This window comes from Musca domestica, unplaced genomic scaffold, assembly GCF_030504385.1.
Source record: "Musca domestica strain aabys unplaced genomic scaffold, Musca_domestica.polishedcontigs.V.1.1 2, whole genome shotgun sequence".
In the NCBI taxonomy this organism is placed as follows: Eukaryota; Metazoa; Arthropoda; class Insecta; order Diptera; family Muscidae; genus Musca; species Musca domestica.
Genome location: NW_026712249.1, coordinates 29,676,524 through 29,748,461, shown reverse-complemented (window position 1 = coordinate 29,748,461; position 71,938 = coordinate 29,676,524). Strand labels below are relative to the sequence as shown.

General features: G+C 35.0%; 1 protein-coding gene across 1 annotated transcript; it reads left to right on the top strand.

The window, feature by feature from the left end:
* Window positions 1-25,216: 25,216 nt before the first annotated feature.
* Window positions 25,217-40,869, top strand: LOC105261744 (hexokinase type 2). Its single transcript, XM_059122059.1, has 3 exons — window positions 25,217-25,539; window positions 31,927-32,172; window positions 35,653-40,869. Exon 3 carries the CDS (start codon window positions 36,466-36,468, stop codon window positions 38,245-38,247), a length of 1,782 nt encoding a protein of 593 aa, XP_058978042.1. The 5' UTR covers window positions 25,217-25,539; window positions 31,927-32,172; window positions 35,653-36,465; the 3' UTR covers window positions 38,248-40,869.
* Window positions 40,870-71,938: the final 31,069 nt, after the last annotated feature.

Genomic DNA, 71,938 nt, shown 5'->3' with positions numbered 1-71,938 from the left:
ATTGTGAAGTGTTTTGAAATGGCACCAAGTAATTCATTACATTTTTTTATATATTTTCCCTCAATATTTCGTTTAAATTCAAGCACATTGAATGCATACAAAAAATATGTCGTTGTTAAATATTTGCATATTTAACAGAAAAATTCATTAAAAAAGTTCAGATTTTAAAAATTGAAGTCAACCGTTTCAGGTGCTTACAAACACTTGTTTCGTTTGATTTCCAAAGGCCGGTCCAATAATCTCTAAATAAAGTCTCTTAAGAAATTCAAGTTCAATTGATTTCGATGACCATGAATGTGGCTTTTTTGTTTGAAATTTTCAATAATCTCAAATATTTCTTCATCTCTTTTTTTTTTTTTTTTGATTATTTTCATAAAAAGAGGCGGGAATTTGAAAATCGGCAAGGAGACGAGTACATTTTAAAGATCTCATAAAGACAAATAACCCTTTTAAAATATTGAAGACAAAATGCCCATAATGGGTTGCCATAGAGTCACATTCGTCTACCCCTCTTAATGCCCTTCTAATAGTCATTCTCTTTATTTATATTTCCTAACCTTGTTGTAATCTTAAATATTTAAATTTATTCCTCTTTCAATATCAATATATCTTAAGTTAATCACTTTCTCTTTTACTCTCTCAATTTAATGCCAATACTCTCTTTAACTCTCCATCTACTCCCAATTTATTATTTTTGTTGTTCTTGACAATTTCATTGTAATCTTCTTTAAATTATTGTGTATTTAGAAATATAAGTGGAGTTGTGTGGTAAACCTTAACTAGTTAACTTAGCATAAGATGTAATAATAAATAAAAATAATTAATTAAATTAATCTAATATAGAGTGTTTTATTTTAAAAATTCAATGGTGTTTTATCATCAAGTATAAAACATAACTATAGGCAGTAAACATATAAAAGAGCCTGCAAACGGCCGTCTATTGAAAAAAAATATATATATTTAAAATCTTTCCCGAAAACAGAATACCCTCTGAAGGTCTTCCATAGACAGTAAATATTTATTTTTATTTTTTTGCAGCAGATAAAGATGAAGAATAGTTCTTTCGTACATGAACGCCAAATTAAAGATCATTAAAACGTATTTTTGGAACGAAAGGCCCTCAGTAGATCTTCAAAACCTAGAAACAGAAGACTAAAAAAGAAGTCACAATGTGGACAGAAGTGTTTCGAAAAAGTCTTCTGTAAATAGAATAACTTAAGAAGATCATCCTTATCTTTGAACAAAAAAATGAGGAGCTAAATTCGACCCAACTTTTTGAAGGAACATTCGAATTTTCAAAAAAAAAAAAAAAAAAAAAAACAAGTTAAAAAGCAGTAAGTTCGGCCGGCCCGAACTTTGAAAACCCTCCACCATTTGGAACTAATTTGGAAATGTTCAAAAAATAAAGTCCTTCAAAAATTCTGTTATAATTTTAAAAATACCGAATATAGCTGTTATATTGGTGTCTATACGACGTGAACCTACATAGGCATTGTTTGTCATAAGGCATTACCATAGTCAAATTCGAAACTTGAAATAAACGGTGAATAATGTAGCTAAAATCATCAAAATATCGTATATAGGGAGGTACCGTTATATCGGAGCTGTGCGAAGACCTGGACGAGCATAGACAATGTTCCGTCACAGGCTGTAGCATCCATTACGAACTTCCAATACGACATCTTATACAATTTCGGTGGGTATTGAATCTAAAATCATCAAAATGACGAATATAGGGAGGTATTGATATATGGGGCCTATACAAAGACCTGGACCTGCACAGACAGTTTTCTGTCATAGGCTGTAGTATCCATTACGAACTCTAAATAGGTAATTTGAAACAATTTCGGTTAATAATGACGGTAAAATCATCGAAATACCGAATATAGGGTGGTATTGATATATGGGGCCTATACAAAGACCTGGACCTGCACAGACAGTTTTCTGTCATAGGCTGTAGTATCCATTACGAATCTCATATGCCAAATTTGAAACAATTCCGGTAAATAATGTCGCTAAAATCATCAAAATACCGAATATTGGGAGGTACGGTTATATGGGGGCTATACGAAGAAGTGGACCTGCACAGACAGTTTTCTGTCATAGGCTGTAGTACCTACTATGAACTTTATATAAGATATTTGAAAGAATCCCGATAAAAATATCGCTAAGATCATCAAAATACCGAATATTGGAAGGTACCGTTATATGGGGGCTACACGAAGTTTTCTATGCACAGACAGTTTTCTGTCATGGGCTGTAGTACCTACTACGAACTTTATATAAGATATTTGAAACAATATTGGTGAATAATATCGCTAAAATCATCAAAATACCGAATATTAAGAGGTACCGTTTTATGGGGGCTATATGAAAACGTAGATCTAAATGGGCGATTTACGAACTTATAGTACGTTTATGTTGTAAGGGATTTAGAAAACACAGTCGGTTTAAATTGTCAATTCCATTGCCTATACTTCAAATAAATCTTTATAAAGAAGGTTAACCCCGTAAAAAACTCTAACATAAACATGTTTTTAACCTCCCTACTGACAAAATACACCCGTGTGCGAAACTTTAGCCTACTATCTCAATTCGTTCCAAAGATAGGGTGATTACAACAGACAGGCGGGCGGACATCGCTAAATCGACTTAGAATTTTACGCTGATCAAGAATATATATACCTTGTTGGGTCTGACATGATTATTTCGAGGAGTAACAAACGGAATGACAATGCATAGTATGGTGGAGGGTGTAAAAAAAATCCGTAGTAAAAATGCCTCTCAAATGAAATCCCTTATAAAATTTCAGAAGTAATTTTTTTCATGGGCTGTAGTACCGCTTTCGAACTTCAAATACGAAATTTGAGACAATTGCAGTGAATATTGTCGCTAAAAAAAATCAAAATACCGAATATCGGTATCGTTACATGGGGCTATACCGGTATCTTTATATGGGGCTATACGAAGACTTTGACTTGCAGAAGTAATTTTCCGTCATAGGCTGTCATAACGATCGATTGCGCTAAAATCATCAAAATATAAAGAGGTATCGTTATATGGGATTTATCCGAAGACATGGGAGTGTATACGCGATTTTTTGTTGTAGGCCGTAGTAACGATTCCGAACTTCTAATACGAAATTTGAAACAATACCTATGAGTAATGTCTCGGAAATCATCAAAATATTACACTGATCAAGAATATATACACTTTGTTGAGTCTGAGATGAGTAGAATATTATGAAAACTTCGCTATTCTTACTCTCACAGTGTCTCATACTCTCTTCTCAATTAAATATTATCTCTCCGATAAAAATGACGATCATCATGATTTCTATATTGACTTTGTTATTACAACAACAGCAATCCATCGACATACAACCATAAATAAAGATATTTACTTTTTAATTAACAGCCATAAAAAAATAAATGCCAATTTAAAAGTGAATAGAACAAACAACAACAACAACAAGAGAAACGCCGCCGACAGAGTGAGAAATGAGCAGAGAACAACATTGTCTCTGTAATGTTTATTTAGAGCAGAACAACAAAAAAAGTCGTACATTGTTTTTATTTATTTGGAATTCATTTTACAAGATAAATTGAATTTTGTTGTGCGTTTTTCCAATCCGGTTGATTTGAGATATCAAGATATTAGTTTTTTTTTATGTCAGTTGAATTTTGAAAAGAGATAACCAACAAATATTTTTTTTACTTTATATAATACATATTTAAACCGGTAAGGAAGGCTCAAAAGTCGGGCGGGCCCGACTATATGATACCCTACACCACTATGCTTATTTACTAGAACTCTCGTAAAGAAAGTTTTATATTGCAATTTCTGAGCTCTATGACATACATATCTGTTACAAAATATCATTATGGTAGAGTGCATAATGCGAAAGTTGGAGATTTAAAAACCAAATCGGATGAAACATATATATGGGAGCAAATTTGAAATTCTTCCTTCTATGCTAAACTCGGTTGAAAATTTCTAAAATTCGAATATTAGCTATTTGGTGCACAATAAACCTGTAATCGAATAATGATATATATGGAGCCAAATCTGAGCCGATCTTCATAAAATTGTAAACAGCTATTTCTTGGCTACATCTGATATCTGGTACTGAATATTATTCTTGTATCGTGCACCAAATTTGAAGTACTTATTTCTATACTTAATTCCGTCTGAAGTGCCAAAATTCACACCATTTGGACTGATATTAGCCATTTGGTGCACAAGAAACCTAAAATCGGATGAAGATATGTATATGGGAGCTATATTCAAATCCTAACCGATCTTGATAACATTTGAATCATGAATTGCTAGGCTGTATCTGATATCTGGTGCAAAATATCAGTCTCGTGGAGTGTATATTACGAATGTGAGGAACCTTAACACCAAATCGGATGAAACATATATATGTGAGCTATAGCTATATCTGAACCGATTTTTACCAAATTTGAAGCACATGCTTGTAGGCTGAATTCGGTCGGATGCAGCAAAATTCACACCATTTGGACTGATATTAGCAATTTGGTGCACAAGAAACTTAAAATCGAATGAATATATATATATATATATATATATATATATATGGGAGCTATATCTAAATTTGGACCGATTTTCACCAATTTCAATTGGGTTCGTCCTTCGTTAGAAAATTTCATCTCAATCGAATAATAAATGCGACCTGCATTTTTGTTTACAAAAAATACATGAACAGACGGACGGACATGCACAAATCGATTCAAAATGTGATTTTTTGGAATTGTCAAAAATTCTACACAAGGAGTTCTTCGTGACTACTTTGCCCCCTAAAGAAATAGTTGTCTATATAGGTCCACCATATAGTATATTCCCTTATAACTGTACCTCCCGACACTCGGTCTGAAATTCTACACAAGGGGTTCTCTGTGAGTACTTCACGACCCGAAAGAGAATTTTCTATATGGGTCCACGATATCGTATAGCCCCCATACAGTGGTGCCCCCCGATATTCGGTATTTTGATGCTTTTAGCCGCATTTTCAATGGAATAGTTTGAAATTCCACACAAGGTGTTCTCTGTTAGTACTTTACCCCTTGGAAGAGAATTGGCTGTATAGGTCTACGGTTTAGTACAGCACCCATATAACGGTACCCTTCGATATTCGGTATTTTCAGGACAGTATTCACCGGAATTGCGTCAAATTTCGTATTTGAAGTTCTTAATGGGTACTACAACCTATGACAGAAAATTGTCAATGCAGATCCACGTCCCAGTATAGCCTCATACAACGGTACCTCCATTTATTCGGCATTTTCTTGATATTAACGACATAATTCATCGGAATTACATCAAATTTGGTATTTGAAGTTCGGAATTATTACTATAACCAGTGACAAAAAATTGCTTATTCAACACCACGTTTTCGTATAGCCCCCATATAAAGATTTTCATTTGAGCGGTATTTTTGGGCGGATTTTTTTTTTGAAGTTCCTTCCGAACGGTGGAGGGCCCGGTCGAACTTGCCTTTATTTATATTTGTTTACTCTTTTTTTTTGAGAGAAATACCTCAGCCGGAATGTACTGGAATGAAAAAAGATTAACAATGTCAACAATTAAAAAGCTGTAATTTCGGCCTGACCGAACTTTGAATACCATGTGGAACAAATTTTTCAAAAAAAAAAAAAATAAATAAATAAATAAATAAATAAAATAAAATCCGTTTAAAATTCTGTAAGGGCTATACGGCGACGTGGACCTGCATAGGCGTGTTTTGCCACAAGCTATTACAATATTCAAATGCGAAACATGAAAAAAATCTGTATAATGCAGCTAAAATCATAAAAATACCGAATATAAGGAGGTACAGATAATTTTCTGTCATAGGCTGTAGTATCCATTACGAACTTCACATGCGAAATTTGAAACAATTCCGGTAAATAATGTCGCTAAAATCATCTAAATACCGAATATTGAGGGGTACTGTTATATGGTGGCTATACGAAGACATGGACGTGCACAGACAATTTTATGTCATAGGCTGTAGTATTCATTACGAACTTCAAATACTACATATGAAATAGTTTCGGTAAATAATATATCTAAAATCATCCCGAAATATCGGGAGGTATCTCCATATAGGGAGGCTATACGAGGACGTGGACCTACATGACCCATTTTCTGCCTTAAGCCGTAGTATTTATTACGAACTTTAAGTACCAATTTTGAAACAATTCCGGTAAAAAAAGTCGCTAAAATCATCAAAATACCGCATATAGGGAGGTACCGTTATATGGGGCTATACGAAGACGTGGACCTACATTGTCCATTTTGAATACCAAAAATCCTGCAAGCATAATACACATTTGAGTAAAATTTTATCAACCTACTCCATTTCGTTCGGAAGCTAGAGTGATTTCCACGGATGGACAGACGGACGGACATTGCTAAATCGACATAGAATTTTATGCTGATCAATAATATATATGCTTCGTGGGGTCTAAAATGTAATGTATATTTCGAGGTGTTACAAACGGAATGACAAACTTAATATACTTTCCATACTATGGTGGAGGGTATAATAATTGATTGCCGTACCTCAAACTAAATTTGGCTGCGAGTAAGGGGACGGTTTTCTTGAAAATAAGTTTCAGACATGGCACAAATAGTAGATTCTTTGCACGTAAAAAGAATTTTTTTGAGTCCTCCTTTTCAATACACATAATTTGAGAAGATTTTGTGAAATTAAATTCTAAAAAGTATTCAATCAATGATTTCACAATATGACTAAGCCTCACAACAGCAAACAATGGATATACAAACAAGTAAAAAAACATTAAGTTCGGCCGGGCCAAACTTTTAATACCCTCCACCCTAGGGTAAAAGAACATTAGAAAAAATGTGGCAAAAAACATTAAAATGCGAATATCGGGAGGTACCGTTATATAGGGGCTACACCAACACGTGCACCTATAATTACAATGTTTCGCCACACGAGCTAGGACCCATTATGACCCACAAATACCAACTTTTACACAAATCAGTGAAAAAATGTGGCATAAATCATCAAAATACCGAATATCGGGAGGTACCGTTATATGGGGGCTATACCAGAACGTGGACCTATACATGCAATGTTTTGCTACACGCTCAGGGACCCGTTGTGACCTACAAATACCAATTTTCAGACAAATCCGTGAAAAAATGTGGCATAAATCATCAAAATACCGAATATCGGGAGGTACCGTTATATGGGGACTATACCAGAACGTGGACCGATATATCTCATTTTCAATACCAACCATCCTAGGGACAATACACACACTTGTGCCAAATTTCAAAGGTCTACGTCAAATAATGTGGGCTCTATCGTGATTTCAACAGACAGACAGACAGACAGACGGACAGACAGACAGACAGACAGACAGACAGACGGACAGACAGACAGACGGACATCGCTAAATCGTCTTAGAATTTTATGCTGATTATGAATATATATACTTTATGGGGTCTACGACGAATATTTAGAGGTGTTACAAACGGAATGACAAAGTTAATATACCCTCCTACCCATGGTGGAGGGTATAAAAATGACCTCTAATGTTCACCTCAAAGAGTAATAAAACAAAGCAACAGCAACACGAGCAAATCAAATAAAAACATCACAAAAACACATTGAAATACCACCCCCGGCCCCACCACAAACTGTACGCATTTTTAATTCACTTTTTATTGTTTTCCACATTAATGCCGGCCGAGTATTGAACGAAAAACAAACACTATTTTTTTATTCTGAAATATACACTGACAGCTCCATATTGATTCATTGTCATGTATTTAATTAAAAGTCCAATACCAAAATAATAAATTGAATAATTGTTCAGTTATGATTGGTCACCATCATCAACTGGAGGAGGGAGACTAGTTACCTCGCAATGCACGTAAATTTAAGTAAGGTTTAAGAAATCGCGCTTCTTCCTCCATTACTTGGGGATAAAGTCCAGTCCAGATATGGTAGTGGAAAAGGCAATAAAAATCCCAATAGCAATGTAAAGACATTTACATTCAGTTTAAAGCGGTTCTTGTTGTGGCTTAAATTAGTTTTAACCGGTATTATTCGATTTGAAATGATGGGAAACTATCATTCAACAACATGGGCCAACTAACAAATTCAATGTCAAACAGCACCATTGTGATACAGAAATCATGGATAGAATGATATTCAAAACATGTTAAAAAGTATCTGTCGGTTTTGCCGACAGATGTATACACTCATCTTCTCTTATGATTATTTAAATTGTTGACCCTCTATGGAGGGCATAAAAAAATATGATATAAATATTTGGACGTGCCAGGTTTGGACTATATCGACTACTTTACTTTATATGAGATATTTTTAGAAAATTCTAAAATGTGCGTGAGGTACCAGTTATAGATAAAAATATTGCTATGGCCAAAATTACAAGAAAATCGAACATTTATATCCAATTTTATACGAAATCATAAATTGCATATTCATCTCAGGTTTATAGTTGAGAGAAATATTTAGATATAGCAAGTTGTTATGCCAGATATAAGTTTTGGAAATTGTGATCCTTTGTGGGTGAGATACCAGAAGGGGAACGCAGATATATATCAGCTTCACAACAGATCTTTTTTTAGAAAAAATGTTTGTACGTGTGAAATTTGAAAGAGAGTTGGAGGCTCGTTTTGCTTTTCAAAATCCTGAATCCTATGTGGGGCAGGTACCAGAAGATATGGTCCGATCTCTACCATCTTTATAACAGATCTTGTGCTGTTGGAAATATTTATATTGTACCAAGATTGAATTGAATCGCATGTTAATTTCGCATTTTATGAGCTTCATGGATATTCCAAATGTTTACCCTGCATGGGAGAGGTACCAGAAGGAGGTGACCGATATATTCCATCTTAACACGAGACCTTGGGTTAATAAAAATAATGTGATGTGTGAAATATGAAGAAAATCGGATGCTTATATCGGATTTTGTCCTTGTTTTGGTTATTCAAAATTTTGGCCCTTTGCGGTGGAGGTACCAGAAGGAATGGTCCGATCTCTACCATCTTTATAACAGACCTTGTGTTGCTGGAAATATTGGGAATGAATGGAATTGGATTTTAATTTCGCCTTTTATGAGCTTCGCGGATATTCAAAATTTTGACCCTTTGTGGGAGAGGTGCCAGTAGGATTGAACCAATATATCCCATCTTCACAGCAAATCTTGTGTTAATAGAAATAATGAGATGCGTGAAATTTAAAGAGAACCGTATGCTTATTTCGAATTTTATAATCGTTTTGGTTATTCAAAATTTTGACCCTTTGTGGGGGAGGTACCAGAAGGAATGTCCCGATCTCTACCATCTTTGTAATAGACCTTGTGTCCATGGAAATATTGAGATGTGACAAGTCCGAATGGAATCGGATGTTAATTTCGCATTTTATGAGCTTCATGGATATTAAAAATTACGACCCTTTGTGGGTGAAGTACCAGAAGGAGTAGACCAATATGTCCCATCTTCACAGCAGATTTTGTGTTAGTAGAAATAATGTGATTTGTGAAATATGAAGATAAACGGATGTTTATTACGTTTTGGTTATTCAAAATTTGGAACCTTTGTGGGGGAAATACCAGAAGGAATTTTCCGATCTTTACCATCTTTATAACAGATTTTGTGTTGATTGAAATATTGAGATATGCCAAGTTTGAATGGAATCGAATGTTAATTTCGCTTTTTATGAGCTTCCTGGATATTGAAAATGTTAATCCGTTGTGGGAGAATTTCCAGAAGGAGTTGACCGATATATTCCTTCTTCACACCAGACCATGGCTTAATAAAAATAATGTGATTTGTGAAATATGAAGAGAATCGGATGCTTATCTCGGATTTTCTAATAATTTTGGTTATTCAAAATTTTGGCCCTTTGTGGGGGAAGTACCAGAAGGAATTGTACGATCTCTACCATATTTATAAAAGAACTTGTGTTGATAAAAATATTGAGACATGCCAAATCTGAATGGAATCGGATGTTAATTTCGCGTTTTATAGGCTTCATGGATATTAAAAATTACGACCCTTTGTGGGTGAGGTACCAGAAGGAGGGGACCGATATATTCCATCTTCACAACAGACCTTGGGTTAATAAAAATAATGTTATGTGTGAAATTTAAAGAGAACCGGATGCTTATTTCGGATTTTATCCTTGTTTTGGTTATTCAAAATTTGGACCCTTTGTGGGGGAGGTACCAGAAGGAATGGTCTGATATCCACCACCTTTATAACAGATCTTGTGTTGCTGGAAATATTGGGATGTAGCAAGTCTGAATGGAATCGGATGTTAATTTCGCGTTTTATGAGCTTCATGGATTTTAAAAATTTTGACCCTTTGTTGGAGAGGTACCACAAGGACTGGATAGATATGTCCCGACTGTACACCAGACCTTGGGTTAATAAAAATAATATGATGTGTGAAATATGAAGAGGCTTATTTCGGATTTCATAATTGTTTTGGTTATTCAAAATGTGGACCCTTTGGGAGGTACCAGAAGGAATGGTCTGATCTCCACCACCTTTATAACAGATCTTGTGTTGATTGGGATGTAGAAAGTCTAATTGGAATCGGATGTAAATTTCGCGTTTTATGAGTGTCGTGGATATTCAAAATTTTGGCCCTTTGTGGTGGAGGTACCAGAAGGAGTGGACCGATATATCCCATCTTCTCACGAGACCTTGGGTTAATACAAATAATGTGATGTGTGAAATATGAAGAGAATCGAATGCTTATTTCGAATTTTATAATCGTTTTGGTTATTCAAAATTTTGACCCTTTGTGGGGGAGGTACCAGAAGGAATTTTCCGATCTTTACCATCTTTATAATAGATTTTGTGTCCACGGAAATATTGAGATGTGTCAAGTCTAAATGTAATCGGATGTTAATTTCACGTTTTATGAGCTTCGCGGATATTCAAAATTTTGACCCTTTGCGGGGGAGGTATCAGAAGGAATATCCCGATCTCTACCTTCTTTATAACAGATCTTGTGTTCATGGAAATATTGAGATGTACCAAGTTTGAATGGAATCGGATGTTAACTTCGCGTTTTACAAGCTTCCTGGTTATTCAACATTCTGACCCTTTGTGGCATAGTTTCCAGAAGGAGTTGGCCGATACATCCCATCTTCACAGCAGATCTTGTGTTAGTAGAAATAATGGGATGTGTGAAATTTAAAGAGAACCGGATGCTTATTTTGGATTTTATCCTTGTTTTGGTTATTCAAAATTTGGACTCTTTGTGGGGGAGGTACCAGAAGCAATGGTCCGATCTCGGCCATCTTTATAACATATCTTGTGTCCACGGAAATATTGAGATGTGACAAGTCTGAATGTAATCGGATGTAAATTTCGCGTTTTATGAGCTTCATGGATATTCAAAATTTTTACCCTTTGTGGCAGAGTTTTCAGAAGGAGTGGACGGATATATTCCATCTTCTCGCCAGACCTTGGGGTAATAAAAATATTATGCTGCGTGTAATTTGAAGACAATCCGACTCTTACATCACTTTTTAGAAGATTTATAATTATTCAACATTTTGTCCATTTGTGGGGGAGTTACGTGATGGAGTCGATCGATATTGTCAATTTTCGCACCTGACCTAGCAGTGATGCAAATATTGGGATTTGCCAAGGTGGAGCAAAATCGGATTATCCTTTCTCTTTCTGTGCAGTAAAATATTTTTTTTTTTTTTTTGGAAAATGTCGAACTTTTGTGGGGGAGGTACCAGAGGGATTGAACCGATCTTGTCCATCTCCGAACTCGATCTAAGTTTGACAATAATATTACGATGTACCAAGTTTGGATCAAATCGGATGCTCCTTTCGAGAGTTGTCGTGCGCACCAGGCAGATGGACAGAGAGACGGATGGACATCACTAGATCGACTCCAAATGTCCTGAAACGGATTTGGCCCAAAGAGACCTAGGGTCAAAAAACCGTTATTTCGATAAGGCACGTTTCGGCCGTAACAAATGATATATACCCTCTCTAGCCATATGACCATGCTAAAATTAAAAAGGTAAAGTCATTTCAAATAAGACTATCCATCTCTGCATTTTCTGTAATTTACATTGTCAAATTTCACTGAATAAAAAAACAGGTTCCCATCTGTGCTTTCTGTCTATACAATGGATTTATAAATATAAATTTTGACAATGAGATGTTGTCAAATGAATAATTTTGAAAAAATAATTTTGAAAAAATAAACATATGATTGCATGACTTAACCTTCTTAATTCTTCCATGCCATATGGCTGAGGGTATAAGAAGGTTTCCTTATATACTTTTCAGAGCCTTTTATAGGCAAAAAGAATCATTAATGCCCAGAATCAGAAGGAATCCAGAAACAATAAATTTGAAAATGCTTCTCTTCATCAAAGAGAGTTTGTTCTCTCAGCATAAAATTCTCTTAACAATTATCCAATTTATTGTCGTTTTCTTTTTCAAATGTCACCATAAATTCTGGGAAATATTTTTATGTTCCCAAAACAAAAAAAAAATCTCAAAGAAAAGAATTCAGTGGAGGATTTCTTCACTCCCAGTTATTATTTAATAACATAACTTTTTCTATATATCTACAATTTTCCAAAAAAATATATATGCACAACTATTGCGTTTCAAATAAATATTTGATATTTTTGAACTGCCTCAACGAACGTCGAAATGTTTGCCATAAAACTAAAAATAGCCCCAATGAACCACTCACTCAAAGCAGCAGCACCCACCACCCATTTCGGTTTTTTTTTTGGGTGACAAAATATTCGTTCATAAATTTTAAACGTTAATGATCTTTTAACGTTTTAGGGCCTAACACGAGAATATTATATTTTGGAATGAAGGCCATTGTAATTAATGGGTCATCCAATAAATGCTTGCAGTATTGCTTCTTAAATTGGGAACTGTCGCCAAGTAAAACGAATAGGCAAAATATACGAAGTAATTTTGAGGCAGCCTCTTTTTTGACAGGTTGTAGTGATTGGCTCTGTGAATCGGCGACCTTGTTATGGGCTATTTTATTTCCAAATTTGTTTTAATTTTCTTCAAAATGTGAGAGTTTTAATGCTTGAGACGATTTAAGCCATATTAACTAACTGAAAAATGCTATATCCAAAACACCACAATAGAAGAACTTTTAAAATGCTTCGTCTAATGGAACACCTATTCAAAAACGTTCTGTTTTTTTAAGATTCTCTTCAAAATTCTGAAATGAGTGTGACTTTTCAAATGGATTCTTTGATAAACTACCTTTTGTGAGATTTTCTATGTTAATAACAAGTGAAAAAAGCTGTAAGTTCGGCCGGGCCGGTCTTTGAATACCCTCCACCATTTGGAACGATTTTGGCAATTTTCAAAAAAAAAAAAAAAATAAATAAATAAATAAATAAATAAATAAAATCCGTTAAAAAATCTGTTAAAATCTTATTAATACCAAATGTAGCCGTTATATTAGGGTCTATACGACGATGTGGACCTGCATAGGCAACTTTTGTCATAAACCAATACAATATTCAAATACGAAACTTGAATATCATGAAATGAAATTCATTAAAATTCCAAATATGGGGAGGTACCTTTATATTGGGGCTATACGAAGACGTGGACAGACAATTTTCTGTCATAGGCTGTAGTATACATTACGAACTTCAAATACCGAATTTGACACAATTCCGGTGAATAATGTAGCTAAAATCATCAAAATACGGAATATCGGGAGGTACCGTTATATGGGGGTTATACGAAGGCGTGGACCTGTACGGACAATTTTCTGTCATAGGCTGTAGTATTCATTACGAACTTCAAATGCCAAATTTGAAACAATTCCGGTGAATAATGTCGCTAAAATTATCAAAATACCGAATATTATGAGGTACAGTTATATTAGGGCTATACAAAGGCGTGGACCTGCACGGACAATTTTCTGTCATAGGCTGTAGTTTCCATTACGAACTTCAAACACCGAATTTGAAACAATTCCGGTGAATAATGTCGCTTGAATCACCAAAATGCCGAATATCGGGAGGTGCGTGGACCTACCTGGCCCAATTTTCAATACCAAAAGTCCTGCAGACATAATATACATTTGAGTAAAATTTTATGAACCTACTTCATATCGTTCAGATGATAGAGTGATTTCCACAGACGGACGGACATCGCTAAATCGACATAGAATTTTATGTTGGTCAGGAATATATATACTTCGTGGGGTCTAAAATATATATTTCGAGGTGTTACAAACGGAGTGACAAACTTAATATACCCTCCATACTATTGGGGAGGGTATGAAAACAGATTATTTTCAAAATCAATAATTGGAAGACGCGTACATTACGAGACGCGCATTAAACCTATTCGCCAGTTTTGCCATGGAATTGAAAGATAGAACTGTTTAGATGATATTTTAGAAAAAATCCAGGCATTTAGTAATAAGTATGCAAAATTTGATCGAAATCGGTTCAGATATAGCTATAGCTCCCATATATGTTGTTCATCCGATTTGTTATTTTTTGTCCTCCGCAGACGTAATATGCACTCCATAACAACAATATTTGGGGAAATATAGCAAATACAGCTCAGAAATACATTTGCTAAATTTTATCGAGATCGGATTTCGATATAGCTGCCATATATAATTTCGTCCGATTTACCCTTTATTGTGCACCAAACGTCTAATAATTGTCCAAATTGGATGAAATTTGCCACTTACGATCGAATTGAGTTTAGAAGCTAGTATGTCAAATTTGATCGAAATCGGTTCAGATATACCTATAGCTCCCATATATACTGTTCATCCGATTTGTTATTTTTGTCCTCTGCAGCCGTAATATGCACTCTGTAACAACAATATTTGGGGAAATATATCAAATACAGCTCAGAAATACATTTGCTAAATTTTATCAAAATCGATTCAGATTTGGATATAGCTCCCATATATAACTTCGTCCGATTTACCTTTGATTGTCCACCAAACGTTTAATATTTGCCCAAATGGGATGAAATTTGACACTTACGACCGAATTGAGTCTAGAAGCTAGTATGCCAAATTTGATTGAAATCGGTTTAGATTGAGCTATAGCTCCCATATATATATTGTTCTTCCGATTTGTTATTTTTGTCCTCCACAGCCGGATAATATGCACTCTATAACAACGATATTCAGGGAAATGTATCAAATACAGCTCAGAAATATATTTGCCAAATTTTATCAAGATCGATTCAGATTTGGATATAGCTCCCATATATATATATATATATATATATCAAATGGGCAATAAAAGTCCGAATTTAAAAGATACAAATGCTTCGGCATATTTAACTTTAAATTATAATCATAGCGTGTTTGATTGAATTCTCCCATAAAAACTTTTAATTGTAATTATGGAGCTCTACTAAATGTGGTGTAGGGTATCATAAAGTCGGCCCCGCCCGACTTTAAGGCTTTCTTTACTGGTTTTATTAATAGCTCTAGGTATTTTATTTGTTTTCCTTTTATATTTAATTTTCCAATAAATTTATGGCGCATGTTTTATTCTACCTTTCTTCCTTTACAGGTCCGATTGACAGAATTCGAATTATTTGAAGCATTTAATAACTTCGATTAAAGCGTAAAACTGGCACCCAACCACCCACCACTCACACACACACACACCAAGGTAATTATAGCAAAATGTGTTCTTAATTGTTATTGTTTGTTCTATTTTATAAATAAAAAATACAAAAGCAACAACAACAACAAAAATATCAGCGACAACAAAAGTAAAAGTAAATGTTTTTATATCCAAACCAAAATACCCCAGAAAAAATTAACACAAAAAACAGACCAACGCCGCCAACTGCTGCCATCATCAGCATCATCACACCCGAGTGACAACAAACAAATACAAAAATAACAACAACAACTAGAACTCAAATAACATTCATTTGTTAATAAATTCAAATTTCACGTGACATTGTTTTACTTGAACGCCACAAACACTCACCTCCTCCCCCCCCATTTCGACCCCACACACACACGCTTGTTGGGTTGGGTGAAGCGAGAAAAAAATAACGAATGGCCGAATCAGCCATCCAACTGATCCATTGAAACATTTCATTGTTTGTTGTCCCCCCGGTCCATAATTCAGGCTGATGAAACGCAGCCACAAAATTCCTTTACGGCGAAATTCGCGTCATACCGCCCACCACCCAACCAGTTTCATCAGCAGCTACATCATGAGTTCTGGTGTCGACCACCACCATTGACGCACCACTGCTGCCGCCACGGCACCCCGAGATCTCATAACCCATTGTCGTCTTCGTCGCTAGCATTGCTATCCCATGGTTTTGCGTGCTTTCCTATTTGATACTTTGCCAAGAAAAATCAGTCCCCCCCCCCAAAAAAAGAACGAAAGAAAAATATCCACGCACACACCCGCTACACAAATCATTTTCCTTTACATTTCGTAGTTTTTCTTTATCTTTTTTGGGGGCATTCAGTTTTCTTCATTCATTTTGTTGGCGGCAGTCCGTGAGAGTAATTGATCAAAATTTGGAATATATTTTGGAGGAACGCTTAAGATGTCCTCCAAGGGATTTAAAAAATGTGGACGATTATTAAAAGGATAAAGAGGAAGAAGCATTTGTCAAAATTTGACCCATTAGGTGTATCCTACAGTTAAAACCAGTACAGAAAGTCTTAAAGTCGGGCGAGGCCGACTATATGATACCCTACACCACTTAGCTAATTTAGTAGAGCTCCGCATAACAATTAAAAGTTTTTATGGGAGAATTCAATCATACAAGCTATGGACTAAATATGCAGAAAAATTTGTATCTTTTAAATTCGGACTTGTATTGCCCATTTGGTGCACAATTAATTTGAAATCGGATAAAAATATATATGGGAGCTATATCCAAATCGGAACCGATCTCGATAAAATTTAGCAAATGTATTTCTGAGCTGTATTTGATATATTTCCCTGAATATCGTTGTTACGGAGTGCATATTACGGCTGCGGAGGACAAAAATAACAAATCGGATGAACAATATATATGGGAGCTATAGCTATATCTGAACCGATCTTCACCAAATTTGACATACTAGCTTCTAGACTCAATTCGGTCGTAAGAGTCAAATTTCATCCCATTTGGGAAAATATTAGACGTTTGGTGCACAATCGAAGTTAAATCGGACGAAGTTATATATGGGAGCTATATGCAAATCTGAATCGATCTCGAAAAAATTTAGCAAATGTATTTCTGAGCTGTATTTGATATATTTCCCTAAATATTGTTGTTACGGAGTGCATATTATGGCTGTGGGGCTATAGCTATATCTTAACCGATTTCGATCAAATTTGGCATACTTATTTTCAGGTTCAATCTGATCGTACGTGCAAAATTCCATACTATTCGGACTGATTTTACACGTTTGACGAAGATATATATGGGAGCTATATCTAAATTTTGACCGATTATCTCCAATTTCAATAGGGTTCGTCCTTGGGCCAAACAAATGTTGTTTGGAAAATTTCATCTCAATCGGATAGTAAATGCGACCTGCATTTTGTTCAAAAGAATACATGGACAGACGGACGAAAGTGATTCTATGCAGATCATCACAAGGAACTATGGGTCTATCTCGTTTCCATTTGCCTGGTACAAACAAATGCACAAATACATAATACCCTGACCACCTTGTGGTGTAGGGTATACAAATATTTTACTGCACAAAAATGCTAATTTTTTGTTTAGGTGAGAAAATGGATAATATCGATTCACCACATTAAATACCTGCCCCACAAAGGGTCAAAATTTTGAATGACAAAAACTATCACAAATAAGCGAAATAAGCATCAGGTTCTCTTCAATTTTCACGCAACACAATATTTTTATTAACTCAAGGTCTGGTGTGAATATGGAATATATCGGTCCACTCCTTCTGGTACCTCCCCCACAAAGGGTCAACATTTTGAATATCCATGAAGCTCATAAAACTCGAAATTAATATCCGATTCCATTCAGTCTTCGTATATCTCAAAATTTCCATCAACACAAGATACCTCCCCCACAAAGGGTCAAAGTTTTGAATAACCAAAACGATTATAAAAACGAAATAAGCATCCACTTCCCTTCAAATTTCACACAATCCAATATTTTTACTAACACAAGATCTGCGGTGAAGATGGGATATATCGGCGCACTCCTTTTGGTACCTCCCCCACAAAGGGTCAAAATTTTGAATATCCATGTAGCTCATAAAACGCGAAATTAACATCAGATTTCAATCAGTCTTGGTACATCTCAATAATTCCATCAACACAAGATCTGATATAAAGATAGTGGAGATCGGATCATTTTTTCTGGTACCTCCCCCACAAAGGGTCAAAGTTTTGAATAACCAAAACGATTATAAAACGCGAAATAAGCATCCGGTTCTCTTCAAATTTCACACAGAACAATATTTTTATTAACCCAAGGTCTGGTGTGAATATGGAATATATCAGTCCACTCCTTCTGGTACCTCCCCCAGAAAGGGTCAAAGTTTTGAATATCTATGAAGCTCATAAAACGCGAAATTAACATCCAAATCCATTCAGTCTTCGTATATCTCAAAATTTCCATCAAAACAAGATATGATATAAAGATGATAGAGGTCGGACCATTTTTTCTTGTACCTCCCCCACAAAGCGACAAAGTTTTGAATAACCTAAACGATCCTATAATCCGAAATAAGCATCCGGTTCTCTTTAAATTTTGCACATCTCAATATTTCCATGAACACAAGATCTGTCATAAAGATGATTGAGATCGGACCTTTCCTTCTGGTACCTCCCCCACAAAGGGTCAAAGTTTTGAATAACCTAAACGATCCTATAATCCGAAATAAGCATCCGGTTCTCTTCAAATTTTGCACATCTCAATATTTCCATGAACACAAGATGTGTTATAAAGATGGTAGAGATCGGACCTTTCCTTCTGGTACCTCCCAAACAAAGGTTTCAAATTTTGAATAACCGAAACGATCATAAAATCCGAAATAAGCATCCGGTTCTCTTCATATTTCACACATCCAATTATTTCTATTAACACAAGATCTGCTGTGAAGATGGGATATATCGGTCCACGCCTTTTATCTGCCATAGCTTGCGAAACACGTCAGCGATTCTTTACAACTTCCTATATCTAAATATTTCTATCAACCAGATTATCCGAGATAAATATGGAATTTAACGGAATTTTTGATTTCGCATAAAATTGGATATAAATGTTCGATTTTCTTATAATTTTGCTTATATCAATATTTTTATCTGTATTAGATAAAGTATGAAAATGGAATAATTCGGTCCGCTATATTTGTCACCCCACGCATATTTCCACATGTTCCAAGAATTTGCACATATTTCACATATGGTATAGGAAGTAGTGGCTATAGTCCAAATCTGGCACGATGTAATATTTTTATCAGTCTTAGGTTTGATACGAATAGGCCAACTGCTTCGGAATTCGCCCCCTTAAAAGGGTCAACCGTTTGAATAATCATAACTCAAGGCTGGGAGTATACATGTGTTGGGAAAACCGACTGATACTATTTAACTTGCTCATATCATAATTTTCCATTAGAACGTTACCGATTTTTTCCGCAACTGGTAAAAAATGGTGGAGAATTCCATTATAGACCTTCTCTTTCATATTCAAAATTATTCAAAGTAACTAGCTTTATTTTGGTTAATTTCCATCAATAAAGACGCCACGCGATGGGTATAAAATGCAGATTAGATTACAGGGGAATTCTTTTATGAACCTTGGCCAAGACAATTCGTTTTTTTTTTTTTTTTTTGGTTTTTTGTTAAAGTCATGCTGAGTATAAACTGTGCGTCGGTGTACTTTGGATTATAGTAACGACCTTAACATACGTCATCATCAACGACGACCACGGCCCCCGCACGAATTAAGGGACGAATGTAATTACACACAATCACCACCAACCACCCCCGAAAAAAAGAACTTACTCATTTCGAGGGAATTACACAGCAAACGCTCTCTCACTCCCCCCACCCCACCCCACCTGCTCGACACCAAAATTTCATCATTTGAAATCATCATTGTGACGTCAATGCATCATCAGCCACCACACCAACGAAAAAAAGGAATGAAACAACAAATAATAAAACCCGAAAAATTCTAACAGAGTCAACATTTTTAAGAGTGTGGCCGAATGAACAACGACCGATTGCTATACGAAGTTTCACACAAGCCCCCCATCAAATTCCATGGTGAGAGAAGTTTGTTTTATTATACACACACACACGAGAGAGAGAGAGAGTTACAACGACAACAAAAAAAAAAAAATAAATAAAATAAAACCGTTGACAAAAAAGGAAAAAATGTCAAAATACACTTTTGAAAGTCAAACTAAAAATAGCAACACGAGAGGCGAAGGAAGAAGAGAAAGACGAATGAAAAGAACAAGAGTACAAAGTACGGCTATGAAATCAGGGGTCATTTTTGTGACTGGGGGCTTGGTAAATGTGGTAAATGTTGTTGGAAGTGAAGCAGAGGAAATGAAAGAAACAAGCAAAAACATGGAATATACACAATCAAAGTAAAAAAATATATATACCCCTAAAGGAAATGTGGAAAGAGAGAAGAGGGGTTTAAACAAAAAAAATCAATTTTCCGTTGTTGTTCCTTTGGCAAAAAGAATTGGCACAACTTGCAGACACACATCCACTGCTGCCGCTGCCAACCAACAACAACTGCAAAGTTCACATACCTACCTACTTTTTATTATATTATATAAATGTGGGTATGTATAACAACAAAATACCCATACACACCCATATCCATTATTTCATGCAAGTGTGTTAGTATGCAAATACGGACACGAGACGAGCCCCCTTTCTAAAACTGGAAATATGAATCGTCGTGGTCGTCGTCGTTATTGAGGCAAGCTCTACATATACTGCAAAACTTAGGATGCTGGCCGGTGTATAGCGGGGTTAAGGGGAATCTCGTTGTAGCAGTTGTACAAGTACACACACACACGCACACACCCATATACAAGTACTTGTAGAGTACACAAAGTACTCACAGCCGTGTGTATATTATCGTCATCAGATGGTGGCAAAAGGAGGAGGCAGCGACACACAGAAAGAGAGAGAGAGTATGTGTGTGTTTTCATTGTGGAATATTTTTCCGTTAAGCGAAAAATTTTACTCAGTTGGAGAGGTGTGTGCCGCAGAGATGGAAGTTTTCTATTAATAATAAATAACGATTTAGAAACCACTTTAAATTTGGTAATTTCGAACTTGGAGACATTTAAAGGAATGTTGTTGGACTAATATAACAAGGAATGGGCTGAACTGAATGAAAGACATCAAATTATGAAAATAGGACAAGATCGAGTCAAAATATGGCAACCCTGTAAAAAGACGTCTGTTGTTACGATAACATAACAACATAGTTACCAATGTTAACTGATATAAACCGCTAAGGCACATTTTTGTAAAGATCTACGGAATAGAATTTTGAAACCAAAATTTTGGATTTTTCAAAACTTTTTTTTTTACATGCTTCTGTCATGATCTGTTACTCTGTGTATTGTAGACACAAACCATTTGCTCAAAATGCATTTTGTCTAGTCTTTGCCATTTTGGGTCTATGATTGAATAAGCCTGACATTTTCATACCCTCCACCTTGAAAAGGAGGGTACATCAACGTTGACATTCCGTTTGTAATATCCCTAAATATTCGTCGCAGACCCCATAAGGTATAAATATTCATGATCAGCATAAAATTCTAATTCGATTTAACAATGCCCGTCAGTCTGAAATCAATTGAAATCACGATACAGCCCATATTATTTGATCTTCACACTTTGGCACATCAATTTGTATTGTGCCTAGGATGGCTGGTATTAAAAATGAGATATATTCTGGTACGTTCTGGTATAGCCGGCATATAAAGGTACCTTGCAGTATTCCGTATTTGGATGTTTTTATACCCTTAGCCATGTGGCTGCAGAGGATATACAGGGTGAAATTAAAAAAACTGCAACCAATTTCAGACTTCTGTCATTTCTAAGCCACTCGTCCGACAGCTGTTAAAATTATTCCAGTGACAGCTCATTATATTGTTTACAAGTGTACAAAAGCATTTTGGTGATAATTTTCCAGAAAAAAAGTTACTCGTGATGGAATTCAAGCGTGATAGTGTGATTTCTTTATATTTCGTCGGAAAACCGCAAGTGGCTATAGTTAGAGCACTCCAGCATTAAAATGTGAATAAATCTTTTGTACCTCATGTCTCCATAGTTCGCTGCCGTGATACTTGTAGCGTAGCCCGACGTCAAGGAAGTGGACGAAAGAAAACAGCAACATCAGCAGAAAGTAAAGAAGTGACTTGATCGAAACCCGCGTCTCTGTAGCCCAAAAATAGGCTCGTGAGCTGAGCATATCGCTATATTCCATTCGGCAAATATTGAAAAATGAGCTCGGGGTAAAGCCATTTATATTCCAAAAAATTCCAGAACTTATAACGCAACAGAAAGAAAATAGACTCAAAAGAGCTAAAGAGTTGCTTCGCTTGGCCGAAAGTGGTGAACTGTCGAATTTGGTTTTCTCCGTCTCCGATGAGAAAACATTCGTTGTCCAGCAGTTTGTAAGCAAACAAAAAATGATCGTGTTTACCTGCCAAAGGCGTCAGCTGAAAATGTGCACCTTCGGTTGGCCACCAGAACTCAGGCGCCTGTCATGGTGATTGTGTGGGCCGCCATAACAGCCGATGGTTGCTCTCCGCTCGTATTGATCAAACGTGGCATTAGAATAAATGCCGAATATTATCGCGAAAATATTCTGGAGGGTGTATTAAAGCCTTGGGAATGCAAACATTTTGGCCGCAGACCTTGGACATTCCAGCAGGACTCAGCACCAATGGTTACAAAATGAGGTTCCTTGCTTCATTTCCAGCGTACAATGGCCACCAAAATCTCCGGATATCAATCTCCGTTGGACTATTGTGTCTGGAGAATTTGGAAAGCAGGGTTGGCACTAAAAAATACCAAAGTGTCGATCACCTCAAGCAAGCGCTTCGCTGGGAATGGGCAAAAATACCGCAGAGCAACATTCAGGCAGCGTGTGAAGGTTTCATTGGCCGTTTGAAGGCCATTATTCGTGCCAAAGGTGACCAATTCGAACAAATCTAAATTTATTCTAAAATTTTAAGCTATTTCGTTGAATAAATTAAAAAAATTGTAAAAATTACGGCGTTTGCATTTTTTGCAGTTTTTTTATCTCACATTGTAGGTCCACGATATCGTTTATCCCCCATACAACGGAACCTCCCAATATTCGGTATTTTGATGATTTTAGCGACATTATTCAACGGAGTTGTTTCAAATTAAGAGTTCGTAATGGGAACTACAGTCTATAACAGAAAATTGTCTATGCAGGTCCAGGTCTTCATATAGGCCCCATAAATCGGCACTACACTTGATTCGGCATTTGTATGATTTTAGCGACATTATTCACCGGAATTGTTTCGAATTTCGTATTTGAAGTTCGGAATCGTTACTACAGCAAATGACAAAAATATTATTTATGCAGGTTCTCGTCTTCGTTTTTTTGTTTGTAACAGGCAAAAGGGAACGAGATAGACCCATAGTTCCTTTTGATGATCTGCATAGAATCACATTCTGAGTCGATTTATGCATGTCCGTCCGTCCGTCCGTCTGTCCATGTATTTTTGTAAACAAAGTACTGTTTGCATTTATTACCCGATCCAGAGGAAATTTTGCACAAATCATTTGTTTGGCTCAAGGACGAACCCTATTGAAATTGGAGATAATCGGTCAAAATTTAGATATAGCTCCCATATATATCTTCGTCCGATTTGCCTTTTATTGTGCACCTAACGTGTAATATCAGTCCGAATAGTATGGAATTTTGCACGTACGATCAGATTGGACCTCAAAATAAGTATGCCAAATTTGATCGAAATCGGTTCAGATATAGCTATAGCTCCCATATATATTTTTCATCCGATTTGTTATTTTTGTCCTCCGCAGTTGTAATATGCACTCTGTAACAACAATATTTGGAGAAATATATCAAATATAGCTCAGAAATACATTTGCTAAATTTAATCGAGATCGGTTCAGATTTGGATATAGCTCCCATATATAACTTCGTCCGATTTACCTTTGATTGTCCACCAAACGTCTAATATTTGTCTAAATGGTATGGAATTTGGCACTTACAACGAATTGAGTCTAGAAGCTAGTATGTCAAATTTGGTAAAGATCGGTTCACATATATAGCTATAGCTCCCATATATACTGTTCATCCGATTTGTTATATTTGTTACCCACAGCCGTAAAATGCACTCCGTAACAATGATATTCAGGGAAATACATCAAATACAGCTCAGAAATATCTTTGCCAAATTTTATCGAGATCGATTCAGATTTGGATATAGCTCCCATATATATTTTTATCCGATTTCAAATTAATTGTGCACCAAATGGACAATACAAGTCCGAATTGAAGAGATACAAATGCTTCGGCATATTTAGTCCTTTAAACTTTAAATTATAATTATAATCATAGCGTGTATGATTGAATTCTCCCATAAAAACTTTTAATTGTTATGCGCAGCTCTACTAAATTAGCAAAGTGGTGTAGGGTATCATAAAGTCGGCCCGCCCGACTTTAAGGCTTTCTTTACTGTTTTTTTTTTTGTTTTTTTTTTTTTTTTTTTTTTTTTTTTGTAAAATATGGTAGATTCTTGGATTTTCTGGAACAAAGTTTTAGATGTTTAAAATTCCCAACCCTGGCAATTTGTGTGATATATTGCATGTTCGTACTGAGAGTAAATACAAAAAAACCAGATACTCTCAAAGTGAGAACCCCCCATTGCAAATGAAAACAAAAAACGGCAAATATTCAACAACAGCTGCAACAACAACAAAAAACTACAAATTGTGGCACCATCAGCACTGGAAATGTGTGTGTGGCTCTGTGAATGTAAAATATATATCTCAATGTGACCGCCGAGAGAATTGAGTGTGAGCAAACAGAGTGGCACACACACACGTGCACACACATGTTTGTTGTCTTAAATGTCATCCAGGAGGAAAATCGAGGTCTTTTCTTAAATTTGATGTTTATGCCGAGTCGGGCAACATTCAAACGCCAGTGGTGGAAGTGTTAAAAACAACTAAAGGAATAATAAGCGCGCAACACCAAAAACGGAAAGAGAGCTATTGAAAAATTATTATTCAAAAGAAGGAAAAAAAAAAATCAAAACAGAAAACAAATTTCACACCCAGTATTGCTGTTTGACAGATTTAGACAAATGCAGTTTAAAAATAAACAAAACAAATCACAATAAAAGTGCACTAAAAATAACAAAAAAAAAATTGACAATAATATTTTCTCGAGTGTAAACAAGAAATAAATTATTTCAGCGCAAAAAAGGAATATCAATTAATTACAAATGTGAGTAGAAATTACAATAATTTATGGATATTTATGGTAATTTGTGGAAATTTGAAGAACAAATGTGAAGTTGTGTGTTGATGTGATGTTGGTCGAAAAATAAATTTTTTGGTGGAATTATTTTTTTTTTGTCAAAAAATAGTTTTGGATAAAAAAAGAACAAATGCCATTTTGAGTGAAAATTTTGTTTGTGTCGTAAATTTGTTGGAAAAAAATGTTGGTAGAATTTTTTTCTGGTCGGAACTTTGTTGGTCAAAAAAAGAATGTCATTTAAAGTAAACATTTTGTTTGTAAAGTGTATTCAATCGAGAAAAAATTTTGTATAGCGAATTTTATAGAAGAAATTTTGATCGAATTTTTTTTTGGTTTGAAAAAAAAATTTGGTCGAATTTTTTTCTGGTCGAAATTTTTTTGGTCCACAAAAAAAAAATGTCATTTAAAGTTAACATTTTATTTGTAAAGTGAATTCAATCGAAACAATTTTTTGTATAGCGAATTTTATAGAAGAAATTTTGGTCGATTTTTTTTTTTGGTTTGGAAAAAAAATTTGGTAGAATTCTTTTCTGGTCGAAATTTTTTTGGTCCACAAAAAAAAATGTCATTTAAAGTAAACATTTTGTTTGTAAAGTGAATTCAATCGAAACAATTTTTTGTATAGTGAATTTGATAGAAGAAATTTTGGTCGATTTTTTTTTTGGTTTGGAAAAAAAATTGGTAGAATTTTTTTCTGGTCAAAACTTTATTGGTCCAAAAAAAATGTAATTTAAAGTAAACATTTTGTTTGTAAAGTGAATTCAATCGAAACAATTTTTTGTATAGTGAAAAAATTTTGGTAGAAAAAAAATTTTGGTCGAATTTTTTTTTGGTTCAAAACAAGGAATGTCATTTGGAGTAAACATTTTCTGTGCCAAGTGAATTTAATCAAAAAAAAAAAAAAAAAATTTTTTGGTATAATTTTTTTTGGTCGAAAAAATATTTTGGCCCAAAAATTTTTTGGTCGATTTTTTTTGGTAATTTTTTTTGTTTTTTCATTTAAAGCAATGTGTTCAATCATGAAATAAATTTTTGCTGACTTGTAAATTCCCCCACCAAAAAAAACTTACACGTGCCGTTGATATTTATAGTAATCAATGTATGTGTGTGTGTGTGTGCCAGACTGTCTGTGTGCGTGTTTGCACGCTGAATTTTAAAATGTCAAAGACACTACAGCTATGTTTTGCTACATAAAAAAAAAACACGAGACTTTGACTCCACGTAGCCATGTATTTATGTAGCATTAGACCCATATCTGAAAAACAAGAGAATGGAAAAACATTCAATGATTCATAAGTTTTGTGCCCTCTCATTTGGTTTTTTTCGGTGAAGGCGTCAATGAATGCTATTGTGTGTGTGTGGGTTTCTTTTCAGAACCCTCCTTTTGGACCAACAATCTTCCTCTCCCTCTTTTTTGCCGTTTATGAAAGGGGTTTCTTGGAACAAGAAGTAGTTTCCGCCAAATAAAACATGTTTCTTCATGATAAGAGTTAAACGCGACTGACGGGAAGAGCCGCAAAATATTTACCCAAGTGTTTTTGTTGTTGTTGTTTTTTTTTTTCATTCAATTACTAAAAATTTCTGATGCTGGTGAAATTCTATTGATAAGGCCTCGAAGTTGAATTAAACTGTTGTGAATGGGGGTGTAGAGGAATGCGGTAAATTTCCCCTAAAGCGGGGAGTTAAAGAATGGAAAATAAAGATTTCGAAATTTTGGTCAAGTTTTAGACGTCTTGTTTAAAATGGGTGCCATATGAAAGATTTCAATGATTGGGCGCCAAAAGAATGAAGGATCTACAAACGTCACCACAAACTTCAGTATGACATTATATCTGTAATGTCCAGTATTATGCCAAGGAAGCAAACAGATCACCATAAAAACGTCTATTCTGAAAACAAACACTGAATTGAAAGCGGTAGAATGATATTCACCATCATTGGCGAACATAGGTGATTGATACCCCACATCGGGCGCCATTTGAAACAAACCAGAAGAAAAAGCTTATAAAGAAAAAAATGTCATCAAATGTTGTATCTGAAATTTTTGAATTTAAAAAAAAAGTTGAGCCCCACACCGGGCGCCATATTCAACGCAATGCGCTGCATAGCAGTGCCGAAGAAGCGTTCATTTCAGACGTCGTATATTGGGCACCAAGAGGAAAGTCATTCGCTATAGGAAATTTTGTGAACCTTATCAAAGTCTTTGGTGACATACGTCGGGCGCCACTATCATATAAATCGATACAAGAGTAATTTCTCGAGAGGCTATGGTGCCGGCGTAGATGTTTTCTCCTAGAAAGCAAACATATGATCTGAGTTGAAGCTTCCCGAACGAGGCAGTGTATTTTTGGCGGATATACAGATCAGAGAAAAACTTCAGCACTATTTAACCAAACGGTATGGCACTATTTAGCGAAAGCTCTCCTATCTTTAAAAAATGACCATGACTTGTAAAAAAAAGTAAGAAAGCAAAAGTTTAGTAGAGGTACCCCCGGTTGGGCGCCATTTGAAATGCACTTCGTTGTAAAAACATAATCACATAAAAATATATAAGAGCGATTTCAAAATAAGTTTTGGAATAGGTTCGTATTTTTCTCATAAAAAGTAAACATGTCATCCTGACTAAAGCTTTCCGAACAAGGCAGAGTTTTTGGTCATACAAATACTTCAACAATATCTACACCAAACAATATAGAAGCATTTGGCACCAACTCTGTCATGTACCTCACGTTGGGCGCCATATGAATGAACTTCTTCGCTATGAAGGATTTCTAGATAGATTATCCCTTAGCTACATCGGGCGCAACCAGTTGCATGAATCACGTATTGAAATTATTTTTTTATTAAAATTTTACAATTCTTTTAATTGAATCCTTTCGAAGACAAAAAATCGTCAACCTTATTAGAGGTACCCTCGTTGGGTGCCATTTAAAATTCACTTTCTTGTGAAGGAATTCTAGATAGACTATGCATCTTATTGATACTCGGTACAAAAATTCTCGGGTTCCAAAAGAGCAAGGTTCCCACTAAGCCAAGGAGACGTCATGGCTTGGAATCTACAAGGCTGTTGGTTACATTGGGCGCCACCAGTTGTATGTGATCAAAAATTTTAATGCATTCTTCTATCCGATATTTACAATCCTTTTATTCGAATCCGATATGAAAAGAATTACATATTCATTGAAGGTGGTGCCCCACATCGGGCGCCACTAATTGCATGTGATAAAACATTCAAGTTCCTTTTTCTATTCGGTTCTTTTGGTCGAAACTGATTGGGGAAAAAATCAAACTTCATTGGAGGTGCCCCACATTGGGCGCCATATGAAACGTACTTTACCACAAGAGAATAAGTTCAATAGCTCATGTCTATCTTTAAGGACAAACGAATTATAAAAAAAGAAAACACTTAAAAAATCAAGACATTTAGAAAATAATAACCTAAAAATTGATTTTCCAAATGATTTGCGAGACTTTATTTTAAATGAGTTTTTAACGATCGAAAAGCATTATTTTTATTTATTGAAAGTATGGAACATATGTTCCCCTAAAGTGTCCATAAATCACCAACATTATGACTTCCGACCGTCAACACTTAAACAAATACTGTCGTATCATACATTTCCATTTAATTTTAAAGGGTTTTCCAATTTTCCCATTGGTATGCACTTAAACAATGTGTGTTTCTAGCCACTTGAAGTAGTGATTTATCTCTGGCACATTGTTGAGTTTATCTACGGCACTTTATGCTGGTGTCACACATTGAAGACTGAAGATTTCAAAAAATCCCGCATGTGTCAGACACATGTTGCTGTAAAAAACAACCCCTAAAGCAAAAAAAAAAAAAAAAATCTGTAAAACCTAAAGCCATAGACATTCCAAACCTAAGAGATCAATATCTCGAATTGCCACTTGGGCCATTGACATTTTAGTTTCGGTTGATTACGTTTTGTTTGGTTTTGGAAATTTGGATTTAAATTTAAAATTGAATTTAAAATTGAATTTAAATTTGTAAATTTCCAAAACAAAAAAAAATCCATTGAAACAGGTTAGGCCTCTTTTTTCTCATTGAAAAGTTCAAGGTTTTTTTGTTCTTTTTTTTTTTTTTTTTTTTTGAATTTTAAAATTTTTATTTATTGGAACAAACACATGACGTTATCTTGTCAGGGAGAGGGAGGGGCTATTAAAAGAAAAATCGCCAGACTTGAAAGATATGTAGATTTAATCGTCTTTCATAAAATGCATTGGCGTCATGACAAAAAAAACCAAAAAAACAACAACAAAAATGAGATAACGATAAATTTTATGCGGAAATATATTTCGAAATATTTGTATAAATGTATGTACGAAATGACTACGTAAAATTAAAATACAGGGTGAGATTTAAAAAAATCTGCAACAAAGTCAAAGGCCATATTTTTTACATTTTTTTTTTTAAATTTTATTGAATGAAAGCAAAAAAATGTCGGAAATAGCATCAAATTCTAAAATAAGTTCAGGTTTATTCGCATTGGTCACCTTTGCCACGAATTATGGCCTTCACACGGCCAAAAGGAAACCGTCACACTATGCCCGAATGTTGCTCTGCGGTATTTTGGCCCATTCCCGGCAAAGCACTTGCTTGAGGTGATCGACAATTGGGTATTTTTTAGAGCCAACCCTGCTTTCCAAAATACTCCAGACACAATAGTCCAACGGAGATTGGTATCCGGAGATTTTGGTGGCCATTGTGCCCTGGAAATGAAGCGAGGAACCTCATTTTGTAACCATTCTGGGGTGGCGCGTGCTGAGTGCGATGTTGCTGAGTCCCGTTGGAATGCCCAAGGTCTGCGGCCAAAATGTTTGCGTGCCCAAGGCTTTAATACACCCTGCAGAATATTTTCGCCATAAAATTCGGCATTTATTCTGATGCCACGGTCGATTTTTTACGAGCGGAGAGCGACCATCGGCGGCTCACATCATTACCATGACCGGCACTTGAGTTCTGGTGGCCAACCGAAGGTGCACATTTTCAGCTGACCTCTTTGGCAAGTAAACACGATCATTTTGTTTGTTTCTAAAAATTTCTGGACAACGAATGTTTTCTCATCGGGGACGGAGAAAACCAAATTCGGCAGTTCACCACTTTCGGCCAAGCGAAGCAACTCTTTAGCTCTTTTGAGTCTATTTTCTTTCTGTTGCGGTATAAGTTCTTGCACTTTTTGCGATTTCAATGGCTTTACCCCGAGTTCATTTTTCAATATTTGCCGAATGGAATATTGCGATATGTTCAGCTAATGAGCGATGGTACAAGACACAAAAGATTTATTCACATTTAAATCCGGGAGAGCTCGATACGATAGCCACTTGTGGTTTTCCAGCCAAATATAAAAAAATCACATTATCGCGCTTGAATTCCATCTCGAATAACTTTTTTCTGGAAAATTATATAATGAGCTGTCACTGGAATAATTTTAACAGCTGTCGGACGAGTGGCTTAGCCCCGCAGGGTTTTTATGTAAATTCTATGGAAATTTTATCAAATTCACAATTTTGAAAAAAAATTAAAGAAAAAAAATTTTAATTCTCAATATAACTGCTTTTATATTTGTTCAGAATGAAAGAAAAAAAATTGCTCAAAAAATTCCAAAACTTGCCTTCCTTGAACACCCATTACATGACAAAGCATTACCAAATCCATAAAAAATGTCCTTAACTTTTTCTGAAGGTCATGCAAGAGTTTATTTAAAATAAAATTGTTTGAAATTGCAAAATTCATTTAAGTGTGGAAAATACATATGTTCGATATGGTCATTGTGCATTATTTTGTGTAAATATGTATCCACTTCCCCACACACACACATACCAAACAATGGCTAGACATCTATACAAACAAATAAAAAATAGCGTTTCAAAAATGAATTATTTTCAATAACAAAAAAAAAATAGAAAAAAAAAATGACGAACAAAAATTAAAACAAAGTCAGTAATCACATGTTTGTGTCACTTCCACGAAAATGACAGCACTTGAAAAACGCCAACCAACCAGCCCCCACACTTGGGGCGATAATATCAGGCGTTTGTCGACCGTCTATAACCCAAAGACCCACGACAATGAAACAAAAAAAAAATGAAATGAAACAAAAAATAATGATAAGGGGGGCCAAAGCTAGAGCAAAAGGGGGAGGGAATGAGAGAATGCTTGGCAATTTGTATATTGGCAATAATTATCCGTCGCACACACACACACATTCACAGATTTTTTTTTTAATTTTTCTATTTTTGCTTTTACATGCAAAAATGTTGAAAAAAATAAAAAATGAAAAAAAATTTAATGAATATGAATTTTCAATATTTTTTTTCGTTTTCTCATTTCAGCAAGACAGTTCAAGGCGCAGTATTTAAGCTAACGGACAAAATAAGAAAAAACCACATATTTCTTTAAGGCAAAAAAAAAATCAAAAGAAAACAAGTTTACAAGTGAGACAAAGCATATCTACTTGTCGTAAAAATTCCCGAAATTGATTCCACGAAGGAAGTGTTACAATAAAAAAAACAAGGTGCGTGTGTGATTCCAGACACGTAGATATCAAACTCGGCAAACGAAGCTAAAGAGGCAGAAAGGTAGGTAAATCGAACTACTCAATGCCATAAAACGACTTATTATTAACACACTTTACTCATAAAACATACACATTACACACTTGCATACACTTTACAAATAACAACAACGACAAAACTTGTGAATGCAAGCCACCCAGTTGCCCCCTTCCTTTCTCCCTCACAACACTCCATAAAATAAACACCCAGTAAATCATGAGGCCAAGCAACATACACAGCAAAGAGACGAGCCCCGTTTTTTTCCATTTCATTTCATTATCCACCATCTCATCTCATAAATGCACATACCCATCAACGTACAGACAAGAGGCAAAAGTCTAGTGCCAAGAGATTGCAACACACACCCCCCAAATAAAACAAAAGAAAAGAAAAACTTGCATGAAGAAACAAGTACTTACCACATTCCAGTGTGACTTTAGAAAAAAAGCAAAACACATACATACTCATGAGATAATAATAATAGTTCTCTTTTCCCTTTGCCCCAAACAAACGTAAAACGCCAACTCAATTCATAAATATACCCAGCAAAACACAGGCCCACACACACACATACATTACACGACAGAGCAATAATAACAACAACAAGTACGAGAAAACTGTTATACTCATAGTCATACGATTTTACAACAAGACAGACAGACAGGCAGGCATGCTCTTGGGCTTCCGCTCATACACTCTTCTCTTTATTTACATCTACCGTTGTTAAGGCAATGGGAATGAGAATCTCTTTCCTTAAGAGCAAAATTGCAAAAGGAGATAATTTAATAGAAAACTAAATCACATTTTGTTTAATATTTTGAAATATATTTTTTTAAAAATTTAAAACAAAAATAAAGCAAATTATTAAAAGAAGAATAAATAAATAATGCATAAACATTGATTTTTTGGTGATTCAACAAAAACTAAGAGAATTTAAAGGATGTGCTTGAAACATCAATAAACCGGCATATATACGGATAATTTTCAATAATTGTTTTTGTATATAAATTTTTGATATATAATAAGTAAAAAATTTACTTGAAAAAATTAATTTTATAAATCGTTTAAGAATTTCTCTTTCGTTGTTATGGCTGTATTCGCTTAAAATATTTAAAAAAAACAAAACATTTTGTTTAATATTTTGAAATATTATTTTTTTAAAAATTTAAAACAAAAATAAAGCAAATTATTAAAAAAAAGAATAAATAAATAATATAAATATAAATAAATAATAATAACAAAAACTAAGAGAATTTAAAGGATGTGCTTGAAACATCAATAAATCGGCATATACGGATAATTTTCAATAATTGTTTCTGTAAATAAATAAGTAAACAATTTACTTGAAAAAATTAATTTTAAAAATCGTTTAAGAATTTCTCTTTCATTGTTATGGCTGTATTCGCTTAAAATATTTAAAAAAAGTAAAAAATTGTCTGGAAAAATTTATTTTAAAATTCTTTAAAGAATTTTTTTATTGATTATGGCTAGAACCATAGCTGACAGCATCACTGTATTAAATTGCCCACTTTTCATTTTCATAGCCAGCATTCGCGTAGATTTTGCCGATGTCTTAAAGAATTTGTAATAAAAAGTGGACAGGTTAGCAAACACACACACCCACACATCAATTTTCCATTTGTGTTACTTTGGAAGGGACACTTGTGACACTCACATTTTTCCAAAACAATGTAGTTTTATAAATGCAAACTTCCAATGTAAATAAAACTCAGAGAGAGACAAAATAAGAGAGCAAATATTTTTAAGATAACTTAAAGAGCTTTGAATGGAATTTTAATAAATTATTCCTATTTATTTTTAGCGGAAAAAAGAAAATTTGGAATAATTATCGGATGATTTATGGCTAGAATATTTTGTTGTTGTAATATTGTAAATTGGGGGTATATTTTAATCTTTAAGGTAAGAACATAAGTAGCCGGCTGACATTTTCGAAGCAAAAGGAGTGTTGTTTGATTTAGTTAAATTTCAGCTAATAATTCAATATTGACATCACTTGGAACTATTCCTTTTCCGTTTGTACTACTTGGGGATTTATTTTTGTACAAGAATTTTGAAATCATTTTTAGTTTGGAAATCGCAAGCTGTAATATCAGAAATTCTTTTTATACCCTCAGCTGAAATAGGATATATATCAGTCGATACGGCCAAAACGTTCCTTATAGAAATAACGGTCCTGTTTCATAACATTTGGAGTCGATCTAGCGATGTCCGCCTGTCTGTCTAGTTGGCGGGTACGTAGGATAAATCTCGGAGCGAGTATCCGATTTGGTCCAAACATGGTACATTGTAATATTATTATCAAACTTAGATCGAGTTTGGAGATGGGCGATATCGGCCCACTCCTTCTGGTACCTCCCCCACAAAAAAGGCCGAAATATTCAAAGAAAATAATTTACTGCCCAGAAAGAGAAATGAAAATCCGATTTTACTTTAACTTTCTATCAACACAAGATCTGATGGCCGAGATCGGACTATTCCTTCTGGTGCCTCCCTTACAAAGGGTCAAAGTTTTGAATAACCAAAACGATTATAAAATCCAATATAAGCATCCGGTTCTCTTCATATTTCACACATCCAATTATTTCTACTAATACAAGATCTGCTCCGAAGAAGGGTTATATAGGTCCATTCCTTCTGGTACCTCCTTTTTAATTTGTTTTTTATACAAATTGTCGCTTTATTTTGTTTTTATGTTCATTAGAACGTCATTTTTTCATAAAAATTACTTCAAATTTAACTCTCTTAAAAAAAAACTACCAAACGCACTGTTGTATGTTTTAATAAAATTTTTAAATGTTTTAATTTACATTTTTCTCGATTTTTTATAAATTTTTTTCCTTTTCCACCTTTCACTATCTCCCTGTTTTTTTTTTTTTTTATAAAAATAATACAAATTATAATCCATAACAGCTAACATTGTGGCCTTCAACCTTTTGATTTACATGTGATAGGCCTCTTTCATGACAAATATATTCTCCTAATTTACCTTTTACAATTCTCTTATTTATTTACCCACAATGAATGCCTAACAAAATTCCAATGCTCTGACATTGTGGTGGACTCTCTTTTAGTTTGTAATTTACACATGTACACTCTTCTTTCCCCATCAAACTCCCTCCCTCCCACACACACACATAATGTGGATAAAAAATTATTCCAATGCTCTAAGTGTGTTGAGTTGATTCTCTCTCTGTGTTAAATGACTCTTGTAAATTACACAGTACTCATCTCTTTTCCCCTTCATTCCCCACACACACACTGTGTGGATACACGACACACATCACATAAAACCCCCCCTAACAACGAACGGGGCACGACGTAACAGAAAATCACTCATTCCATCGTTTACTCATACTAACACACACACACTTACATATACTATATATCCAAAGCCAATAACAACAACAACAACTATGTGTACATACAATAAGACAACTTTCCAGTATTCGTTTTACTAATAAATTGTCAATTTTGACCTTCAAGGTTCCTTCAAAAAAATCCAACAACGAACGGCGGCACACAACACACATCACAAGTCGTACTGGAGCTCTGAAACGGAGCAGACACAAAGTGTAAATCAAGCGGTTGCCAACAAAAGCAAGACGAGACAAGTCGTTGTAGCAAAGCAAAACAACATAAGACGGAAAGAAGACAAGTGTAGACGAAAGAAAAAAAAAAATATTTTTTTTTGGAGAAAAAGTAATACAAAAATAACAAAAAAAAAAGAAGCACAAACTATTAGCAACAACAACAAATATTGTTAATAATAATAATCATAGTTTGCTTGGAAGAGAGATCAACGTCGTCAAAGAGAGCGGAGTGTGTGACCAAACACCAACAACAACAACAACAACTAGACTACTACTAATATACATGACAGCTGGCTGTTTTAATTTTTTTTAGTGGGGTCGTTTGTCAAGCAACCAACCAACCAACCAATCAAGCAACTCTAACGTCCGCCGTTTCTTCGTTCGAGAATAAAAACTTTTATTAACAAAAATTTATGGAATTGATTCCGCTGTGAGCGTTTAAACGGAACGGTTGTGTCTCGTGTTAAATAGAAGAAGGCAAAGAATAACGCAACGAATTTGTAAAAAAAAAAAACTAAAGCAAAACTAAACAAACTAAAACAAAAAAAGACAAGGAATATAAAGAAGAAAAAAAAAACAACAAACTAAATACAAAGTTGATTTTGTGTGCTAGTAAATTTGTAATTAGCAAAAAAAAAAAAAAAAACGAAACAAAAACAAATTTCAAGAGCAAAATATCTAAGAAGAAAACAAAAAGCAAACAAAAATGGATAAAGAATTAAATGTGGCCATGCAAAATGCATCTATAAATGAATGCCTGAAAACGGCAACAACAACAGACTCATCGGCCAACGGCTGTTGCAGTAAACAGATTAGTGCCGCCACCCCTACCTCACCATCCACCAACACATTTGGCGCCCGCTGTCCACTGCCCAATGGCACTGTGGCTGCAGCAGCCCCCAAAACAAATGGCTGTTGTTGCAACTGTTCGGCAACTACAACAACAAAAACATCATCACCCTCATCTGCCACCATTGACCGCGATGAAACAGACCGATCGTCGTCAGCCACTGCTGCTGCCACATTTACACTTGGCGGCGAAGGCATCACTGGCCACAAAACCACAAATCCGCCGCCAGCAGCACCGACGACCACAGCACCTTTCGCCAATGCTAGTGTCGCGGAAAAACGCAAAATGGTGCACGAGTTATGTCAGCAATTGATACTCACGGATGAACAAATCGACGAGCTTACCTATCGTATCCTGCACGAAATCAAGCGCGGTCTGGCCAAGGATACGCACGCCAAGGCCAATGTCAAGTGTTTCGTCACCTACGTCCAGGATCTGCCCAACGGCAATGAGCGTGGCAAGTTCTTGGCCCTCGATTTGGGCGGTACAAATTTCCGTGTCCTGTTGATCCATCTGAAGGAGGATCATGATTTCCAAATGGAATCTCGCATCTATGCCATACCCCAGCACATTATGTTGGGTTCGGGTACCCAGCTGTTCGATCACATTGCCGAGTGTTTGTCCAACTTTATGGTGGAGCACAATGTCAAGAGTGAACGTTTGCCATTGGGTTTCACCTTTTCGTTCCCTCTCACCCAGTTGGGTTTGACCAAGGGCCTGTTGGTGACCTGGACCAAGGGTTTCAATTGTGCCGGTGTGGTCAACGAAGATGTGGTCCAGTTACTCAAAGATGCCATTGCCCGCCGCGGAGATGTCCAGATTGATGTGTGTGCCATTCTCAATGATACCACAGGCACCCTGATGTCCTGTGCCTGGAAGAATCACAACTGCAAGATTGGCCTGATTGTGGGCACGGGATCGAATGCCTGCTATGTTGAGCGCGTAGAGGAGGCTGAAATGTTTGATGGTGCCAGCAATGGCAAACCCCATGTCCTCATCAACACCGAATGGGGTGCCTTTGGTGACAATGGAGCCCTGGACTTTGTGCGCACCGAATTCGATGAAGAAGTGGATCGTCATTCCATTAATCCCGGCAAACAGGTATTCGAAAAAATGATTTCCGGCATGTACATGGGTGAGCTGGTGCGTCTGGCCATTGTGAAGATGGTCAATGCCGGCGTACTGTTCAAGGGCCAGGATTCGGATGTCCTGATGACACGTGGTCAATTCTTTACCAAATATGTTTCGGAAATTGAGGCCGATGAGCCGGGCACCTACACCAATTGCCGTCTGGTCTTGGAGGAATTGGGTCTGACCGAAGCCACCGACGATGACTGTGCCAATGTCCGTTATATCTGTGAATGTGTATCCCGAAGAGCTGCCCATCTGGTGTCGAGCGGTATTGCCTGTCTCATCAACAAAATGAACGAGCCCCACGTTACGGTGGGTGTGGACGGCAGTGTCTATCGTTTCCATCCCAAATTCCATACCCTGATGGTGGAGAAAATCTCACAGTTGGTCAAACCGGGCATTACATTCGATCTGATGCTGTCCGAAGATGGTTCGGGTCGTGGTGCTGCCCTTGTGGCAGCTGTGGCATGTCGTGAGGATAATTTGCCCAAAAAGAAAAAGGAATAAAGTGTGATGAAGTAAATAATTAATAAAAAAAGAAGAATAGAAAAACCAATAACAACAAAAAAGGTATTACAACAACAAGAAGAACATATTTTTTGTGCGAAGTAAAAAAAAGAGTTGAAAACAAAAAACAATAGAAAATGCGCTTTGAATATAAATGAAAAATGAAAAATAAAGAAAGGAAGGAAGTCATTAAAAGAAAATTTTGAAAATCTCCAAAGAGAGAGTTCTGGGTCCTTTGAGAAAAAAAAAAAAAAAAAAAAACAAATAAAGTTTAAAATGGCATTTTCCCGGATATTTGTTGTGGTTAAGTGAAGGAAGTACCTCTCCCCTAAAAAAAGAAAAAATAAATTGAGGTTAAGTTGAGTTTTGAAAATTAAAAAAAAAAATAAAATTGAATTTCAACAGAATTTTTTTAAGAAATTCTGAAAATATTGCAAATTTTTGAGAAAAAAAAAAGAATGCAAAAATTTTTAAAAAGGGATTCAAATATTTTTCTTTAATTCCTAACAAATTGAAATATTTTTACAAAAATCGAAATATTTAATTTTTTAAACACTTTAAGGAATCGGAAAAAAATTAAGAAAATTCCAAAAAAATCCCAATATTTTTAAAAATTTTAAAAAACAATTCAATTTTTTTAAATCTAAAAAAATCTTACAAAGTAACTCTCAAAAGACATTTGCGGTAAGAAATCCAAAAAAAAAAATTTTTTTAAAAGAAATTCCTTTTTTTTAAATTCAAATTTTTTTTTTTTAAATTCAATTTTTTTTTTTTTAAATTTCAAAATTTTTTTTTTAAATTTCAAAGAATTTTTTTTTTAAATTCCGATAAAAAATTCAAATATTTTTAAAATTTAAAAAAAACATCAAATATTCTTAAAATTTTTAAAAAATAAATCAAACATTTTCATGATTTTTTTTTAATTTTTAACAAATTTAAAAATGTTTCCAAAAAATCCCGAAAAAAAACATTTTTTTTTTAAATCCGAAAAAAAAACATTTTTTTTTTAAATCCGAAAAAAAATTAGAAAAATTCAAAAAAAAAATAATAAAAATAATTCATTCTTTTTCATTTTTTTTTAATTCTAAAAAAATTCAAATATTCTTTAAAAAAATTCCCAAGACACTTAACCACTGAGGGCTATTGAAAATGTAATTCTGAAAACAATATTCAAAACTATAGAAACAATTAAACAAACTTAAAAAAAAACAGTACCTGATAACAAAGAATAATACAATAAAAATAAAAAAAAAACACGAAGAAAGAAAATATTGAAAAAAAATGGTAAATTATTCAACGGTTAGAATTAATTTTGAAATAAAAAAACAAACCGTTCCTGTTTCTAAAACGTTATTTGGACTCTTCTTCTCCTTGAAAATTAAATGAAAAATCAAATTTGCACAAATTAAGAATTCCAAAAAACAAGAAATTGGTACTTAAAATTAAGCTCAAAAAAGACATTGTTTTTTTCAAAATTGTAAGATTTCAAAATTAAAAATTCCTACCACGTTCAAACCTCCTTACCCACCCAACCTTTCACCTCCTTGAAAGAGAAACAAAGCGCATCCATGATAGTTTATTTTTGAAAATAGTTTTTTGTTTTGATTTTTTTTTTTGAAAACTGAAAGAAAAAAATATCCTTTTTTTAAGTTTTATTTAAATTGTTTATTATTTTTTATTTTTTTAATTTTTATTATTAATTATCTAGTTATTGTAGTTGTTTAAGTTCTTTTAGTAGATAATTAGTTTTAATTTATTTTGTTAACTACTGTTTATGATTATTTTTTTTTATAATTTATAGAACATAAAGAAACTCAAATTTGGCTTTAAAACGATTTTATGAATATTACTAAGCAACAAAAAAAAAACCACAAAAGAGAAGTTGAGAAGAAAAAAATACAATTTATTATAACAAATTATTATTATTATTATTATTTAGATGTAATTGGCCTTAATTATTAGCACTATCTTTTTCCTCTCATCCTGAAAGAAAATAACAATATAAAGAAGAAGAAAAACAAGTATTGTACTATAACGAAAAAAAAAAGAAGAAGAAAAAAAAAAAAACAAAACAAACATTGTTGCTTTTGTTATTTTTAATTTTTTTATTATTTCCAAAAAAAAAAACAAATACCGGAAAAACAAATACAAAATTCTAGTGTAAAAATCTAGTAAAAAAAACAACAAAGAGTTTCTCATAGAAATTATTGTGGAAAAGTGGCATAAATTTGAAGAATGAAAAATGTATAAAAAAAAGAGAATTTGAAAAAAAAAACAGAAAAGATAACAACAACATCAAACATTTCAATATATACACAAAATACAAACCCTATTATATATAGAAAAAACAACAACAAAAAACCCTAAAAAATCAAATATCTCTATATATTAAAGCTTACTCTTATTTTTAACAACTAAGTTTAAAGAAACAAGAAAGAAAAAAAAACAAATAAAATATTTAATAAAAAAAAATCATGAAAACCCTAAAATTTCAAGATTTTTATTTCAAAAAAACCGAAAACCAAATCTCTTTAGAATTCAAATTGTTATTGATGATGATGATGGTGATGTAGATGACGATGATGATGATCATGATGTTATTGAAAAAAAATAAAAATAAAATATTGATAGACTAAATAAACGAAACGAAATCTAGAAGCCATTATCCATGCCACCACACCTCTCCTCTATCGATCTATGTATCCACTTTCCTCCCCCACCCCACCCCTCAATAATACCAACACAATAAAAAGAACCCACTGTGTAAAAAAAACGCTGAGACATTGTAAGATGTAGAAGACGAAATATATAAGTACAGAATATGAAGAAGCACATTTATATATATATATACAACAACAATAATAATAATAATAAATTATATGAAAACAAATGAAACAAAAATTAAAAACAAAATAAATATTATGAAATAAATAAAAACATAATTTATTTATAACAAAACCAAAAAAACGCAAATAGTTTAAATTGGTGTTTTATTTATTCGACAAACAGTTGGGGAAGGTCAAAAGTCGTGAAGGGGTCGACAAAATTAAATTTTTTCAAAAACTGCAGGGAAAATTTTGCAGATTATGGAAGTAGAGCTATATATAGATCCTGGAAATCCGAAAATAAATAGAAGTCACGTGTGTCGGCGTTTTTGAAATATTTGTCGCAAAATAACCTAAATTGAGGAGACAATTCCCCCCCCCCCCCTCTCTGCACTTTTGGAAATTTTCGGATTAAGATTCCATGGAATCCGTGCATTTTAGGTATAAAGTATTTTTGGCAGTTTTTGCAGATAAAAATACGGGGATTATTATGCAGGAAATGTTTAACCCTCCAACGAGTCACCGAAGGGAACACTTGGGCCCTCTTAAAAAAAAAAAAAAAAAAGTAAAAAAGCAGTTAAGTTCGGCAGGGCCGGACTTTTAATACCCTCCACCATTTGGAAGGAACTTGAAAAATTTAAAAAAAAAACTTCCAGAAACTAGCACTTAAATAAAAACTTTTATATGGAGACTATACGAAGACGTGGACCTGCTTACGAAATTTTTTGTCATAGGCTGTAGTACCCATCACGAACTTCAAATACCAAATTTGAAATAATTCCGGTGAATAATGTCGCTAAAATCATCAAAAATACCGAATATCGGGAGGTACGGGTATATGGTGGCTATATGAAGACATGGACTTGCATAGGCAATTTTCGGTCATTGGCTGTAGCATCCGTTACGAACTTCATATACCTAATTTGAAACAATTCCGGTGAATAATTTCGCTAAAATCATCAAAATACCGAATATCGGGAGGTACCTTTATATGGGGGCTACACCAAAACATGGACCTACATTACCCATTTTCAATACCAAAAGTCCTGCAGACATAATACACATTTGAGTAAAATTTTATCAACCTACTTTATTTCGTTCGGAAGTTAAAGTGATTTCCACAGACGGATAGACGGACGGACAACGCTAAATCGACATACAATTTTATGCTGATCAAGAATATATATATACTTTGTGGGGTCTAAAATGTATATTTCGAGGTGTTACAAACGGAATGACAAACTTAATATACCCTTTATTCTATGGTGGAGGGTATAAAAATATACGTTTAACGCTACTTCGTCAGCGAAAAGTCCACTTTAAAATTTTCGATTCGTTCCAAAAGTTTGTGTTGGGCCATTTTGCTACTCAAAATTCGCAATTTGTTCAGTTTGACACAATTTTTTTAATCAAAACTCGTATTCGTACTAAATTTTCAGACTCTCAAGGTTCTTTTCTATTCAACTATTCAAGTTTTTCTTTTTTCGAAAAGAAATAGGGAAAATGTTTATATTTTATACCGAAAATCCTTTACAATCTTTTATTTTGAAGTTTACCGAGGATATTAGTAAAAACACAGATCTCAACTTCCCATATCAACAGAGACCTCAATATCAAATTTCGGGTGTTCAGCCTTATCCCTTCATTCAATACCAAAAATTTAGTACCATTTGGCACATTTCGAACAGTTACAATACGCATTTGCAAAACCATCTTCATACTCAATTCCAGACACCGACAGATACCCTAATACCAAATTTAAGGATTCCACCCCTATCCCTTCACCCAATACCAAATTTAGTACCATATAATACAATGCGTACTATCATTTCCAAAACTAGTTCCATATCTCAATTACAGACATCAACATTGACATCCATATCAAATTTCAGGATTCCAGCTCTATCCCTTCACACGATACCAAATGTAGTACTTTCCGTACAATTATAGTACAAATTTCCAAAATCACCTCCAAATCTCAATTCCCGATATCAACAGACACCTAAATATCAAATTTCGGGAGTACCATTTAGTACTTTTCGTACAAATATAGGGCTTATTGCCAAATTACCGAGACACAGATACCATCTGTAATCTAAGTATACAATTTTTTCCAAATAAATACCATTTACCAAAATAAGTACCATTTAGTACTTTTCGTACAATTATGGTATACATTTCCAAAATCACCTCCACATATCAATTTCCGATATCAACAGACACCTCAATATCAAATTTGAGGATTCCAGCCCTATCTCTTCACCCAATACGAAATTTAGTACCATTAGGTATTTTTCGTACAAATATAGGGCACATTTGCAAACCACACCATCAGTTATCTAAATATCAAATATCAGAATTATGTCTCTATTCCTTCATCCGCTACCAAATTTAGTAACATTTAGTACTTTTCGTACAATTTTAGTAAACATTTCCAAAACCAGCTTCATATCTAAACACCAGATATCAACATAGACCTCAATATTAAATTTGAGGATTCTAGCCCTATCCCTTCACCCAATACCAAATTTAGTACCATTATCTTTTCCCTTTTTCTTTTCGTACAATTAAACTACACACTTCCGAAACCACATCGATATGTCCTGGCTTTTAACAGGGTTTCCAAGATAAAATTTCCAGCTTCTTCTATTCACTCTAAACCAATGTGTTCCAAATTAGGTACCATTTAGGGCAGTTCGCACACAGACGTATATTCCAACCTCTATTCTCATACCGAATTTCAAATTTATACCCTCAGCCATATAGCTAGAAAGGGGTATACATCATTTGATACGGCCAAATCGTGCCTCATCGAAATAACGGTTTCAGGCCCTAGGTCTCTTTGGACCGAATTCGTTTCAGGACATTTGGAGTCGCACGATAACTCTCGACGGCAGTGTTCGATTAGGTCCAAACTTTCTACATCGTAATATTTCCGTCAAACTTAGATCGAGTTTGGAGAGTTCCACTCCTTCTGGCACCTTCACCACAAAAGACCGAAATTTTTAAAAAATATATTTTCTGCGCAGAAAGGGAAACGATAATCCGATTTTGATACAAAATTGCAAATCCTAATATTTGCGTCAGTGCTAGGTCTGGTGCAAAAGTGGACAATATCAGTCCATTCCATCAAGTACCTCCCCCACAAAGGGTCAAAATTTTGAATAATTACAACTCTTATAAAATATGATGTAAGAGTCCGATTGTCTTCAAATTTCACACGAAATAAACATCCGATTCTATTTAGACTTGGCACATGTGAATATCTCTATCAAAACAACATCTGTTATAAAGGCGGTAGTAATCGGAACATTCCTTCTGGTACCTCCCCCACAAAGGGTAAAAGTTTTGAATAACCAAAACGTTTATAAAATCCGATATAAACATCAGGTTCTCTTTATATTTCACACATTCCTTTATTTCTAATAACACAAGATCTGTCGTGAAGATGGTGGAAGATGATATCGGTCCACTTCTTCTGGTACCTCCCCCACAAAGGGTCAACACATTAACATACGATTCCATTCCAGACTTGGTACATCTCAATATTTGCATCAACACAACATGTGTTGTAAGAATATCGGACCATTTCTTTTGGTAACTCCACCCATAGGGTCCGATATGAAATGGACAATATTGGCCCCCACTCCATAGAGGGTCAACAGTTTGAATAATCATAACAGCAGTAAAAATATATTTAATTAATAAAACATTGGCTAAGGGTATATGTCAGTCGGCATAACCGACTGATACTTTTTAACTTGTTTTTTGCTTTCTATGTCCATTTTTATATTTTTTGAAGGGCTTTTAAGATGTGGATAGTTTAAAGAATATTTCTTGTTGAGTCTTCGAGACGTGGATTTTTTAGAGATTTTTTTTGAAGAGCCTTCGAGATGTATTTTTTTTTAAATATTTATTGAAGTTCCTTCGAGACGTGGATTTTTTAAAGATTTTTTTGAAAAGTCTTCTAGGCGTGGATTTTTTAAAGATTTTTTTTTATTTTACGCCTCGGAAGGTATTTTTTTAAAGATATTTATTGAAGGACCTTTGAGACGTGGACTTTTTTAAAGAATATTTTTTGAAGGGCCTTCGAGACGTGGATTTTTTAAAGAATATTTTTTGGAGGGCCTTTGAGACGTGGATTTTTTTAAGAATATTTTTTGAAAAGCCTTTGAGACGTGGATTTTTTAAAGAATTTTTTTGAAGGCCTTCGAGACATGGATTTTTTAAACAATATTTTTTGAAGAGCTTTCGAGACGTGGATTTTTTTAAGAATATTTTTTGAAGGGCGTTCGAGACATGGATTTTTTTTAAGAATATTTTTTGAAAGGCCTTTGAGACGTGGATTTTTTTTAAGAATATTTTTTGAAAGGCCTTTGAGACGTGGATTTTTTAGGAATATTTTTTGAAAGGCCTTTAAGACGTGGATTTTTTGTAAGAATATTTTTTGAAAGGCCTTTGAGACGTGGATTTTTTTAAGAATATTTTTTGAAAGGCCTTTGAGACGTGGATTTTTTTAGGAATATTTTTTGAAAGGCCTTTAAGACGTGGATTTTTTGTAAGAATATTTTTTGAAAGGCCTTTGAGACGTGGATTTTTTTTAAGAATATTTTTTGAAAGGCCTTTGAGACGTGGATTTTTTTAGGAATATTTTTTGAAAGGCCTTTAAGACGTGGATTTTTTGTAAGAATATTTTTTGAAAGGCCTTTGAGACGTGGATTTTTTTTAAGAATATTTTTTGAAAGGCCTTTGAGACGTGGATTTTTTTTAGGAATATTTTTTGAAAGGCCTTTGAGAAGTGGATTTTTTTAAGAATATTTTTTGAAAGGCCTTTGAGAAGTGGATTTTTTTAAGAATATTTTTTGAAAGGCCTTTGAGACGTGGATTTTTTTAAGAATATTTTTTGAAAGGCCTTTGAGACGTGGATTTTTTTAGGAATATTTTTTGAAAGGCCTTTGAGAGGTGGATTTTTTAAAGAATATTTTTTTAAGAGCCTTTGAGACGTGAATTTTTTAAAGAATATTTTTGAAATTTGTCAGATAAATTTGTATTACTTCGAAAACCAAAAAATTTGAAAATTCGAATTAGGACAATGAAACCGATGACGTTGTTGCCAGTAAAATATCGTTTTGTGGACTCATTATTCAATTTTAAGACTCTTAACGGAATATTCAAAACAATATCTATAGACTTGCAAAAAAATGCAAAAAGTCCCGTTTTTATACCCTCAGCCATATGGCTACAGAGGGTATATATCATTTGATACGGCCAAAACGTGCCTAGTCGAAATAACGGTTTTAGACCCTAGGTCTCTTTGGACCAAATCCGTTTCAGAACATTTGGAGTCGATTTAGCGATGTCCGTCCGTCCGTCCGTCCGTCCGTCTGTCTGTCTGTCTGTCTGTCTGGCTGGCTGGTGCGCACGATAACTCTCGAAGGGAGTATCCAATTTGGTCCAAACTTGGTACATCGTAAAATTTTTGGCAAACTTAGATCGAGTTCGGAGATGGGCAATATCGGTCCACTCCTTCTGGTACCTCTCCCACAAAAGTTCGAAATTTTCAAAAAATTTAATTTTTGCACAGAAAGAGAAATTATAGTCCGATTTTGCTCCAACTTTGCAAATCTTTATATTTGCGTCAGTGTGAGGTCGGGTGTGAAAATGGAAAATATCGGCCCACTCCATCAAGTACCTCGCCCACAAATGGTAAAAATTTTGAATAATTACAATTCTCATAAAATGTGATGTAAGTGTCCGATTGTCTTAAAATTTTACACATCCCAATATTTCTGTTAACCCAAGGTCTGGTGTTAAGATGGAATATATCGGTCCACACCTTCTGGTACCTCCCCCACAAAAGGTCGAAATTTTCAAAAAAAATATATATTTTTTTTTTGCACAGAAAGAGAAAGAATAATTCGATTATTCTGCTACTTTGCAAATTCTAATATTTGCATCATTGCTAGGTCTGGTGCGAAAATGGAGAATATCGGTCCACTCCTTCTGGTACCTCCCCCACAAAGGGTCAAAACTTTAAATAATCACAACTCTCATAAAATGTGATGTAAGAGTCTGATTGTCTTGAAATTTCACACATCCCAATATTTATATTAACCCAAGATCTGATGTTAAGATGGAATATATCGGTCCACTCCTTCTGGTACCTCCCCCACAAAAGGTCGAAATTTGCAAAAAATATATTTTTTGCACAAAAAGAGAAAGGATAATCCGATTTTGCTCTCACTTTACAAATCCTAATATTTGCATCAGTTCTACGTTAGGTGTAAAAATGGACAATATCGGTTCACTCCTTCAAGTACCTCCCCCACAAATGGTCAAAATTTTGAATAATTACAACTCTCATAAAATGTGATGTATGAGTCCGATTGTCTTCGAATGGCGCACATCCCAATATTTATATTAACCCAAACTCTGGTGTTAAGATGAAGTATATCGGTTCACATCTTATGGTACCTCCCCCACAAATGGTCGAAAATTTGAGATATATATTTTCTGCACAGAAAGGAAGCAATAATCTAATTTTGAAAAACATAACGCTCAAAGAAAGCGAAATAAGGATTCAATTTTTTTCAAATTTCACACATACAAATTATTTTTGCTAACACCAGATCTGTTTTGAAGATGATCCTATATATCTGCGAACACCTTCTGGTACCTCACCCACAAAGAGACACATTTTTCAATATTTTTATCTGTCATAAATTGCGAAACAACTCAGTGATTCTTTACAATTGCTATATCCATCTGCTATAATAATATTTATATCATATTTATGTAGGTCCGATACGAAATTGACAATATTGACCCATTCTTTAAAAACCCACTCCATAGAGGGTCAAGAGGGCTGAGGGTATACATCTGTCGGCAAAGCCGACCGATACTTTTTTACTTGTTTTATATGTACATACGTACAATTACGCATATATATGTCAATATGTATGTTCACATTCACATGACTGCATTCATAGGATCTGAACACCATACATTCGTACATACATATTTCCATTTCAATTTTAATTGGACTTTAATGTGCCATAAATTTTGGCGTTAAAAATTGGAAAACGTGATCTGATGCACATTGACTGAATGACTGGCTGACTGAGTGACTGACTGACTCAAAGACAAAATGTGGATATGACTGGTTTGCCAAGGAAACGATATCATCATCATCATCTTCAATCGCATAGATAGACAAATTGACGAGGAATTATATTTTCAATACAAAAGAAAGAAAGAAAAAAAATGAATTGAATTCAATTTCAAAACCGCACACACAATACTGGCTACAAAAGAAATTTAAATAAAAAATCTGGTATTTTACCCTAGCAAAAAATATATCCACAATGAATAATTAAAAAATTGCTGCGATGATGCAGAAGTAGGAAAATAAGAAATACAAGCGAAACTCGATCAGTTCTGCGATTCATTTGGGTATTTTTATGCAGTCTCTTTAGTCAGTCAGTCAGTCAGTCAGTAATATTGACCACATGTGTCATAATTTAAATCAATATTTTCATTATGACAAACAACTGGTTCTTATCGAAGCAAGGAGGTGTGCCCTCTGCCAGCTTTGAGGTAAATTTCAAGCTAAAAATATTATTCCACTGAAAGCAAAAAAAAAAAAAAAAAAAAAAAAAGGAGAACAAAATTGGCCCAGAAGTTGCGATTACGTGCCTATACTGATATATTTGTTTTGTTCTTTCACTGGAAAAATACCTTGAAATAAAATGAAATCGTTTTAAGTATTCACCTTTCTGGAAAATTACCTCAGCGATATATTCACAGTTGAATTATATCCAGTGAAATTAAAGAAAATATTTGGTTTTCATATCTTCTGAGAATCGTGACATTTTGGGAAAGGTTTCAAAATGATCTCAGAGCCAGGTTATTTTGGGGAGAATATTTTTTTCGAGAAACCATGGTGTAACTGGCTATCCTCAAAATCCCTTAATTATGGAAGTTCCCAAAAAGAACCGAAAATATCAAATTACAGCTGATTTGATTTGGAATTGAGGTCGAACCATTCATTTGGAAAGAATTTGGAAATTTAAAAAAAAAAAATAAAAACAAGTTTGACTAGTGTTAAGGTTATTCAAACGTTTGACCCTCTATGGAGCAGATCCCGAAGGGCCAATATTGCCCGAATGGACCAATATTGCCCATTTCCTATCGGACCCAAAATATGATGTAAATATTTCGACAGATGTGCCAAGTCTAAATGGAATCGGATGTTAATTTGGCGATTTATGAGCTTCATGGGTACTCAAAATTTCAATACTTTGTGGGGGAGGTACCAGAAGGAGTGGACCGATGTATTCCCCCTTCACACCAGACCATGGGCTAATATAAATATTAGGATGTGTAAAATTTGAAGACAATCGGACTTTTACATCACATTTTATGAGAGTTGTAATTATTTAAAATTTTGACCATTTGTGGGGGAGGTACTTGATGGAGTGGACCGATATTGTCCATTTTCACACCTGTCCTAGCACTGACGCAAATGTTAGGATTCGCAAAGTTGGAGTAAATTCGGATTAGCCTTTCTCTTTCTGTGCAAAGAATATATTTTTGAACATTTCGACCTTTTGTGGGGGAGGTACCAGAAGGAGTGGACCGATATTGTTCATCTTAACACCAGACCTTGGGTTAATATAAATATTGGGATGTGTGAAATTTGAAGACAATCGGACTCTTACATAAAATTTTATGAGAGTTGTAATTATTCAAAATTTTGACCATTTGTGGGGGAGGTACTTGATGGAGTGGACCGATATTGCCCATTTTCACACCTGACCTACCACTGACGCAAATATTAGGATTTGCAAAGTTGGAGCAAATTCGGATTATCCTTTCTCTTCCTGTGCAAAAAATATATTTTTTGAAAACTTCGACCTTTTGTGGGGGAGGTACCAGAAGGAGTGGACCGATATTGCCCATCTCCGAACTCGATCTAAGTTTGACAAAAATATTACGATGTAGCCAATTTGGACCAAATCGGATACTCCCTTCGAGATTTATCGTGCGCACCAGCCAGCCAGACAGACAGACGAACGGACGGACGGACATCGCTAGATCGACTCCAAATGTTTGGTCCAAAGAGACCTAGGGTCTAAAACCGTTATTTCGACTAGGCACGTTTTGGCCGTATCAAATGATATATACCCTCTGTAGCCATATGGCTGAGGGTATAATTAAATTCGGTAACAGTTCTGTTAAAATATTATTAGGGTCCATACGAAGACGTGGACTTACATAGGCCATATTTTCTTATAGGCCATTACAATATTCAAAAATGAAACTTGAAAATAAATCCAGTGAATATTGTACCTAAAATCATCAAAATACCGAATAAAGGAAGTTACCGTTATATGGGGGCTATACGAAGACCTGGACCTGCATATACAAGCTTCTGTTACAGACTTAAGTACCCATAACGAAGTTCAAAAACTCAATTTGGAGCAATTCCGATGAAAAATGTCGTTCAAATCATCAAAATATCGATTATCGTGTGGCACAGTTGTATGGGGACTATGCGAAGACATGGACATGCATAGACAATTTTCTGTCACAGGCCGTAGTACCCATAAGGAACTCCAAATACGAAATTTTAAACAATTCCGGCGAATAATGACCATAAAATCATCAAAATACCGAATATACGCGGGTACCCATATATGGGGGTTATACGAAGACCTGGACCTGCATAGACAATTTTCTGTCACAGGCCGTAGTACCCATAACGAACTTCAAATACGAAATTTTAAACAATTCCGTTGAATATTGTCGCTAAAATCATCAAATTACCGTGGACCTATACAGACAATTCTCTTCCAGGGGGTAAAGTACTTAGAAAGAACTTCTTGTGCGGATTCTCAGACAATTCCATAGAGAGAGTTAAAATCATAAACATACCGAATTTGGGGGGGGGGGGGTACCGTTGTGTGGGGGCTATACGATATTGTGGACCTATATAGAAAATACTCTTCCGGGGGGTAAACTACCTAGAAGGAACTCCTTGTGTGGATTTTTAGACAATTTGGGCTATATGATATCGTGGACCGATATAACCCATCTTCGAACTTGATCTGCCGCCTGCAGACAAAAGACTGATCTGTAAAAAAAAATGTAAGCTTCCTATCTTAATTCAGTTTTGACTTTAGCGTGATTGTAACCGACAAACTGGCGAATAATGCTAAATCGTCCTAGAATTTTACGCTGATCAAGAATATATAACTGGTTGGGTCTAATATTATTATTTCGATGAGTTACAAACGGAATGATGAACTTAATATTCCCTCCATACTATGTATTGTGGAGAGTAAAAAAAATTGCACAACAAAGTAGGATTTCCATAAAGGGTCTGGACTTAAGGGACCACAACCTACATTCGTCTCCGAGAGGTACTTTTATATCGGGGCGAAATATTTAAAAGTGTACCTACAGTGAATATTTTTTTACGCGGAGTTGAACTCCCCGCAGATAACCTAAAATGTGGAATTACAGCTGATTTGGTTGAATGGTGACCCAGCAGACCAAAAATTTGTATTTCGTCAGCGAAAGTCCACATTCACATTTTAGATTCGTTTCAACAGTTTTTATACCCTTAGCCATATGGCTAGTTATACCCTCAGACATGTGGCTCGAGAGGGTAAATATTATTTGATACGGCCAAAACGTGTCCCATTGAAATAATTGGTGATAGACCCTAGGTCTCTTTAGACGAAATCCCTTTCAGGACATTTGGAGTCGATCTAGCGATGCCCGTCCGTCTGTCTGTATGGATTATCCGATTTGGTCCAAACTTGGTACATCGTAATTTTATTATCAAACTTAGATTGAGTTCAGAAATGGGCAATATCGGTCCACTCCTTCTGGTACCTCCACCACAAAGGGTCTATATTTAAAAAAAAAAATATTTTACTGCACTGGAAGAGAGAGGATAACCCAATTTTGCTCCAACTTTGCAAATCCTAGTATTTGCATCAGTGATAGGTCAGGTGCGAAAATGGACAGTATCGGTCGACTCCATCATGTACCTCCCACATAGAGTGTGAACATTTTGAATTACATTACAACTCTTATAAAATGTGATGTAAGAGTCCGATTGTCTACAAATTACACACATCACAATATTTTTATTAACCCAAGGTCTGGTGTGAAGATGGGATATATCGGTCCACCCCTTCTTTTACCTCCCCCACAAAGGGTTCAAGATTTTGGTATCCATAAATCCGATTCCATTCAGATTTGGCACATCCCAATATTTTTATCAGCACAAGATCTGTTATAAAGATGATAGATATCGTACCATTCCTTCTGGTACCTCCGCCACAAAGGATCAACGTTTGGAATAATCAAATTGATTATAAAATCCGAAATGAACATCAGGTTCTCTTTATATTTCACACATTCCATTATTTCTTCTAACACAAGATCTGCTGTGAAGATGGGATTTATCGGCCACCTCCTTCTGGTCCCTCCTCAAGGGTAAATATTTGAAATATCCATGAAGCCCATAAAACGCGAAATTAACATCCGATACCGTTCCATCTTAATATTTTCACCAACACAAGATCTGTCATAAAAATGGTAGCGATCGGACCATTTCTTCTGGTACCTACCCCACTTGCGGTTCAAGATTTTGAAAAACAAAACGCTCAAAGAAAGCGAAATAAGCATCCAACTCTCTTTTCAAATTTCACACAACCAAACATTTTTGCTAACACGAGATCTGTCATGAAGATGAAATATATCTGCGAACCCCTTCTGGTACATATCCCACAAAGGGTCACAATTCTCAATACTTTCATCTGGCATAACTTGCGAAACAAGTCAGCGATTCTTTACAACTTACTATATCTGAATATTTCCCTCAACCAGAAACCTGAGATGAATTTGGAATTCATGACTTCTCATAAAATTGGATATAAATGTTCGATTTTTTTTTGTAATTTTGCCCACACCAATATTTTAATCTGTATTAGATGAAGCATGAAAATGGAATACTTCGGTCGACTGTATCTGGTGCCTCACGCACATGTAAGCATTTTCTAAAAATTATCACATATCTCATATGAAGTGAAGAAATAACCAATATGGTCCAAACGTCGCAATATTTATATCACATTTATTTAGGTCCGATACGAAATGGATAATATTGGCCCATCCCTTCGGAACCTACTCCATAGAGGGTCAGAATTCAAAATATATTTTAATAATCGAACATAGACTGAGGGTCCACACCTGTCGGCACAACCGACTCATACTTTTTAACTTATTAACCTGTTTTTTTTTTTTCGAATACGGACTTAACAAAAAAAAAAAAAAAAATTTGCCACTGAGATTGTGTGAAGGAATAAAACTAAAATTCTCTTTGGTAAGCTTGAAAATGAAGGAGAGTAGAGTACGCCGAAGGAGCACAGAACATTATTTTCAGTGGAAGGATATGATGGGTTCATAAAATAATTTTGAAAATTATTTTGACTTGTAAATTTTTAAACAAAATAATCAATTATTTTCAGCTCTCCAAAAAATATAGAAAATATGTTGTTGTCATTATTTTTAGCCTTCTAGTAATGTCGAGGGTATTTGGTGGTCATTCATTACTAGAAGTGTTGAAAGTGCTTACCATAATATGCTGGATACCTGATGGAACTTACGATATGCCCGAATCATTTAGTAACACCTCTGGTCTATTTTGAAATCTTTGTATACCCTCCACCTTGGAAAGGAGGGTAAATTGGCATTGTCATTCTGTTTGTAAAATTCCTAAATATTCGTCGTAGCACTATGAACTATCGTCAGTAATTACACTGCGCCGCAGACAATCTTGGGGTTAGGAAATTTTTCGGTTGGTAAATAAAAATCCCAAAAGAAGGGTACCCGGATCTAACTTTTTTAGAGTCCATTTTATATAGCTTAACCATACACAAATGGCCGCAAATATTTTGCCCTATACTCCGAAAAAGTTACGATAATTTTTTAAATTTGATACAGTCCTAGGGGTTACATAATCAGCATAAAATTCTAAGACGATTTAACGATGTCCGTCTGTCTGTCTGTTGAAATTCCGATACAGGTCACCTTATTTGACGTAGAGCGTAAAAATTTAGTAGAAATAATTTGTATTATTTCTAGGATGGTTGGTATTGAAAATGAGATATATCGGTCCACGTTTTGGTATAGTCCCCATATAACGGTACCTCCCGATATTCGGTATTATGATGATTTTTGCCACATTTTTTAATGGATTTGTCTGAAACTTGGTATTTGTAGGTCATAAAGGGTCCTAGTTCGTGCGGCGAAATATTGTATGTATAGGTCCACGCTTTGGTATAGCCTCCATGGTTTTTGTCACATTTTATCACGGATTTGTCTATAAATTGGAATTTGTTGCTCATAATAGGTTCTAGCTCCGTTGGCGAAATACTGTATGTATAGGTCCACGTTTTTGTATAGCCGTATATAGCGGTACCTCCCGATATTCGGTATTTTGATGATTTTTGCCACATTTTCCCATGAATATGTCTAAAAATTTGTATTTGTAGGTCATAATTGGTTCTAGTGTTTCCATTACCCTAAGGTGGAGGGTAATAAAAAATCGGCCCGGCCGAACTTAATGTTTATACCCTACACCACAAGGGGGGTGGTCAGGGTATTGTGTCTCTGTGCATTTGTTTGTAACAGGCAAAAGGAAAGGAGATAGACCCATAATTCCTTTTGATGATCTGCATAGAATCACATTCTGAGTCGATTTTTGCATGTCCGTCCGTCCGTCTGTCCATCTGTCCATGTATTTTTGTAAACAAAGTACAGTTCGCATTTATTGCCCTATCCAGATGAAATTTTGCACAAATCATTTGTTTGGCCCAAGGACGAACCCTATTGAAATTGAAGATAATCGGTCGAAATTTAGATATAGCTCCCATATATATCTTCGTCCGATTTGCCTTTTATTGTGCACCAAACGTCTAATATCAGCCCGAACAGCATGGAATTTTGCACATACAACCAGATTAGGCCTGAAAATAAGCATGCCAAATTTGATCGAAATCGGTTAAGATATAGCTATAGCTCCCATATATATTGTTCTTCCGATTTGTTATTTTTGTCCTCCGCAGCCGGATAATATGCACGCTATAACAACAATATTTGGGGAAATATATCAAATACAGCTCAGAAATACATTTGCTAAATTTTATCAAGATCGGTTCAGATTTGGATATAGCTCCCATATATAACTTCGTCCGATTTGCCTTTTATTGTGCACCAAACGTCTAATATTTGCCCAAATTTGGATTTGTATGAAATTTGGCACTTTCGACCGAATTGAGTCTAGAAGCTAGTATGTCAAATTTGGTGAAGATCAGTTCAGATATAGCTATAGCTCCCATATATACGGTTCATCCGATTTGTCAATTTTGTCCTCCGCAGCCGTAATATGCACTCTGTAACAAAAATATTTGGGGAAATATATCAAATACAGCTCAGAAATACATTTGCTAAATTTTATCGACATCGGTTCAGATTTGGATATAGCTCCCATATATAACTTCGTCCGATTTACCTTTTATTGTGCACCAAACGTCTAATATTTGCCCAAATGGTATGAAATTTGACACTTACGACCGAATTGAGTCTAGAAGCTAGTATGTCAAATTTGGTGAAGATCGGTTCAAATATAGCTATAGCTCCCATATATATTGTTCATCCGATTTGTTATATTTGTTACCCACAGCCGTAAAATGCACTCCGTAACAACGATATTCAAGGAAATGTATCAAATACAGCTCAGAAATATCTTTGCCAAATTTTATCGAGATCGGTTCAGATTTGGATATAGCTCCCACATATATATCTTTACCTGATTTCAAATTAATTTTGCACTAAATGGCCAATACAAGTCCGAATTTAAAAGATACAAATGCTTCGGCATATTTAGTCCATAGCGTGTATGATTGAATTCTCCCATAAAAACTTTTAATTGTTATGCGCAGCTCTACTAAATTAGCAAAGTGGTGTAGGGTATCATAAAGTCGGCCCGCCCGTCTATAAGACTTTCTTTACTGGTTTTTACTTGTTATTTACTCACGGGGGAAAAACATTTCATTTTTACCAATATTTAAATGTTGCAACTCATTTCCCCATCCGCAATCTATTTCACGTGTCGGTGTTGCAAAACTCCGCATTCCTTTATTATTTGTTGTTGCATTTATAATTTGTCACGTGAATCATTCGATGGTGTTTCAACACTTAACATAAAAGGCCTATTAATTGTTCAATTAATGATCCACCGCATGTGTGTCTGTGTGTGGGAATGTATGTGTGTGCATTGTGTAAAGTACCCACCGATCGCTGTCTGGAAATCCAAACGAACGAACGACATAAGTATTGAGAAAAGCAAAACTGCGTTCTAATTTGCAATGCAACACTTGACTCAATGCGCCAAGTACAGTCAGTTAGTCAACCAGACAGACTTTTCCGCTCGCTCACGATCTGGAAGAAAGACAGGGGAGAAAAAAGTCCCCTACCTTGCGTTCGGAACTAAATGTACTCACGTCAGACATTAAGCTCACATGTGCTGGCACGGATAACAATCGAATTTACACAGCTACGAAAATACAACAACGGGCAATTAAATAATGGCTCTCCCCGATTTGATTGCAGAGAAATGGGGATTTTTTCGAGAGTTTTTTTTTTTTTTTTGTCAAAATTTAAATAAAATAGAATGGCTTGTTAAACAAATTTTTATGGTCATTAATTGCATAAATTTTACAGGTATTGATTTTTAGTTGGGAAAACGTGATAACAGTTTTCAAAGTTTCGTAGGAAAAATGTGGACACATGAAGTAAAAATTTCAAAAATCTCATTTCGCCTTCAGATTAAAATAACAGATAACAAGGAAAATAGTATCAGTCGGTTTTGCCGACAGATGTATACCGCCAGCCTTGAGATATATTTCTTTAAACTGTTGACTCTATATGGGTGAGGTTCCGAAGTAGTTGACCAATATTGACCAATTCGTATCTGACCTAAAACTGATATATATAAACATATATATACAAGGTGAGATAAAAACCATTAAAGAAAGTCTTAAAGTCGGGCGGGGCCGACTTTATGATACCCTACACCACTTTGCAAATTTAGTAGAGCTGCGCATAACAATTAAAAGTTTTCATGGGAGAATTCAATCATACACTCATGATTATAATTATAATTTAAAAATCAAAGGACTAAATATGCCGAAGCATTTGTATCTTTTAAATTCGGACTTGTATTGCCCATTTGGTGCACAATTAATTTGTAATCGGATAAAAATATATATGGGAGCTACATCCAAATCGAAACCGATCTCGATAAAATTTGGCAAAGATATTTCTGAGCTGTATTTGATATATTTCCCCAAATATTGTTGTTACAGAGTGCATATTACGGATGTGGGTAACAAATATGACAAATCGGACGAACAGTATATATGGGAGCTATAGCTATATCTGAACCGAACTTCACCAAATTTGACATACTACCTTCTAGACTCAATTCGGTCGTAAGTGTCGAATTTCAGCCCATTTGGGCAAATATTAGACGTTTGGTGCACAATAAAAAGTAAATCGTACGAAGTTATATATGGGAGCTATACCGATCTCGATAAAATTTAGCAAATGTATTTCTAGGCTGTATTTGATATATTTCCCCAAATATTGTTGTTATAGAGCGCCTATTACGGCTGCGGAGGCCAAAAATAACAAATCGGATGAACAATATATATATGGGAGCTATAGCTATATCTGAACCGATTTCGATAAAATTTGGAATACTTATTTTCAGGTCCAATCTGACTGTACGTGCAAAATTCCATACTATTCAGACTGATATTACACGTTTGGTGCACAATAAAAGGCAAATCGGACGAAGATATATATGGGAGCTATATCTAAATTTTGACCGATTATCTCCAATTTCAATAGGGTTCGTCTTTGGGCCAAACAAATGATTTGTGCAAAATTTCATCTGGATAGGGCAATAAATGCGAACTGTACTTTGTTTACAAAAATACATGGACAGGCGGACGGAGGGACGGACATGTATAAATCGACTCAGAATGTGATTCTATGCAGATCATCAAAAGGAACCATGGGTCTATCTCGTTTCCTTTTGCCTGTTACAAACAAATGCATAAAGACATAATACCCTGACCACCTTGTGGTGTAGGATATAAAAGGAAACATTCAAAAGAAAATAGAAACGTCAATGGCATTGACTTTCAAATTAGAATGGAATTCAAATACAACAAAAAAATAAATAAATGAAAAAATAACAACAACAAAAAATTATATTTACAGCCAATTCGAAATGTTACGTATGAATTATTATATTAGCATATATACAAACATATATGTACATATGTATATACAAAGTAGCAGCAGCAGCTAATCTATAACTATAGATTATTTTAGTAGACATGGCTACAGTGGAACCCAGAGACCATAAAACAACATATTGTTATTTCGAAAAAAAAAAAAAAAAATATTGGGGTGTATAAAATTTGAAGGGAATCGGAAGTTCACCATACATTTATAAGCCTTTTGGTTATTCAAAATGTTAACCATTTGTGTGTGAGGTATCAGAAGGAGTGGACCGGTCTTGCGTTTGCAGAAATATTGGGATGTACTAAGTCTGAAAATAATTGGATGCTGATTTTGAAATTTATGAGCATCAAAGTTATTCAAAATATTGACCCGTTGTGGGGGAGTAACCAGAAAGAGTGGTCTGATATATTTCATCTTCACACGAGATTATTTGTAGATTAAAATATTGTGATGTGTGAAATTTGAAGAGAATCGGATATATATTTTGCAAATTATAAGATTTTATTATTCAAAATGTTGACCGTTTGTTGGAGAGGTACCAGAAGGAGTGGACCAACATATTCCATATTTACACCAGATCTTGGGTTAATAAAATATTGTGATGTGTGTAAATCGAAGAGAATCGGATGCTTACTTCGCATTTTTTACTATTTGTGTGAGAGGTAAATGTTGGAATGGACCGATATTTTTCATTTTCGCACCTAAACTAGAACTGATAAAAATATTGGGATTTGCAAAGTTTGTACAAAATGGAATGATCCCTTCATGTTCTATAAGGAAAATCATTTTCTGTGAAAATGTTGTTGACCTTTTGTGGGAGAGGTACCAGAAGGAGTGGACCTATCTAAGTTTGATAATAATTATTACGATGTACCAAGTTTGGACCAAATCGAATACTCCCTTAAAGAGTTTTCGTGTGTATCAGATAGACAGACGGACGATCAAATGTCCTGAAACGGATTTGGTCCAAAGAGACCTAGGGTCTAAAACCGTTATTTTAACTAAGCACGTTTTGTCCTCTATAGCCATATGGCTCTATTCCAAATTTAGTAGCATATAGAATGCATATCCAAAACAATCTTCCTCTCTTCATCCTAGACACCAACAGCGATCAGGAATTAGTACAATTTGGTACTTTTCGAACAATTATCAGATCTCAACACCAGATACCAACAGAGACCTCAATATAAAATTTTCGGATTCCAGCTCTATACATTCACTCAAAATCAAATTTATTAACATTTAGTACTTTTCACACAATTTTAGTAATAATTTGAAAAACCATTATCAGATCTTAACACCAGATACCAACAGAGATCTCAGAGATAAAAATTTCGGAATTCCAGCTTTACTTACTTCTCGTTCTATTTTAGTTAGCATTTGCAAAATCATTCCATATCGTAATCTCCGACATCCACAGTTATTGCAATATAAAACTTCCTGGTTTCAGCTCTTCTATTCCTTCATCCAATTATAAATTCTGTTCAATTTAATGCATTTCGAACAACTATAGTAGGCATTTCCAAACCCACCTTCAAAGTCAAACGCCATTTTTTTTTTAAATTTTATTGAATGAAAGCAAAAAATGTCGGAAATAGCATCAAATTTTAGAATAAGTTTAGATTAGTTCGAATTGGTCTGCTTTGACACGAATTATGGTCTTCAATCGGTCAATGAAACTGTCACACTCTGCCCGAATGTTGCTCTGCGGTATTTTGGCTCATTTCCGGCGAAGCGCTTGCTTGAGGTGATCGACATTTTGGTAATTTTTAGTGCCAACCTTACTTTCCAAAATACTCCGGACACAATAGTCCAATGGAGATTGGTATCCGGAGATTTTGGTGGCCATTGTGCGCTGGAAATGAAGCGAGGAACCTCATTTTGTAACCATTCTTGGGTGACGTATGCTGAGTGCGATGATGCTGAGTCCTGTTGGAATGTCCGAGGTCTGCGGCCAAAATGTTTGCGTGCCCAAGGCTTTAATACACCCTCCGAATATGAATTCGCGATAATATTCGACGTTTATTCTGATGCAACGGTCGATTATTATGGGCGGAGAGCGTCCATCGGCTGTTATGGCCGCCCACACCATCACCATGGCCGGCTTGAGGCTTGAATTCTGGTGGCCAACCGAAGGTGCACATTTTCAGCTGACCTCTTTGGCAAGTAACCACGATCATTTTGTTTGTTTACAAACTGCTGGACAACGAATCGGAGACGGGAGAAACCAAATTCGGCAGTTCACCACTTTCGGCCAAGCGAAGCAACTCTTTAGCTCTTTTGAGTCTATTTTCTTTCGATTGCGGTGTAAGTTCTTGCACTTTTTGGAATTTCAATGGCTTTAACCCGAGCTCATTTTTCAATATTTGCCGAATGGGATATTGCGATAGGTACAGCTCACGAGCCATTTCAGCTCGTCGGCCACTGCGACGCGGGTTTCGATCAAGTCGCTCCTTTACTTTTCGAACCACTTCTGCTCATGTTGCTGTTTTCTTTCGTCCATTTCCTTGACGTCGGGGGCTACGCTACGAGTATCACGGTAACGAGCGAAGCTACGAGACACAAAAGATTTATTCACATTTAAATGCTGGAGTGCTCTACGGATAGCCATTTGTGGTTTTCCAGCCAAATATAAAGAAATCACACTATCACGACCCTTGAATTCCATCACGAATAACTTTTTTTTTCTGGAAAATGCTCACCAAAATGCTTTTGTACACTTGTAAACAATATAATGAGCTGTCACTGGAATAATTTTGACAACTGTCGGACCGTGGCTTTGAAATGACAGCAGTCTGAAATTGGTTGCCGATTTTTGTTCATCTCACCCTGTATACGTGCCAGATTTGTACTAAATTGACTACTTCCTATACTCTATATGAGATATGTGCAAATTGTTGGAAAATGTGGAAATATTGATGAGGTGACAGATTTAGTGGAGCGAAATATTCCGCTTTCATATTTCATCTAATACAGATAAAAATATTGGTATGTGGGAAATTTTAAGGAAATCGAACATTTATATCCAATTTTCTGATTCCGAAATTCCGATAAATTACATATTCACATCAGGTTTTTGGTTAAGAGAAGTATTTAGATATAGCAAGTTGTAAGAAACTTGTAGACTTGTTTCGCAAGTTATGACAGATAAGAGTATTGACAATTGTGACCCTTTGTGGGTGAGGTACGAGAAGGGGTTCGCAGATATATATTATCTTCACAACAGATCTTGTGCTAGCAAAAATGTTTGTGTGTGTGAAATTTGAAGAGAGTGGGATGCTTTTTTTTTGCTTTTTTGAGAGTTTTGTTTTTCAAAATCTTGTTCCCTATGTGGGGAAGTACCAGAAGAAATGGTCCGATCTCTATCATCTTTTTAACAGATCTTGTGTTAATAGAAATATTTAAATTTACCTTTTATGAGCTTCATGGAGTTTCAAAATATTGACGGACGTATCAGAAGGAGTGGAGCGGTTAGTAAAAATTTGATGATGTGTGTAATTTGAAGACAATCGCATTCCTACATCACATTTTATAAGAGTTATAATTATTCAAAATTTCAATCTTTGTGGGGTAGGTACTTGATGGAGTGGACCGATATTGTCCATTTTCGCACTTGACCTAGCACTGACGCAAATATTAGCATTTGCAAAGTTGGAGCAAAATCGGGTTGTCCTTTCTCTTTCAGTGCAGTAAAATATTTTCTTTGAAATTATTTTCTTGAAAAATGTTTAGATAACTGTTGCTATCTTAGGTTGGTATTTGAAGGTGGGTTTGGAAATTAAATTAAACAGAATTTATAATTGGGTGAAGGGATAGAAGAGCTGAAACCAGGAAGTTTTATATTGCAATAACTGTGGATGTCGGAGATTATATGATATGGAATGATTTTGCAAATGATTACTAAAATAAAACGAGAAGTACTAAATTTGGTATTTAGTGAATGCATAGAGCTGGAATTCCGAAATTTTATCTCTGAGATCTCTGTTGGTATCTGGTGTTAAGATCTGATAATGGTTTTTCAAATTATTACTAAAATTGTGTGAAAAGTACTAAATGTTACTAAATTTGATTTTGAGTGAATGTATAGAGCTGGAATCCGAAAACTTTATATTGAGGTCTCTGTTGGTATCTGGTGTTGAGATCTGATAATTGTTCGAAAAGTACCAAATTTTACTAATTCCTGATCGCTGTTGGAGTCTAGGATGAAGAGAGGAAGAGGATATGCATTCTATATGCTACTAAATTTGGGATAGAGCCATATGGCTATAGAGGACAAAAAGTGCTTTGTTAAAATAACAGTTTTAGACCCTAGGTCTCTTTGGACCAAATCCGTTTCAGGACATTTGGAGTCGATCTAGCGATGATCGTCCGTCTGTCTATCTGATACACACGAAAACTCTTAAAGGGAGTATTCGATTTGATCCAAACTTGGTACATCGTAATAATTATTATCAAACTAAGATCGGTCCACTCCTTCTGGTACCTCCCCCACAAAAGGTCAACAACATTTTCACAGAAAATGATTTTCCTTATAGAACATGAAGGGATCATCCCATTTTGTACAAACTTTGCAAATCCCAATATTTTTATCAGTTCTAGTTTAGGTGCGAAAATGAAAAATATCGGTCCATTCCAACATTTACCTCTCACACAAATAGGAAAAAATGCGAAGTAAGCATCCGATTCTCTTCGATTTTCACACATCACAATATTTTATTAACCCAAGATCTGGTATAAATATGGAATATGTTGGTCCACTCCTTCTGGTACCTCTCCAAAAAACGGTCAACATTTTGAATAATAATATCTTATAATTTGCAAAATATATATCCGATTCTCTTCAAATTCCACACATCACAATATTTTTATCTACAAATAATCTCGTGTGAAGATGAAATATATCAGACCACTCTTTCTGGTTACTCCCCCACAACGGGTCAATATTTTGAATAACTTTGATGCTCATAAATTTCGAAATCAGCATCCAATTATTTTCAGACTTAGTACCTCCCAATATTTCTGCTAACGCAAGACCGGTCCACTCCTTCTGGTACCTCACCCACAAATGGTTAACATTTTGAATAACCAAAAGGCTTATAAATGTGTGGTGAACTTCCGATTCCCTTCAAATTTTATACACCCCAATTTTTTTTTTTTTTTTTTTGAAATAACAATTTGTTGTTTTATGCTCTCTGGGTTCCACTGTAGCCATGTCTACTAAAATAATCTATAGTGCTGCTGCTACTTTGTATATACATACATATATGTTTGTATATATGCTAATATAATAATTCATACGTAACATTTCGAATTGGCTGTAAATATTATTTTTTGTTGTTGTTGTTTTTTCATTTATTTTTTTGTTGTATTTGAATTCCATTCTAATTTGAAAGTCAATGCCATTGACGTTTCCATTTTCTTTTGAATGTTTCTTTTTATACCCTACACCACAAGGTGGTCAGGGCATTATGTCTTTGTGCATTTGTTTGTAACAGGCAAAAGGAAACGAGATAGACCCATAGTTCCTTTTGATGATCTGCATAGAATCACATTCTGAGTCGATTTATGCATGTCCGTCCGTGTAAACAAAGTACAGTTCGCATTTATTGCCCTATCCAGATGAAATTTTGCACAAATAATTTGTTTGGCCCAAGGACGAACCCTATTGAAATTGGAGATAATCGGTCAAAATTTAGATATAGCTCCCATATATATCTTCGTCCGATTTGCCTTTTATTGTTAACCAAAAGTGTAATATCAGCCCGAACAGCATGGAATTTTGCACATAAAACCAGATTAGGCCTGAAAATAGGTATGCCAAATTTGATCGAAATCGGTTAAGATATAGCTATAGCTCCCATATATATTTTTCATCCGATTTGTTATTTTTGTCCTCCGCAGCCGTAATATGCACTCTGTAACAAAAATATTTAGGGAAATATATCAAATACAGCTCAGAAATACATTTGCTAAATTTTATCGAGATCGGTTCAGATTTGGATATAGCTCCCATATATAACTTCGTCCGATTTACATTTGATTGTGAAACCAAACGACTAATATTTGCCCAAAATGGGATGGGATCATAGCGTGTATGATTGAATTCTCCCATAAAAACTTTTAATTGTTATGCGGAGATCTACTAAATTAGCAAAGTGGTGTAGGGTATCATAAAGTCGGCCTCGCCCAACTTTAAGACTTTTTTTACTGGTTTGTATTTAGTTAATTTATTCTCTTACGAATTAGGTAGACAGATTGAAATATGCATACAAAAATATATATTTAAAAAAAATATGAACTAATTTTAATTTGGAATTCTTTTTTTTTTTCATGTGTCTCTCTTCTCCTCCGCGCCATAGCGCCATTAGTTGCTCGAAAACTTTTCATTTTACTAATTATATTTTTTTTTAAAAATAAAACGACTAAAATGCAAAATTATAAAACATAACGATCAAACAAATGTTTAGCTATTTATGTGTGAACATATATATACATATATACACATATTTCTAAATATATTTAAATCTGACATTCCTACGTCATTAGTGTATTATGTGTATTTTAAATTTATGTTTGTTGTTGTTTTGAATATTCATTTTTATTACCTTTTGATTAGGAGCACAGCATTCGCTCGAGTACAATGACATTGAATAATATTTCCAATTCCACATTGATTAATAAATGTCAAAATAGAGGTTTTATTACACTTGATTGGGAATTAGGTCATTTATTTAAATTTAGAATACATTTTAGAGCCGTAGGAAAACTAAACTAATTAGTCATTCGACCAAGAAAACTTTTTCATGAAATAAAATATTACGGCTGTAGGTAACAAATACAACAAATCGAATGAACAATATATATGAGAGCTATAGCTATATCTGAACCGATCTTCACCAACTTTGGCATACTACCTTTTAGACTAAATTCGGTCGTATGTGCCAAATTTCATCCCATTTGGGCAAATATTAGACGTTTGGTGCACAATAAAAGGTAAATCGGACGAAGTTATATATGGGAGCTATATCCAAATCTGAACCGATCTCGATAAAATTTAGCAAAGGTATTTCTGAGCTGCATTTGATATATTTCCCCAAATATTGTTGTTACAAAGTGCATATTACGGCTGCGGAGGACAAAAATAACAAATCATCGGATGAACAATATATATGGGAGCTATAGCTATATCTGAACCGATTTCGACCAAATTTGGCATACTTATTTTCAGGCCTAATTTGGTTGTATGTGCAAAATTCCATACTATTCGGGCTGATATTACACGTTTGGTGCACAATAAAAGGCAAATCGGACGAAGATATATATATGGGAGCTATATCTAAATTTTTACCGATTATCTCCAATTTCAATAGGGTTCGTACTTGGGCCAAACAAATGTTGTTTGCAAAATTTCATCTCAATCGGATAATAAATGCGACCTGCATTTTGTTCACAAGAATACATGGACAGACGGACAGACGGACTGACATGCATAAATCAACCCAGAAAGTGATTCTATGCAGATCATCAAAAGGAACTATGGGTCTATCTCGTTTCCTTTTGCCTGTTACAAACAAATGCACAAAGACATAATACCCTGACCACCTTGTGGTGTAGGGTATAATTAGCTCGAATTCGGAGATGGGCACTATCGGTCCACTCCTTGTGGTACCTAACTCCCCCATAAAAGTCGACATTTTCTAAGTTAATATTTTACTGCACAGAGAAAGAAAGGATAATCGGATTTTGCTTCAACTTTGCAAAGCCTAATATTTGCTTCAGTACTAGCTAGGTCATGTTAGAAAATAGACCATACCGGTCCACTCCAACAAGTACCTCCCCCACAAAGGGTCAAAATTTTGAATAATTACAACTCTCATAAAATGTGATGTAAGAGTCTTCAATTCTCTTGAAATTACACACATTTTTATTATCCCAAACCACAGTATTTTTTTGAACCCAAGGCCTGGTATGAAGATGGAACATATCGGTCCACTCCTTCTGGTACCTCCCCACAAAGGATGAAAACTTTGAGTATTCATGAAGCTCATAAAACGCGGTTCAGACTTGATACATCTCAATATTTCCATCAACACAAGATCTGTTATAAAGATGGTAGAGATCGGACCATTTCTTCTGGTACCTCCCCCAGGGTTCTACATCGCTCAAAGTAAACTACGTAAACTTCTAACTATCTTCAAATTTCACACATACAAACATTTTTGCTAACACAAGATCTCTTGTGAAGATGATAGACATCTGCGTACCCCTTCTGGTACCTCACCCACAAAGGGTCACAATTTTCAATATTTTTATCTGTCATAACTTGCGAACAAGCCAGCGATTCTTTACAACTTGCTATACCTGAATATTTCTCTCAACCAGAAACCTGAAATGAATATGAACCGTATGATTCCGCATACAATTGGATATAAATGTTCGATTAATTTATTTATTTATTATTTTTTTTATTAGATGAAGTATGAAATACTTCTGTCGACTGTATCTGTTACCTCACGCACATTTTAACACTTGCTCAAAATTATCGCATATCTCATATAAAGTAAAGAAAGTGGTTAATGCGGCCATATTTATTTAGGTTTAATACGAAATGGAGAATATTGACCCATTCCCTTGGAACCTATTCCATAGAGGGTCAACAATTTGAATAATCATAACAGAATTCAAAATATATTAAAATAATCGAACATTGGCTAAGGGTATACATCTGTCGGCAAAACCGACAGATACCTTTAAAGTTTTTTCCTAAAACACTCAGCTGAAAATAGAGCTATGTTTAGTTAGACACGTGTATCGGGGTGTTTTAAATGTCTACATTGCAAAGTATCCTAAATAGAGATATGGGCAAGTTTCCGTCTTCTTCACATTTCTTCTTCAGCTATATTACAGATAACAATACGAGGATTATCTTTGTCAAAAATATTAACCCTCAAGCTAGTCACCAAACGCATCCTTTTTGGCCCTTCTCTCAAAAACGCTTAAAAATCTCCCTTCAAACGGAATCATATCAAGTCAAAATATTCTACAAAATTATTTACCATTCGACTCTAGTATAGGTCTGTGAAAATATGAAAACTCTAAATCTTATCTAAGCGCCAAGAATTCATAAATAATAACAAGAAAAAAAAGACAGTATTTTCGGCCGGGCCGAATTTTTAATACCCTCCACCATTGGAATGAATTTAAAATAAAAAAAGTTTCAAAAAAACTTCAAAAATTCTGTTAAAATCTTAAACAAGTAAAAAAATATTAAATTCGGCGGGGCCAAACTTTTAATACCCTCCACCTTAGGGCAATGGAAACATTAGAACCAATTATGACCCACTAATACCAAATTTTAGACATATTCGTGGGAAAATGTGGCAAAAATCATCAAAATACCGAATATCGGAAGGTACCGCTATATAGGGCTATATAAAAACGAGGACCTATACATACAATGTTTCGCCAACGAAGCTACAACTCATTGTGATCAACAAATATCAATTTTTAGACAAATCCATGAAAAAATGCGCTAGAAATCATCAAAATAACGAATATCGTGGGATACCGTTATATGGAGGAAATGCCAAAGCGTGGACCTATACATGCAATGTTTCGCTACACGAACTAGGACCCACTATGACCTATAAATACTAAATTTCATACAAATCCGTGAAAAAATGTGGCAAAAATCATTAAAATACCGAATCTCGGGAGGTACAGTTATATGGGGGCTATACCAAAGCGTGGACCTATACATGCAATGTTTCGCTACACGAACTAGGACCCATTATGACCTACAAATATCAATTTTCAGACAAATCCGTGAAAAAAAAATGTGGCAAAAAATAATCAAAATACCGAATATCGGGAGGTACCATTATATGGGGATTATACCAAAACGTGGACCGATATACCTCATTTTCAATACCAACCATCCTAGACACTATACAAATTGCTCTGCTAAATTTTGACGTCTACGTTAAATAATGTGGCCTGTATCGTGTTTTCAACTGACAGACCGACGGACATCGTTAAATCGGCTTAGAATTTTATGCTCTTTATGAATATATATATACACATTATTGGGTCTATGACGAATATTTAGGGATGTTACAAACGGAATGACAAAGTTAATATGCCCTCCTTTCCAAGGTGGAGGGTATAAAAAAATACCAAATATAGAGAGTTACCGTTATATTGGAGTCTACATGAAGACGAGGACCTCCAAAGACAATTTTTGTCATAGGCCATTAACATTTCCAAATATGAAACATAACATCAAAATACCGAATATAGGAAGGTACCGTTATAAGGGGACTACACGAAGTCCTGGACCTGCATAGGCAATTTTCTGTTTCAGGCTGTAGTACCCTTTACGAAGCGCAAACACGAAATTTGAATCAATGCCGGGGCAAAATACTGAATATATGGAGGTACAGTTATATGGGGCCTATACCTAAACGTGGACCAGGACCAAACACACTTTTGAATAAAATTTTATCAACCTACTTCAATTCGTTAGGAAGCCAGAGTGATTTCCACAGACGGACGGATATTTTAAAACGACGTAGAATTTTATGCGAATCAAGAATATATATTTTGTGGAATATATACTATGATGGAGGGTATATTAACACATTTAAGGGTTAAAGTCGTACTCCATATAAGTTTATGTAAATTTCTCGCACAAAACAACATTTTATAACGATAACGTCAAGAAAAACAATATTCTCCAAATATTTGCCTTTTTGTAAAATTTATAAGCTTCCAATCTGAGCCAAAATCTCCCATAATACTTGATTTCTTGGGGGACGTGTCAAAGGAAGAAATATTCGATCTTTTAATAAAAATGTTGAACCATTTTGTAAAGAGCCTTTGAAGTACGAATTTCTAAAAATTCCATCTTACCCGACTCTTTTGCACCAATAGTTGCCCTCATACCAAATGTTAAAGTCCTAGCTCGTATCGATCGGTTACTAACAATATTGTACCGTTTTGTAACTTTTAGTACATTTTGTAAATTTGAAGTGTAGATTTTCAAAAATCCCATTCTCGATGTAAATGACCTTCATACAAAATTTCAAAACTGTAGACCTATTGTAGTTTTCGTTCACTTCTATGTAAAAAAATGCCCAAAATTTCCCCTTAACGAAATTTTAAAGTTCGTGCTTCAGATTGCTGGCCTTATTATGGCATAATTTAGTGAGACGTTAGAAAATATGATACTTGTCTCCCTGGTAAAATTCCCAAAGAAATTGGCTTCGTTATAGGATGCCTCTAAACTGTATTCTGTGTAAAGGAGACTAATGTAGAGGTCTTCTAGATAAACGGTCTTCCACATATGTATATAGACCTCCAGGCGCTCTTTCCTGTCTTGAATATTTCTCAGTCTTTCGTATCTAGAAGACCTCCAAGCGATCTTTTCGACGGTATTTTGGGTCTAGGAGACCTCCCGTCAATTTTCTTTTCCTAGAAGACCTCCAGGTGGTTTTCTGTGTTTAGAAAAACTCCAGATAGACTACTGTTTCCAGAAGGATTCAAGGGATTCTTTTGGGTCTGTAGACTTCCAAGCGGTCATCTGTATTCAGAAGACCTCCAAGCGGTCTTATTGGTATGGGATACCATCAGGTGTTTTTCTTTACCTAGAACAAACCTGTCTAAAGATCTCGCAATTTCTGTGTTTAGAAGAACTCCAGATAGACTACTATTTCCAGAAGGCTTCAAGGGATTCTTCTGGGTCTAGAAGACTTCCAAGCGGTCATCTGTAAAAAATTCCCAAAATTTCCCCTTAACGAAATTTTAAAGTTCGTGCTTCAGATTTTTGGCCTTATCATGGCATAATTTAGTGAGACGTAAGAAAATATGAAAACTTGCCTCCCTGGTAAAATTCCCAAGGAAATGCAACTCTAGGAAGTGTTCGAAGTGTTTGGAAAAATCTCATCTCACTTTTTTTCTTGGGCTTATCGCAATACCCAAGAAGAAGCGATTTTTTTCGCTGTCCAGACGACAAATGACCAGCTGTCACTTTTTTATAACGGCTTCGTGCGCATCATTGACTTCGTCTCGTAGATAATTCTTTGGTATTTAATGGACCCATAAAGTCGTCTATATAATTCATTGTTATTACTTTTGTTGTGTTCTATATGTATGGAGATCGCTACGAATTGCATATCTGGGAAAATTTATGGCGCAAACATTTTTTTGCTTGTGTTGGTTTCGCTTTTTTTTCACTGCAAATTACGTTGCAGTCGAACAGGAAAAAAAAAATAAAACGAAATCGAAAGAAAAATTCTGTGACAAGAAAGTCGCCCACTCATGGCGGAGAATGAAAGGGAAAAAATGCTCAACACATTTTCTTTCTGGAAAATGTACACAGCGATCTTTGTGGGACTTTACCAAAAAAAATTACACAAGTTAATGAACCCGCGGAGACTACGAGGGTGTCATGAGACGGTGGAATTCTCTCCACGGTCCGTTCGAAGCCTGTGATATATATATTCACACACACTTTTAAAACCAAGGTGGCAAAGGAGTTGATCTGCGGATCTGAATGAACTGACAGACAGACTCTCCACCTCCACAAGTTTTCAAGGACCGAAATCCAGGGGCTATATGATAACGTGGAGCTATATGGCCAATTTGTTGCCGAAGGGGATGGTATCCATTTAAAATGTGGCTAAAAATATCAAAATACCGAATATATCGAGAGTTACTTCTATATGAAGGAAGGTTATACGAAAAATTGACCCGGTATAGAAGGTGGTACTTATTATGAATTCAAATTACCAATTTGAAATGCCATGAGAAACGAGGTTAGAATCATCCAAATTCCGAATATCAGGAGGATTATGGGGTCCATCATACCACAACTTAGACCTACAAATTCGGCTGAAAAAGGTGACTAAACCCCCAACCTACGAGGTATCGGTATATGGGAGCTATGCAAAAACGTGGACCTACTCAATCATCCAAATACCGAATATCAGGGGGATTATGGGGTCCATCATACCACAACTTAGACCTACATATGTGGATAGTGTTTTTCAAGGAAGTTTTCTACCGACTTTGGTAAAAAAAAATTTGCCGATTTACAGCAAATTCGGCTGAAAAAGGTGGCTAAACCCCTAACCCATGGGGTACCGGTATATGGGAGCTATGCAAAAACGTGGACCTACTCAATCATCCAAATGCCGAATATCAGGAGGATTATGGGGTCCATCATACCACAACTTAGACCTACATATGTGAATAGTGTTTTTCAAAGAAGTTTTCTACCGACTTTGGAAAAAATGGCCGATTTACTGGAAATTCGGCTGAAAAAGGTGGCTAAACCCCCAACCCACGGGGTATCGGTAAATGGGAGCTATACAAAAACGTGGACCTCTACTTAACCCATCTTAATACCAACAAGTTCAAAAGTATCAGTTGGTTTTGCCGACAGATGTATACCCTCAGTCAATGCTGTCGAT

Excerpts from the sequence above, each read along its gene's own strand:
- LOC105261744 (XM_059122059.1), top strand. The coding sequence starts at position 36,466 with ATGGATAAAGAATTAAATGTGGCCATGCAAAATGCATCTATAAATGAA.